General features: G+C 44.9%; 1 protein-coding gene across 1 annotated transcript; it reads right to left on the bottom strand.

Moving 5' to 3' along the window:
* Positions 1–7420: 7420 nt before the first annotated feature.
* On the bottom strand, positions 7421–55380 carry LAS1L (LAS1 like ribosome biogenesis factor). The gene is made up of 13 exons (XM_044268671.1): positions 55227–55380; positions 52138–52263; positions 43903–43972; positions 43527–43608; positions 32110–32274; positions 30773–30819; positions 24974–25077; positions 24049–24134; positions 22174–22374; positions 20906–21053; positions 15680–16032; positions 11551–11689; positions 7421–8797 (listed from the first exon to the last, which is right to left on the bottom strand). The coding sequence occupies exons 1-13, from the start codon at positions 55355–55357 to the stop codon at positions 8710–8712; spliced, it is 1740 nt and encodes a 579-aa protein (XP_044124606.1). The 5' UTR covers positions 55358–55380; the 3' UTR covers positions 7421–8709.
* Between the last annotated feature and the right edge of the window lie 12414 nt (positions 55381–67794).

Here is a 67794-nt window from a genome sequence, read left to right as displayed (position 1 = left end):
CTCCCATGAATACAGCAGACTGCTAGTTATTGGTGGGTGCTATTAACCAAATGGAGGGGCATAGTATGATGCCAAATTCACTTTGGTCGGACCTCTACAATCTGATACTGATGACCTAGCCGGGTACTACTGCAGATTAGCTCCCATTCAAATGAATAGGAGCAGAGCTTTAGTGTGCTGGAAACTACACAGTGGACGGAGCCTTCTGCTCCATACAGAAGCTGTGTGTACCACCACCAATCTAATACTGATGATCTACAACAGCTGGAGCCTGGAGAACCCCTTTAAATAATCATTTTATACATTCAAATGTATAAAATGATTATTTAAAGGGGTTCTCCAGGCTCCAGCTGTATAATGTATAATACAGGTCATCTAATACTGATGACCTAGCCGGGTACTACTGCAGATTAGCTCCCATTCAAATGAATAGGAGCAGAGCTTTAGTGTGCTGGAAACTACACAGTGGACGGAGCCTTCTGCTCCATACAGAAGCTGTGTGTACCACCACCAATCTAAAATACTGATGATCTACAACAGCTGGAGCCTGGAGAACCCCTTTAAATAATCATTTTATACATTTGAACACCATTGTAATTTTAACTGATCTGTTCTTTACATATAAAGTATTGTAGTGCAGAGTAGCATTCACAGTTCTGCAGATGGCTACTGGAATAATGCAATGAATACAGATTACATCCAAAGTGAAGTCAGACAATCGCTGCTCTTCAAGTACATGTCCATCTTTGCACACCACTTTCAAATGTCCACAAATTATAGTAAACAGGGGTCAGGTTAAGGAAAAGTAAGAGTCCCCCGTCAGATGGGATTACATTTATAGTAGTTGGCAAGCAGGACAGTGTTTTCTATGTGATAGTCTAGCATTATATTACACATGTACAGGTCCTTCTAAAAAAAAATTAGCATATTGTGATAAAGTTGATTATTTTCTGTAATGTACTGATAAACATTAGACTTTCATATATTTTAGATTCATTACACACAACTGAAGTAGTTCAAGCCTTTTATTGTTTTAATATTGATGATTTTGGCATACAGCTCATAAAAACCCAAAATTCTTATTTAAAAAAATTAGCATATTTCATCCGACCAATAAAAGAAAAGTGTGTTTAATACAAAAAAAAGTCAACCTTCAAATAATTATGTTCAGTTATGCACTCAATACTTGGTTGGGAATCCTTTTGCAGAAATGACTGCTTCAATGCCGGCGTGGCATGGAGGCAAACAGCCTGTGGCACTGCTGAGGTGTTATGGAGGCCCAGGATGCTTCGATAGCGGCCTTAAGCTCATCCAGAGTGTTGGGTCTTGCGTCTCTCAACTTTCTCTTCCCAATATCCCACAGATTCTCTATGGGGTTCAGGTCAGGAGAGTTGGCAGGCCAATTGAGCACAGTAATACCATGGTCAGTAAACCATTTACCAGTGGTTTTGGCACTGTGAGCAGGTGCCAGGTCGTGCTGAAAAATGAAATCTTCATCTCCATAAAGCTTTTCAGCAGATGGAAGCATGAAGTGCTCCAAAATTTCCTGATAGCTAGCTGCATTGACCCTGCCCTTGATAAAAACACAGTGGACCAACACCAGCAGCTGACATGGCACCCCAGACCATCACTGACTGTGGGTACTTGACACTGGACTTCAGGCATTTTGGCATTTCCCTCTCCCCAGTCTTCCTCCAGACTCTGGCACCTTGATTTCCGAATGACATGCAAAATTTGCTTTCATCCGAAAAAAGTACTTTGGACCACTGAGCAACAGTCCAGTGCTGCTTCTCTGTAGCCCAGGTCAGGCGCTTCTGCCGCTGTTTCTGGTTCAAAAGTGGCTTGACCTGGGAATGCGGCACCTGTAGCCCATTTCCTGCACACGCCTGTACACGGTGGCTCTGGATGTTTCTACTCCAGACTCAGTCCACTGCTTCCGCAGGTCCCCCAAGGTCTGGAATCGGTCCTTCTCCACAATCTTCCTCAGGGTCCGGTCACCTCTTCTCGTTGTGCAGCGTTTTCTGCCACACTTTTTCCTTCCCACTGAGGTGCCTTGATACAGCAGTCTGGGAACAGCCTATTCGTTCAGAAATTTCTTTCTGTGTCTTACCCTCTTGCTTGAGGGTGTCAATGATGGCCTTCTGGACAGCAGTCTTACCCATGATTGCGGTTTTGAGTAATGAACCAGACTGGGAGTTTTTAAAAGCCTCAGGAATCTTTTTTGCAGGTGTTTAGAGTTAATTAGTTGATTCAGATGATTAGGTTAATAGCTCGTTTAGAGAACCTTTTCATGATATGCTAATTTTTTTAGATAGGAATTTGGGGTTTTCATGAGCTGTATGCCAAAATCATCAATATTAAAACAATAAAAGGCTTGAACTACTTCAGTTGGTGTGTAATGAATCTAAAATATATGAAAGTCTAATGTTTATCAGTACATTACAGAAAATAATGAACTTTATCACAATATGCTAATTTTTTTAGAAGGACCTGTATACATTTGGACATTATTTAGCATGTTTGTGGATATCTCAATCCCTTGGTGTAGAAAAAAGGAAACCACTACTAGTGGCTTAAAAAAAAACTAAGGGTGTTCAAAACACAAATGAACTGAAAAAAAGTAATATCTGCCCTGATACTCCATTTATGATTCAAACTTTGTTCTGGCTTCCAAAACTGTATATTTAAAAAAAAAAAAAAGTGTGACCGTACTCTTATGTCTCCAACAGACAAGTGTGTCAGTTCACATAACCTATTCCAACAAAGTGGAGGCTGCACAAAATAATTTCATGGATGTATACTGTTATAGGGGTACTCCCATCTGGACATATAGGCTATAGCCACAGGATATGCCATATACACTCACCTAAAGAATTATTAGGAACACCTGTTCTATTTCTCATTAATGTGATTATCTAGTCAACCAATCACATGGCAGTTGCTTCAATGCATGTAGGGTTGTGGTCCTGGTCAAGACAATCTCCTGAACTCCAAACTGAATGTCAGAATGGGAAAGAAAGGCAATTTTGAGCGTGGCATGGTTGTTGGGGCCGGTCTGAGTATTTCACAATCTGCTCAGTTACTGGGATTTTCACGCACAACCATTTCTAGAGTTTACAAAGAATGGTGTGAAAAGGGAAAAACATCCAGTATGCGGCAGTCCTGTGGGCAAAAATGCCTTGTTGATGCTAGAGGTCAGAGGAGAATGGGCCGACTGATTCAAGCTGATAGAAGAGCAACGTTGACTGAAATAACCACTCGTTACAACCGAGGTATGCAGCAAAGCATTTGTGAAGCCACAACACGCACAACCTTGAGGCAGATGGGCTACAACAGCAGAAGACCCCACCGGGTACCACTCATCTTCACTACAAATAGGAAAAAGGCTACAATTTGCACGAGCTCACCAAAATTGGACTGTTGAAGACTGGAAAAAATGTTGCCTGGTCTGATGAGTCTCGATTTCTGTTGAGACATTCAAATGGTAGAGTCCAAATTTGGTGTAAACCGAATGAGAACATGTATCCAGGCTGGTGGTGTAATGGTGTGGGGGATGTTTTCTGGGCACACTTTAGGCCCCTTAGTGCCAATTGGCCATAGTTTAAATGCCACTGGCTACCTGAGCATTGTTTCTGACCATGTCCATCCCTTCATGACCACCATGTACCCATCCTCTGATGGCTACTTCCAGCAGGATAATGCACCATGTCACAAAGCTTGAATCATTTCAAATTGGTTTCTTGAACATGACAATGAGTTCACTGTACTAAAATGGCCCCTACAGTCACCAGATCTCAACCCAATAGAGCATCTTTGGGATGTGGTGGAACGGGAGCTTCGTGCCCTGGATGTGCATCCCTCAAATCTCCATCAACTGCAAGATGCTATCCTATCAATATGGGCCAACATTTCTAAAGAATGCTATCAGCACCTTGTTGAATCAATGCCACGTAGAATTAAGGCAGTTCTGAAGGCAAAAGGGGGTCTAACACCGTATTAGTATGGTGTTACTAATAATTCTTTAGGTGAGTGTATGTCCCATAGGTGTAAGTCTAGCTTGATAATGGGGCCCCCATCTTGCAGCCTTTGTTAATGGTGATGTGGCTCCACATGTACAACTCTCTCCATTCTTTAAGGATATGGACATGTGTTTAGTAGTTGTTTTTTGGTGCAGTTTTATGCTCCGAGGCAGGCATGTCCAAACTGCGGCCCTCCAGCTGTTCCAAAACTACAACTCCCAGCATGCCTGGATAGCTTACAGCTATTAGGGCATGCTGGGAGTTGTAGTTTTGCAACAGCTGGAGGGCCGCAGTTTGGACATGCCTGCTCTTAGGGCATGTGTCCTCCCATAAAAGTGAATGGAAATGGCCTCAAAATGTTCAGCAACCTCTTCATTCACAGCAGTTTGCAGAGGCCTTGTTCTTGGGATGCAGGTCCTTCGTCAGCCTCCAGAAAAATGTAATAAAATGCATTGATAGCAGTCAATTATTGTAGAAACATTTCAGACCAACATGGCTAAAACAGGCAAAATATAATTAAAAGGTTCAGCTTGTATAAATTGGGGTTACAATAGAACCACTGCTGCTCCCCCATAGCAGTGCTTTCTGGTCCCTCGTAAAACACAGTAAACAGTTGATTAGCCAATGTCCAGCAGGTCCTGTGTGTTCAGATGAAGGCATGGATTACTTTTTAAAAAAAAAAGATAATCCATTAGGGCAGTGTTTCCCAACCAGTGTGCCTCCAGCTGTTGCAAAACTACACCTCCCAGCATGCCCACACAGCCAAAGACTGTCCAGGCATGCTGGGAGTTGTAGTTTTGCAACAGCTGGAGGCACACTGGTTGGGAAACACTGCATTAGGCAATTACCTATGCACAACAAGAAGGGAACATGCCACACTGTGGGTTGGTAGAAGGTCTGTACGTCAAGCCTGAAAATCTCAAAAGACTAGCGTCCTATGTACTGTATTTCTTAATGTCAAATTAAACGTTTCAAGAAATAAAAATTTCTACAAACAAAGCATAGCAACCATCACATCCCATAGCACACAGACCCTTTAATTTGAGTGTTGTGAAGGCATACATTTCTCAGTAGTGCAGTGCACTGACAGAAGCACTCATAAGCTGGCATGTAAAAGATAATGAAGTTGTGAGCATTGGGTCATACAGGTAGAGACTGAAAAACTGCTGATAGGTCATTACAGTTATGTTCCAGCAAACATCTCTACCATATTTTTCTTCAGAGTGCTAGCAGTTAGATATGTTCATGGCCCCATAGTAATGTGTGCTATTTTTTTTCTTCACCGTTCAGTGTCCCCGATCAGAGATTCTCACCACAGGTCATTCACATCCTTTTGTCAGATGAGACTAACCCATTCTACTGCTGGGAGTGAGAATTGGCTTCTAGTAGCATTAGGGAGTAGCTGGTTGAGGCCAATTTCACACTTCAGTTATTATGCGCCAATACCAGTAATGAAGCCTACGCAGAGATCAGGTGTAGGGATCTGAGTTGCACCTATGCTGCGGTTTTTGACCCACACCTGGTTTTGGCTCACAATAACTGACCAAATAACTGAAGTGTGAACTCAGCCTAAGCCCTAATGCACACGGCCGTTGTGTGTTTTGCAGTCCACAAAACATGGATGGCGTGCGTTATTTTGGGGCGGAGCAACGGATGTGGACAGTACACAGAGTGCTGTCCACATCTTTTGAGCCCCCATTGAAGTGAATGGGTCCGCATCCAAGCCACAAATACTGCGGACCAAAACAACAGCCGTGTGCCTGAGGCCTTACAGGCAGCACAATACACAGCGCTTCAGATGTCTGCAGCGACTTTACTACATGCTCACATAGTGCGGAGATGGCTAGATGTAGTCCCAGCCTGTTCTTAAAGAACCAGAAATACAGTAATTGTAACCCTTCTATGTCCTGCAGTGCTAGGAATCCAAGCTCAGCCTACACAATAGCTGCTTGCAATGTGTGATATGTACACATCGGTCATGTTCCGTAGAAGAAGACAAGCATCATATACATCTCTACAATCCTTACCAGATGACAATGTTCTGGCCAGCACAGCACCAGAGTAGTTTTCCTCACGTACGGTACATCATTCCACTCCTATGCCATGTCATTGATGTATTGATCTTCACAGTTATGACATTTAAGTTCTATGGTCATACATTTTACTTGTTTTCCTTTGGATGAAATGTTACAGCGTAATTCTAAGTTTTTGTTTTGTTTTGTTTTGTTTTTTAAAACCTCTTTGGGTTTGGTTTTGTGAACCCAAATATAATGTAAGTCGTAATGACAAACATGGACGTTAATAAAATAAAGAAATAAAATGCCATGTGAGTTTTTTTTATTGCATAAGGCAACAATGCTGCAAAGTGTTCCCACTTCACATACAGATACAATTACTGGGACAACTATCAACGTGTCCTCTGCAAGGAGCAACTGCAGTTCTGCACCAAAGTAAAACAAAACAAAAAACCTGGATTCCGGTTGTCAGTGTTAACAAGGCTGCTCCTTGGTGAGAAATTAAGGGGGTCATATATATGAGGCAGATTTCTGGCACGGACTGCAGTGGAAAGGTCCTTTGCGCCGCAATCTGCGACTTTTCCCCCACTCACACCTGGGCTAAAAAAAAAAGTGGGCATTGAAGGGGCCAGTAGGCCAGTCTGATTTACCATTTTCTACCCCTGCTTTAGAAAATGGTCTGAATGTAAGACAGCTAGGAAGTTGTCTTGCATATAGACGCGGCAGAGAATCTGCCAAAGTTATGTAGAGGCCAGCGCCCCTACATGACTGACAGATCAACTCCAGCGCAGGTCTTTATTAAGACTGGCATCTAAATGTGCCGCTAGCAGTCTAAAGTGTCATTTCTGCAAAATATGATAAAATATTGCGCTTTATAGTTTCTTCAATATTATTTTAAACATATCTAAAAAAAAAAACAGGGCTGTGGAGTCAGTAAGCCAAAGTTCAGGCTCCTGTATGATCCCAGTCTGACTCCACCGCCTTCATGGATGGCCGGTGTGTCAGTTACAATTTACTGTATTAAAAAATGGTATCAGGGTTTTTCTCACCATCATGTTACTTAGAAAATTTCAGAAACTTTGTATTGCAATAAATACCTTTTATGTTCTAAATTCCTGTAAGTAAACATGCAATGCACTATGCATTTAAAGGGCATCTGTCAGCAGATTTATACCTATGAAACTGGCTGCCCTGTTACATGTGCACTTGGCAGCTGAAGGCATCTGTGTTGGTCCCATGTTCATATGATGTGCCCGCATTGCTGTGAAAAATTAAGTTTTAATATATGCAAATGAGCCGATAGGAGCAACGGGGGCGTTGTCATTACACATAGTGCAGGCATGGCCAACCTGCGGCTCTCCAACTGTTGAAAAACTACAACTCCCACTATGTCCTGCTGTAGGCTGAAAGCTGTTGGTAGTCTGGGCATGCTGGAAGTTGTAGTTTTGCAACAGCTGGAGAGCCTCAGGTTGGCCAGCCCTGACCTAGAGGCTCTGCTCTATCTGCAACTGCCAGCTATGTCCTCTCTACTTTGACTGACAGGGCCAGGCAGTGAAAACATTACACCTGCCTGGCACCATCATAGTGCAGAGGGGTGGCATTCCTCTGAGATTACTGCAGCCATGCCCAGCAGTAAACTTCCTCCTCTAGTCATCATTACTGAGCATGTACAGAACAGTTTTAGGCATTGTAACTAGGGATGAGCGGATAGACTTCGGATAAAACATCGAATGTTTTGTCTCCGATGAGCCGAAGTTATTACTTCGAAAAACTTGGCGTAATAACTTATACATTTATTTCTATTGTAAAAAAATAATTTAAATTTTTTTCCTGAGCTCTGGTTATGTTCCTTCCAAGGTACAACTTGGAACCGAACCAGAGTTTGGGAAATGGTTTTCTACTATAGAAATCAAATTGGGACTTCGCAAAGTAATAACTTTGGCTCATCAGAGCCAATACATTCTAATACTGTACGGTAGCCATCGCATGTAAGTACAGCTCTTCACTTCCACTGACAAGTAGGCAATTACTGAGAATGAACGGTCCCTTCCTGGTCATAGCCTGCTCAGTCTATGCATGTAAATGCGCCTTTAGATGCATAGAACATTAAATATAATTTATAAACTTTTCTAAATTTCCATGAATGTTAATAAATTACACAATATTAGCAACAGATAATATTTCTTTAAGCTGGAGTCCGAGTCAGGACTTTTCTACCAATTACACCCAAAACTAGCTTTGACTCCACAGCCCTTTTTTAAGTCATCGGATATGGACAAAAAAAAAAAAAAAAATACGTTTGTGTGCATGAGCACTTAATGAAGATGTATTTTGGAATGGTTTCTTTGTTGCGCCTCATGGAATACAACCTCCATGAGGCACTGCAACGACTCAATGTCACAGCCAATATACAGATTTGGCACTATGAAAGTGTGCACCACACACGCTCTGTAGTAAAAACCAAGTATATTTAAGAACAGAAGAATAACTCTGAAGGTGTGGGGAGGAATTAAGCATAAAAATGAAACCTTACCAAAAAAAAAAAAGAAAAAAAGAAAAATAAAAAAAGGCCTTGGTGTAACAACAAAACAAATCTTGCCAAGTTCAATATGAAGGTTTTCACAAGTGATGTCACCGACCGGTTGGAATGAGTCTTTGCAGGCGAATACAGATCTTCAGAAGAGCCGCAGCCCGGCTTTAATGTGATTCAGTTCACCCTGGCTCCAGTACATCTTGTTGGCCGCAGTAGTGACAGCGGGAGAACTGCAGACATATGAATACGTGTTTAGGAACGGACAACAGAGATCTGGCTAATGTGACAGAACAGACAGCGGTGTGGCAGCGATTGCATTCAGTGTGTTACCAGATTCAATTATTAGTTCCCTTTTTTGTAAGCCTTGTGAAATTCAGTTTTGTCTTTGCACTGGTTTAGCTGTTCCGGGGCAGACTACACTTCACTTTCTGCCTGCGGAGAAACGCGGTTTCACAGCGCATGCACTTGTTAATGCAACTGCTGGGTTCACCAGTTGAATTAGGCAAGGAATGGTCACCCTCCATCCCTCTAGGGCAGCTGCCAACAAGTATAACATGCAGGCTAAAAACTTAAAGGGGTTTTAGATAAAAAAAAAAAAGATAGGACATGATTAGGGAGCAACATCCCAGAATACATGGAGCAAAGTTTCACAACCCTCATCATCCCTAGAGGGACCTGGCAGTGTGCTAGCGACGGCGTATCCTAACAATATGCAATCACTGGCTGTGGCTGGAGATACTCTGTCAGCAGCTGGATTGAACATGTACATAAACGTGCAAGTACAGCACATTTTCAACCTCCTTATGACATATACATCGGGGAGAGCTCCTGATCTATACCTCCAGCAGAAGACTGCCACACATTCCAAGTACTGGCATACCATGGAATACATTGGCCATAAACTACCATTGGTAATAAAAAATACTGTGCGTTTTGTTTTACTGTTGTATGGCATGGTACATTACTATGCTTCATCATTACTTAACAACCTGGCAGAGGCCAAAATGACACTCTTTTGGCCTCCATTAGCTGACTGGAGGCCCATGGATGCGCTTAGTGTGCATATATTGAGGTTCTCCAGGCACATGTTTCGCGTACCATCACTAATGAGGTGAACAGAGCCCAATACAATTGCTCACACTACTGAATGTTATACCTTTAGCCTATACTTGCTTCAAATTTACAGGAAGCACAGAGAATATTAGCTGAAGACAGGTCACGACAGTACTTTTTCTGGTTTCCAAAATAAACTTCTAGAACATGTCAGCAGATTTGTCCCTATGACACTGGCTGACCGGTTACATGTGCACTTGGCAGCTGAAGGCATCTGTTGGTCCCATGTTCAAAAATGATGTTTAAACAAACCAATGAGCCTCTAGGAGCAACAGGGGCATTACCATTGCACCTAGAGGTTCAGCTCTCTGGCAATGCCATACCCTCTGCACTTTGACAGGACTGGGCGTGAAGATGTTTTACTGCCTGGGCCTGTCAATCAAAGTGGAGAGGGTGCGGCAGAGTGTGCCAAGTGCACATGCAACAGGTCAGCCAGATTCATAGGTACAAATTTGCTGACACATTATAAGGCCTCATGCACACGACCGTTGTTTCGGTCCGCATCAGAGCCGCAAATTATTATTTTTTAAATAACCTGTCCTATTCTTGTCCGTTTTTGCAGACAAGAATAGGCAGTTATGTTAATGGCTGTCTGTGCCGTCCCGCAAATTTCGGAAAGCACACGGACACCATCCGTATTTTGCGGATCAGCAATTTGTGGACAGCAAAACACACACACAACGGTCGTGTGCATGAGGCCTAAGGCTGACTTTGGCATCAGCTGAAAGATCCGTAACTTACTGCTAACACTTAAAAAAGGTCAATTAAAAACCCATTGAACATACCAGACCCTTCGGGCTGTATTACATTAAAAGATCAGACAATTGTCGGGAAGAAACCGTTCCTTCCCAGCAATCGCCTGCTCGCTAGTGGAGGAGAACGCTGCTCTTACATGCAGCGATCTCCTCCACTGTATGGGGAGGAGTGATCGCTAATGCCATCGCTCGTCCCCATAATGACCAGTTAGCAAATAGTGATTAGACAGCATGATCTGCCGCTGGCAAACTATTTTTAAGCCTGCTTGACAATCTGGATCTGGCAATCGAGCAAACATCGGGCAATCATCGTTAACAAAAGGTTTCTACGAACGCTTGTCAGTGATGATCTGGCCGACAATCAGCCAGTGTAATACTCCTGTATTTTTTCTTCTTTCCCCTTTTGGTGTAAACTGCCTGTGTGCCAGCCTCTGCTGCATATCTGTGGTCAGGTAGCATTAAAGGGGTATTCCCATGGCGCCTTTTCATACTTGCCTGTATTCTGGCTGGGGGCGGGCTTCATCTTGATTGACGTCTTCTCCCGGCCGGGCCGCGAGCTGGGCTGAATGCACACGCCACCGTGCATGCACCATAGTGACTTATCCCTGGCCAGTACAGTACAGAGCTGGCGTGCGTAGCCCTGTACTATTCTGGCCATGAAGAAGTCACCATGGCGCATGCGCGGCGGTGTGCGTGTTCAGGACAGCAAGCGGCCCGGCCGGGAGAAAAGAAGAAGTCTTCTGCGCAAGTGCGGCCACAGGGATTCTGGAGAAGAGCGGTGGCCGTAACCGACCGAATGACAATGCGGTAAGTGGGGAGGAATTTTCTCCTAAAGGGTGGGAATTGGTTCATCAAATATATTTACAAAATTGATCACTATCAAATAATTAACAGATTTAATAGTGATCATTATGATGGGAATACCCCTTTAAAGATAGAGTTCTGCTACATCTGTAAATGTCTGGAAAGTGGAGGGAAGCTGGTTACATCATTGGCATATGAGGACAATAAAAAAAAAACCTCAGAATGACCAAATTTCCCCTTATTTAGCCACAGTGTGTTAAACATAGTATCTGTCAAGATAAAACAAAGGACTTCTAATAATTCCGGCTCACCTCATTGGAATGCTCCGGGACTCAGAGTCCTGCTGTTCTAGCACAGACATCATAGAATAACTGTCAATCAAGAGGCAGCCAGGGTCTTCCGTCTGCCCAGGGACTACTCCTAGTGGATACTCGCCCCACTTCACAAATTCTGCAATAAAACAGAGGAATGCAGTCTTTATGACATACAGTGAGGATAATTAGAAGAGCTCTCAATCCTGTAGAAATATATTTGAATAGTCTGATGCTAAATTATAAAAAAATCCAATGCTTCTAGTGCAGGTGAGGCCATTGACAGATCTGATCAAGCAATATAATCAGCTCTGCCCTTATTGAGGATCTGCCACCAGATTTCAAAAACAAACTGCATACAGATGTCACCGAAGTGAACAGAGCGCCACGCATGCACAGCCACCTTTCCGGTCATGCCTCGACACAACAGGTCCCGTTCTTGAGACAGGAGTGGGTCCCAAAGATGAATCTCGCACCTATCAGACATTGGCATATAACCGGGCCATTTACCACCTTCCTGACCAGGCTTAATTTAGCAAATCTGATGTGTCACTTTATGTGGTAATAACTTTGGAACACTTTTACTTATCCAAACCATTCAGAGAATGTATTCTCGTGACATATTGTACTTCATGTTAATGGTAAATTCTAGTCAATGTTTTATCTTTATTTATCAAAAAATAAATAAAATCCAAAAGTTAACGAAAATTTGAAAAAAAAAAATCAGTTTTTTAAATTTGAATCTCTCTGCTTTTAAGACAGTGATACCTCATAAACTCACTATATGTTGGAATCATTTTTTTTTTTTTTTTTTTTTTTTTTTTTTTATAGGACATTAGAAGGTTTAGAATTAAGAATATTTCCAAAATCAACTTTAAGGACCAGTTCAGTTCTGAGGTCACTGAGTAGCTTACATAATAGAAACCACCCACAAATGACCCCATTTTAGAAACTACACCCCTCAACTATTCAAAACTGGTTGTAGAAATGTTGTTAACCCTTTAACTATTCCACAGGAATTAAAGAAAATAGATATGAAATTTCAAAATTTCACTTTTTTGCAGATTTCCCATTTTAATCAATGTTTTCCTGTAATACACCATAGGTTAACAACAAAACAAACCAATATTTATTACCCCGATTCTGCAGTTTGCAGAAACACTCCATATGTGGTTGTATAGCGCTGAATGGGCACACGGCAGAGTTCAAAAGGCAAGGAGTGCCATATGTTTTTTGGATGGCAGGTTTTGCTGTAATGGTCTTTGGGTGCCATGTTGCGTTTAAAGAGACCCTAAGGTAACCCCACAGTGAAACCCCCCCCCCCCCCCCCAAAAAAGTCACCACATTTTGTAAACTACACCACCCAAGGAATTTTTAAGGGGTGTAGTGAGCACTTGACCCAACAGGCGTTTCACAGAATTTATCATACTTGGTTGTGAAAATGAAAAATAAAATTATTTTTTTTACAAGAAAATTGTGATTTAGGCTCAAACTTTTTTTTTTACAAAAGATAACAGGAGAATATTCCTCCTTTTCAACCAAAGCCAGGGTAGATATGCCACCTGGGAAGGAGGCCTTACAGTAGTAGCTACGATCTCTAGTGCTATTGTAAATACTCCACCTGTGGAGGAGAACATACAGTAGTAGCAATGGTATGGAGTGCTAGCCTAAATATGCCACCTGAAAGGGAGGAGAGCTAGAAGTGGATACAGTATTCACTTGGTAGTAACCACAATTCCCTTCTAGGGCAGATACACCACCTATTGAAAAAGTGTTGAGCTCATGATCAACCATGTAGTGTGGAGTCCCACCGGGACTTAAAGCGGTGCTGCGGGGATACACCCTGGGAGGACAGAGACTGCCATGCTGGCGCTCAAAACCAACAAACAAAAATTAAGGGGATAATGCAGTAGTAAGTGCAGTATCCAGTGGTAGCGCCCATATTCCGCTTGTGGAGAACTGGGTAATAGGTACCATCTCTTGGCATACTCCACCCATGGAAGAGGAGGAATATGATAGGAAATATAGTATCTGGTGCTGTGGCGTAGTAGACATAGTATCCAATGGTGGTGCAATTACTTCACCTGTTCGTGTGGGAGTAGGTAACGCAGAATATACTATCCAGTGATAGCACAATTATTCCGCCTATGGAGGGGGGTAATGCGACAGGTTGAACCGTATCCAGTGGTCTTGCAATCAGGCCGCCTATGGAGGGGGGTAATGCGACAGGCTGTACAGTATCCCGTGGTAGTGCAATTACACCGCCTATGGAGGGAGGTAATGCGACAGGTTGTACAGTATCCAGAGGTAGTGCGTTTACGCAGCCTATGGAGGGGGGTAATGAAATAAGTTGTACAGTATGCAGTGGTAGTGCGATTACGCCACCTAAAAGAGGGGACATTGCTACAGAGTGTGCGCCAAACAGTGGTAATTACTCCACCCGAGGAGGGGGTAACGGGATGTACTGTATACGTGGGTAGTGCAATTACTCTCTTGGCTATGGGAGGAGGGGAATATGACCGGATGTACAGTAACCAGTGGTAGTGCAACTATTCCACCTATCAAATGGGGAATGCAACAGGATGTACAGTAACCAGTGGTGCAAATATGCCACCTGTGGAAAGGAGTAACGCAACAGTATGTCCTACATCCAGTGGTAGTGCATTACTGTGTCTGTGGGAGAGGGCAATAAAACTGGAATGCACAGTATCCAGCAGCAGTAACCGCATGTGGGAGCGCGGACATGCAACACCTTAGAGGGGGTTAATGTTGCAACAAACCACATTCAGCATTTGATAGCAACATGGTAACTTTTTAATTTTTTTTTTTTATAGTCACATATAATCTGAAACCCCCAGCCTCAACTGGATAAGGAGGCAAGAACGGGTGAATTTTTAATTACACAGCCATAGAAGCCAGTAAGGTGGCAGGCAAGTTTTTTATTTTTTTATTTTTAATCAGTGAGGACCTGGGGCGGAGCTCAGCAGGCTCCTGGGGAAGGGGGACGTCTGAGCACAGTCTCCGCCCGCCATACTCCAGGCTGGAAGTTGCGGCCTAGTAGGCAGCAAAGTCGGAGATTTAGAACAGAAGGCCGGAAAGAACGGCCGCGGGATTCCAAACCCTTCTCTCTGGGGTGCCCTGCTGTCACCGACAGTGGTCCCGCTGCTCGGCAGCTGCACGAATAGCGTGCAGCTGCAATATCTGAAAAGATGTTTTAAAATGTCCGATCGGAGATAAACCCGAAAGCGCAGGATGTTTATAGTCAATGGGAGGTCGGGAAGTGGTTAATGCAATATCTGCCCACCAGGAGCCCAACAAGCTCTTTTTGGTGTACCGCCTCCTCATACTGCTGAAATCTCACGGAAAGATCTATACAGAAAGGAGCTTGTCAGCTAGGCTCCAAATGGGCAGAGACCGTGAGCTCACACGTTCTAGCTGGACTCCTTCTTGGAACCATTCACAAACGACCCTGGGACATGGATTTTCAAAGTTCACCAGCCCAAGATCTATTTATCCCTGGATGACCGCTACCGTATATGTACAGTGAAAGCTGTCCTTTAAGACAGGCACCTGGAATCTTCAGTTAGTCCGGCTGAAATCCCGCGCAGTACTACCTACTGCCTGTGCGATCCGACCGCTCCCGAGGGCAACAGCGATAAGACGACATCACTGGGCTCTGCACATGCCCAGTGACACTTTTGAGGTGGTTGCCCTCAGGAGCGGTCGGATCGCACAGGCGCATGTGTATATAACTGTTGTATAGCTGTAATCGCACTTACCCAAAGAATGAAGGACATAGGTAAGTGTTACCACATAGGGAATGCTGTAAAAACAAGACCCATACAACTGTGGTGGAATTGTGTTTTTTTTCTCAAATCCATCCCATTTGGATTTTTTTTTCAACTTCCCACCATGTCATATGCAGTGTTAAATGGTGCAATTAGCAAGGACATCTTGTCCCAGAAAAAACAAGTCCGCATAAGACTATATAGAAAAACAAAAAATAAAATCGCCTGGTACTCTAAGGGTTTATAATGTATGCAGTTTGTCCTGTGGCTTTTATACATGCACCCACAACCTGCCTCTGTCAGGTCACGCTTACTGTAAGCCTGTGTAATACACTTTATACCTGAGCTGACCCCCCAGGCAGAGCCCTCTAGCGCTGCTCTCCTCTCAGCCGCGGCCTTCCTGTTTATCATCTGAATGTATTCCTCGTACGGCTCTGTGATCATCTCCTCATCCTCCGTTTGCTCACTCATCTCTTCCTCCTCTTCGTCAGGCTGGGATCTTCCCCAGTGCTTGAAGGATCTGGTTTTAGTATCCTGCTTTATTTTCCACTGTAAGCTCTCCACTGTGTAGATAGGCTGATCACTATAGTCTATCGAACCATCAGCACCTGCATCCTGGATGTAGATTGAGCAGAGACACAGCAACTTTTCTTGAGTGGCCAATGGCAAGTGATTTTTTGTATTTGAAAAAATCCTAAAATAGTGACAAAAAAAAAAAAAAAAAAAAAAAAAAAAAAAAAAAGGTAAGGTAAGAAAACATAAAAAAAAAAAAAAAAAAAGTTTATATAGATCCCCTCTCCCCAACAAAATAGTGGCAATTGCAACACATACACACTATAGGGTGTGACCAACAGAATGTCCCTTTTTGCCGCCATCAGGCTCTCCCCTCTGCTGTCTGCCGGCCCACTTCTGCTGCACTTGTGATAGTGGAGCAGCCAGCATTTAAAGGGGTTGTGTCACTTCCGCAAATAACTTTTTTTACATAATAAATACTAAGTCAAGGCACTTACTAAAGAGGACCTTTCACCAGTTTTTACTTCACACTGTAGCCCATGTTACCTAGATGTCATATTGCAATTTTTTTTCATAATGTGCTCCTCCGTTGCGCTGCTGTGCCCCTCGTTCTGTTTAGGCGCCCTATATGCTAATTAATAGCATCGGAACAGGGAGGAGGAGACATCAGCTTTTCTTAGTGGGCGTCTCTTCTATCAGGCTGTGGCGCTGTCCAATCTCAATGGCTGTGACGCGGTCTGCTGTGATTGGACAGCGCCACAGCCGGATAGAAGAGACACCCACTAAGAAAAGCTGATGTCTCCTCCTCCCTGTTCCGATGCTATTAATGAGCATATAGAGCACCTAACTAGAACGAGGGGCACAGCAGCGCAACAGAGGAGCACCATGAAAAAAAAAAATGTGTGAATAGACATCTATGGAACATAGGCTACAGTGTGAGGCATCGCTTTTATAAAGTAAAAACTGGTGAAGGGTCCTCTTAATGTATGGCGATTGTCCATATTGCCTCCTTTGCTGGCTGGATTAATTTTTCCATCTAATTTTACGCTGCTTGTTTCCATGGTTATGACCACTCTGCCATCCATCGGTAGTGGTCGTATTTGCACATTATAGAAAAAAAAAAAAAAAAACTAGATTTTTGTGAACTCTCCTGTAAAATCTCTTTCTCGCTTAGTTCATTGAGGGACACAGGACCATGGATATAGCCGTTTGCTGCCACTAGGAGGCGATACTAGGCTGAAAACTGTTAGCTACTCCTCTGCCAGCTATACCCCCTCCGGCCTAGAGAGAGCATATCAGTTTGTGCCCTAGCAGTAGGAGAAGCAGAAAGTAAACTGAAAAACAAACTAGAACCGCACACCACCGTAGGACCAAAACAGAACAGGCAATAAACCGCCCCTACATGCCATACTAAGAAAATTGGGTGGGTGCTATGTCCCCTAATGAACTAAACAAGAAAAAGGTTTTACAGGAGAGTTCACAAAAATCTTGTTCTCTCACTCGTATCATTGGGGGACACAGGACCGTAGGACGTCCTAAAGCAGTCCACGGGGAGGGAAAACCAGAACCCCATGGAAAACAACTTCCTCGCGGAAGTTACTACACTGCGCCCTGCAAGACCCTGCGGCCCAGAGCAGCATCCGCCGAGGCCAGAGAGTGCACCCGGTAAAATTTTGTGAACGTGTGCAAGGAGGACCAAGTCACAGCCTTGCACAATCAAGACGCAGATGAATGGTGAAGGTGAGCCCAAGAAGCCCCGACCGCTCTGGTAGAGTGGGCTGTGATACCAGGGAGTGGGGCCCTGCCCCAGGAGCGGTATGCCTCAGCAATAGCTGACCGAATCCACCTGGCAATAGTCACCTTGGAGGCCGCCAACCCCTTGCGAGGAACTTACGGAAGCCCGCACGAAATCAAGCTGATGGAGCTCAGGATGAGAAGGCTGCGGGCAGAACAATATCCTCGTTGACATGAAAGGCCGACACCACCTTTGGATGAAAGGAAGGCACTGGGCAGAACACCACTTTATCTTGATGAAACACCAGAAAGGGCTCCTTGCAAGAAAGAGCTGCCAGTACCAAAACCCTCCTGATAGATGTGATTGCCATTGAAAAGGCCACTTTCCAGGAGAGCAAATCGAAGAGAGACCGCATTCAGAGGCTCGAACGAAGCGGCCTGGAGAGAGTCCAGGAACAGGTTCAAGTCCCAAGAATGCAATGGGGGAAGATAAGGAGGCACTGTGTGAGCCACCCCCTGCAGAAATGTCTTTACAGGGCCTAACAGAGCCAGGGAACACTGGAAATATATGGACAGGGCTGAGACCTGTCCCTTCAAGGAACTAAGCGCGAGTCCTAGTTCTAATCCGGACTGAAGAAATGCAAGAATAGTAGGAAGGGAGAAACGCCTGGGAGGGAGACCTCGTTCCTCACAGAAACGCAGGAAGGACTTCCAGGTCCTGTAATAGATTTTGGACAATGTGGGTTTTCTGGCTTTAATCATCGTACGAATGACCCTATTAGAGAAACCCCTCTGCCTCAGAAAGGTGGTTTCAATAGCCACACCGTCAAACGTAGCGTATCTAAACGCTGGTGGAAGACCGGACCCTGTGAGAGAAGATCTTTGCTGATTCCTTTATCACAGCACAAGGCTGCGGGTTCCCCTTGGTGGTGGATATAGGCCACCGCAGTGGCATTGTCTGACTGTACCCCGAGTGGTTGGCCCTCCAGAGGAGGGGTCCAATGTCGAAGGGACAGATAAATGGCTCGGAGCTCCAAGATATTGATGGGAAATTTGGACTCCGATGGAGACCTAACGCCCTGGACTGTCCGTGTGGCGAAGACCTCACCCCAACCTTGAAGGCTCCACCTCCAGGTGTCCAGGTGCTATCCACCACCTGAGTGCCGACCGTACCTGCCGAGACAGGTGAATACGCCGGTCCAGAGAATCCGGGGATTTGTCCCATAACAATGGCATGTTGGAATAACCGGGTGTGAAACTAAGCGAAAGGAACTGCCTCGAAGGGGGCTACCATCGCACCCAGTATCCGCATACAATTGCGGATTGACGGACTCCAGCGCTGGAGGAGAACCAACGCCGAGCCCGAATTCAATATCATGCCGAGGAACACGATCTGTGTGGCGGGCCGCAGTGAAGACTTCTGCGAGTGACTCTAGCCTTAAACAGGATGTCATCCAGATAGGGGAGCAGAGTAATGCCCCATGATCGCAGAAGGGCAGGGAGGGGAGCGAGTACCTTTGTGAATACCCGCGGAGCTAACGCCAAGCCAAAGGGCAAGGCGACAAACTGGTAAGGGCACGACTGAATAGCAAAACTGAGAAAGTGTTGGTGGGCAGCTCCAATGGGGATGTGCAAGTAGGCGTCCTGAATAGCTATGGACACTAGGAATTCCCGTTGAACTAACAAAGCAACCACGGAGAGCAGGGACTCCATTCTGAATCGTTGAACACTGAGAAACCGGTTTACAACCTTGAGATCTAGAACCGGGGCGGACAGCGCCGTCCTTCTTGGGCACCACTAACCGGTTTGAATAGAAACCCATAAACCGTTCCTCCAGAGGAACTGGAGTTATCACCCACCGTGCAAGGAGGGATTGAACCGCCTGGAAGAAAGCCACCGGAGGTTACGATCTCGAGTGCCCATGTGTCTGAGATGTTAGCCCACCAGGTCTCCTGAAAGAGGAGGAGACGACCCCTCACCCGCGAGGGCGGAGGCGCACAGCCATGCGGAAGACTGCATGCCGGACGAGGAACGTGGCGGCTGAGTGCGCGGGCGCCAGGCCGGTTGTGGTTTAAAATACATTTTTTCCGCTGGTCCTGTGTGGGCAGTCTGGCAGACAAGTTAGCCGACGGCCAGGTGCCCGAGAATCGGCAAAAGGAATGGAAACGGGACGCCGAAGCCCTATGACGGAATGTGCGCTTGGTCTTTTGCTGTGCAAGATTGGTGCTTTTTCCACCAGTCGCTTCCGAAATTATTTAGTTTAGCCGGGAACCGGCAAAAGGAAGGCCTGTAAGTGAGCGCTTAGTGGAGGAATCCGCCGGCCAAACTTTAAGCCAGAGTTCTTGGCGGAGAGATACCGCTAGGGCCGAGGAGCGTGCGACCATAGCCCCAGCGTCCAGGGCCGCCTCGCAGAGATATTTTCCTGCCTGCGAGATTTGCACTGCGAAGGATTGGAGCTCAGAGGGGGAAGATCCGCCGCCAAGTCCTGGTTCAAACTGAGAGCCGTAGTGCTAAGCCACTGGCCAAAAATACAGACTTGGCGAGAGACTATGCGATGGTCTACTGGGTCACGGAGAGAGGATCCATCAGCTACCGGAATAGCCGTATTTTTCGCCAGGCGAGCGACCGGGGGATCCATCATCCACCTTCGGAGGAGAGGACCATTTCACCACGCACTCAGTGGGAAAGGGATAGAGTAGGTCCAGTCGCTTTGGGATCAGAAAGCGCAGACCTGGCTGGTCCTACGATTTGGCAACAACCACAGAGAAGTCCTGTGCAAGGGGAAAGTCTTGGTCGCTGGTGGAGGGAAAGGTATCCCGGACTATCTACCATGGACGAAATTTGGGAAGACTGTTCCGGATCCACATCTGAGTCGGCAAACTCACCCTCCAACATAGCTTCTCCCAGGAGGAAGGAAACCTGTGATTGGGAACCATCAGGGGGAGGGGATGCCAAGGCATCAGAGGAGGAATGGTGTCCTGCCCTGGAGTGGCCTCCCTGAGATGGTGCAGACTGCACAGGTGAAGATTTATCAACCCAACGACCCATGAGAGAAAGGGTGGATTAGGATATCTTAGATAGGTCCTCCACTACACGGCAAAGGAAGCAATATGGACAACAACAATACATTAGTAAGTCCCTTGTATTAACTTTCTCTACAGGATCAATGCAACTAGCTGAAGTGAGACAATCCCTTTAAAGTTTCTTTTAAGGCATTCCATCGATCAAAAGCAGAGACAGACAGTATCACCTCCTGCCCCCTGCCTGTGTCTGTCAGCAGTTTTGCATCAATAAAACACTTCAGTGCAATTGCTACTTACAGCTGTAGAACTTGTGGGGTCATCTGGCATGGAAATTCAAGGCACTTCTGCATCAGCTTTTTCCATTGTAAAGACACACTGTGAGAAAAGAACTTCCATTTGCTTTTCACATGGGTCTGGTTACGAGACCCGACCATGTATTTTTTATCTGAAGAAAATGAAACCGGAATTATATTTTTGATTCTAAGTGTGAACACAACACTGCAACTACCATTGATCTCCATACGAATCCCCATCATCTGTGGCAGGCTGCTGTAATATGGCTCTGCATTTGAAGATAAAGGGCCTGATTTATAAATTAGGTACATCCTAGTCATAAATTAGGTACATCCCAGCAGCTCATGCATGTCTTCTTTTATGACAGAAAACTGGCGCAAAAGAAATGTGCAGGGCCCACTGGTCCCAACCCTCCTCCTTTTTGGGAAAGTGGTGAGAGCTGTGGAAAAAAATGCCACTTGCGCAATAAATGTTGCATAAGTAACAATTAAAAAGTTGCCAACATACAGTTGGTAACTTTTTACTGCCAGAAAACTATTGTGGGGCGAATGATAAACTCTCCCTCCACCCCCCTCCCAAAGTGTCAGATAGGGTAAGGGAAGATTCCAGTGTATGTGGCTGCAGCGGCAATGTTCAGACGCTTACCTTTAGTTCAACTTGTCACTGCAATCCACACTCCCTTTTCCAGAGCCGAGAACAGGTAAGGTCAACAACCAAAGGTCTTGATACATCATCTCACTACATGTGGTACGCTTTAATCTACTTTCACACTAGTGTTTTGGCTTTACGTTTGCGAGATCCGTTCAGGGCTCTCACAAGCAGTCTAAAACGGATCAGTTTTTCCCTAATGCATTCTGAATTTAAAAGGATACGCTCAGAATGCATCAGTTTTCCTCAGTTTGCCTCCATTCCGTCTCCATTCCGCTTTGCAGACGGACAGCAAAACGCTGCTTGCAGCAATCTGGTGTCCGTCTGACGAAACTGAGCCAAACGGATCCGTTCTGACACACAATGTAAGTCAATGAGGACGGATCAGTTTTCTATGACGATAGAAAAAGGTTCAGTCCTCTATTGACTTTCAACGGTGTAAAAGACAGATCTGTCTTGGCTATGCTAAAGATAATACAAACTGATCTGTTCTGAACGGATGCAGACGTTTGTATTATCTGAACGGAGCCATCTGTGTAGATCCATGACCAAACGCGAACGTGAAAGTAGCCTCAGTAAAATAGCTGCCCCCCCACAAAAAAAAAATTAAACCCTACACATACCTGCTCTGTAATTTGCTGTTAAAATTTCAGCAATCCAGCAGATTAGGTAGTGCTCCCGGACCTGTGCCTTCTTGTAATTTCCCACGCCAGCAAACATTTTCTCCAGTAGTTCCTGAGTGAATGTCTGGGAGTGTAAGACTTTTAGTAGTGGTTGCCATAACCGTAGGAGGGTGCGGGGGAGGCGTAGGTCCTCAACCTCATCTAAAAGCATAGGAGTAAAAGCTAACAATAAATCAGTATGAATAAATACCCTGAAGGAACTGAAATACATGAGCAGAATGGGGGAATAACCCAGCAGTTACATTCGTGGTAGCAAGTTATTCCCATCAATGAAGATATTTTTGACTGCAAAATACTGAAGTTAATGATTGATCGGGCAGACTTCCATCTATGACCAGTTGAGAAGTCCTTTACAGAATGCAATACTCTTACACCACTAATTATACAGTTTTGATATCCTTAAAGGGGTTGGCCACTGCCTCGTTACTGTTGACCAATGTGTTTGTAAGATGATTATATGGCACTTACTGATAGTCTTTGTTGAAAGTCTGCACCATTTTCTATATTTCCATGTTTGCCAAGTCTTTTGAGCTGTCCACACATAGGTATTGTCCATAAAATGGCGGCTGATGGAGGGTCATGTGACCAGGCAAATTACTTCCATGTGATGTCTCCTCTGCTCAGATACACTGTACCTGCCATCTGCACCAGTACTTTTGAGAGTTTAGTGCAGATGCAGTGTATTTGAAAGCAAGAGACATCACATGGAGGTAATTTGCCTGGTCACATGACCCTCCATCTTATGGACAGCACAGATTTGCCCAACAAGGGGGCATGACTTATATAGCAAAATCGCACAGAATATCACCAAAATCTATATTAGCAATTTCCATATAGCCATGTTACATACACATTGGGCATAAGTAGCCAGAAAGTGCCCAACCCCTTTAAGATAAGCCATCAATGTGTAATAGGTGAGGAATTACCCCTGGACCCTCAGTCAAGGTTTATTGTTTATCTGCCCCACTAGGGCCAGAGTCTCAATAAACACTGATTGGAGCCACAGCACTAAACAAAGCCGCTAGTCAATGGGGGCCCCTGCGCCAGACCCAAGCGAACCATACATTGATCAATGTGTACTATTTTCAGTAACTTTTCATACAACGTTGCATAAATCAATAGTATGAAAATAAGAAACTTTGTAATATCTCTAATCAGAGAAATACACCTTGTTCTACAGTTACCCACGCTTTTCCTCTCTTCCCAAAACGAACAGTCTCTCAGAATTCTCTGGCAAATCTGTCTTGGGCCTCATGCACATGACCGTAGTTTCTGTCCCTATCCGATCCACATTTGTTGTGGATTGGATGCGCACCCATTCATTTCAATGGGCAAAAAAATATTGAACATGTGTGCTGTACAATGCAAAAGTTTGCAACTTGGATGAAGAGACTGGACCAGTGATGCCCAAGTGCATGCAGCCCTCCTGAGCCTGCCATGTAGCCCCCAAGGAGAAGACAATTTCATATGGTTCAGCTGCCGTATCCAGAATGAGGACTCTTTCAGAAAAGCGATATGGCACCCTTGTGCGGTCTGTTATTCTCGCAGGAATATCTGAGCTGGAGACCACAATTTTCTCTGCACGGTCTGTGCAGAAAAATCACATGTGAATTATCCCACTGAATATAATGGGTTAGTGATCAGTCCAGGGTCAAACAGCATCCAGATGTGAACATCGTCCATCTAAATTAACCCTAACAGTCAGGTGTGAGCGCTCATGATCACCCAGGTGCTCTGCTGGACCATGAAGAACAGAAGAACATCTGTTTCAAGTCATTCAACCACCAATATTATAGTCACACAACGTAAGAATACCTGGCTCTATCTTCAGGGTCGACAGCTGTTTTCCAGTAGGTATAAGGAAACCGTCTTGAAGGAAAATATCTACAGCAGTCTGAACGCTGAGGGGAATATAAAACACAACACAGATTCTATTATATGCAGAGACTTCCACTCATACAATGGGCCCCTACCTATTTATGCCACATATTTAAAAGAGGAAAGGAAGATTTGCAGGGAATGTGTTACCTATCATTTTTATTGCCAGTTAAAACCAGATAGTGGCTCACATGCTTTTTTTTCTAACCTGTTATTTTCCAATTTTTTCATTTTATTTCCTGGTCGTCTCATCTCAGACAATAGGAGCATATCTCTAGGATATGGCCCCATTGTCTTATAGGTGCGGGTCCCACCTCTGGAACCCACACCTATATTGGGAACGGAGCCCCGCAAAGTGGTGGCTTGAGTGAATAGGAGCGCACCGTGCATGATCGGCCACTGCTCCCATTCAATTCCATAGGCCCAACTGGATTAGCCAAGCAAGTGCTCGGATAATTTTGGCGGCCCCATAGAAAATGAATAAAGGGTGGCTGAACAAGCGCTGTACGCCCTCCACCACTTTCAGGGCTCCATTTTTGATATAGGTCCGGGTCCCACACATATCAGACAATGGGGACATATCTTAGCGCTAGGCCCCCATTGTCTGAGATGAGATAACCCCTTTAAGAGGGTGGCCATCTTGCCTGAGGGGTTCTTAGTATTTAGAGATATGCTTTACAGCAGCCATCGTGGTCCACAGACACAATTGGGGGGATTGCTGACTTCTTTGGGAGACTTTTCTAGGCATGCTCTGTGACCGATGCAGAGGTCAGGAGGGAGTAGACAAGCTTTGGTATCAACTATTGTAAATTGTGGCTTTTCTACATGCAAGCCTTACAACCCATCATCTGTACCACATTACCTGTTTTGATGCACCAGCTCTTTGACTTGTGCTATAATCCACTCCAGATTAGCTGTGGCAGTCCACGGTTTTCGAGCAGAATCTTTTTGTTGTTCTTCAAAAATCTGTAATAAAAAATAAAATAAAAATTGTATATATTTATTAGAGAACAAACATGTGCATATTCTACTTTTATTGGTTAAATTATGTGAACATATTGTGGGATTCTGAGACTGAGCCAAGAATGAGTCGACTTTTGCATGGTATTTCATCCCCCCCCCCCCCCCCCCCATGCATTTTGGAAGAGAGCAGTAAGAATAATATACTGAAAACCAAAGACAGAAAAACACTCCCCCACACTGAGTCACCAACGCTGACAGCACCGGGACCCAGCAGCCGCCAATAGATGGGCCCATGTCATTCTGGGTAGTATGGTAGCTGGAAAAAGATTATAAAGTTGCCAAGCTTCTATTTAGGGCTGAATTCAGCATATGTGTTTTCAGACTTCACTTCTGTTTTTTTTTTTTCGGTTTTCTGGAAAATCTGAAGAAAGTGCATTCTTGGTTTACACATCAGGGAAGCTTTAATAAGGACATGAATAAGCGAGGCATAGGAGCGTCACTTCACTAGACATCACCTGCAAAAAACTGGGAAACCCACTACAAAGTAACTCCGGTATATCCTGCAGCTGGTAACCCAAAAAGTACCCTCACCTTCAACACCCCCATTTTTTAACAACAGTTTCCGGGACTGATGGAGACGAGTGGCTGTCATTGACTATAGTGCCCTATGTAAAGGCAGTACAGTATGATCCCCATTAGCCTCAATTACACAAAATCGTGCCATTTGGCTAATAATTGCCATCAATGAATACAATAGACTTGGTATTAAATAAGACATGCATTTTAGTGGTAAAAATACGATACTGACACTGTGCCGTGGGTGTACAGAAGACGCACACGAGTATTAGCGGCACTGTCACTCAATGGGGGATAATCCTCCAGCTTTTCTGTACAGACTGTCTCAGTACAGCATTAAAATGTATTGCCTCCATGGAGACAAAATTCATTTTACCTGAAGTCGTGCGAGAATGAATTCGGTATTCATTTCTACATCTTTAAAAAACATTTAAAATTCGGAATCCAAAGTCAGGTTTGGTGCCGGCTGGTAACTCTGTACCAAACCCAACTTCGGATTGCTAATTTTAAATGTTTTAAAGATGTAGAAATAAATACTGAATTCATTCACTGAAGTCTCGCAAATTTTACCTCCGTGGAAGCAATACATTTTAATGCTTAGGACCAATCGATTTTGGATCTATGACGCAAAGCTCGATTGGCTCAACACTAGCATGCTACAAAAATCTGCAAGGAAAAATCTCTATACCATGAAAAAGTGGGGGTGCAGAAAGCATTCCTATGCAATGGGAGGTGGACCATCACTGGTTTTATTGTGAGATCCTGGCCAAAATCCAGTCCATGTGAACGGATCTTCAGTTATGAGTCTGCTGTACTCGTGAGGTCCCACTGGCTGAGTAGTATATATGCCTACAGGGCAGAGGATCAGCTGATCCGTTGTATTCTCTGACAGCATCAATCAGCCAAAAGGTATGTTCTTCTGTGCCATTTGGGCTAACAAATCAGCCCTGTGCCCATACTGTCCAAAGCAGGAGTTCTAGAATTGCCCACAGACAACAGTCTGCGTTAATAATACCGTCCACCTCAGGGGGTTCTCACATTTCTTCCACAGTCTCTGCAGTTATAATATTACAATTGTTCCGTTAGAACTATTGTAACTGGAGACCATAATTCGAAGGAAAACTCTTGTTTGGGGCTTCGAAACCATTACAAGCAAAAAATATATGATTAAGAGAAATAAGCAGACAACTTATACGTATAATCCTTATGTCACATGCCGGAGGTCCAAGGCAGACACCTGGAACGTCTTGCAAACAGGACACAGGCAAGATTCAGACCAGGGACCAACAGAATACTTTATTACACATGGAATAAATGAACTTGACAGTAACATATGCAGGTTAGGCAATAGTGTTAGAACTACCACAGAACCAAGTGCACCGGCAGACCAGAGGAAAACCCAGAGGGTGCAGAGCCAGTGAGCCCCATTCTTCACAGAGCCCCTGGTAGTAGGGATGAACTGGGCCGAGGGATCACTGGTCGCACCTCCAGGAAGTTCTGGTACACTTGGCCCCTACCTGCAGAGAACCACGCAGGTGAAAGCACCAGCGGAACAGACAACAGAACCGGAACCCACGGAAACACAGGACAAGGATCAGACAACAAGACAACAGACGCAGTTAGAGCACTGCTAGGCTACAGATGGAACAGAGTGGATCCAGACAGAAGATCAGGCAAGGACATAACCAACACTTTACCAGGCGACACCACACAAAAGGGCAGATGGCAAAACCCCCTGGGTCTGCAGCAGGGGGCTACACCCAGTAAGGCACAGGACAGACAGACCCTCCTGGGTGAGCAGCAGGGTGCTGCACCCTGCAAGACATACAATACACTGATCTACTGGGTGAGCAGTGAGGTGCTACACCCAGCAAGACACAAGAGACTGACCACGAGCCCCACAGCTCACAGATGGATATAGCGGAGATAATAAGGGCACCTGATAAACCCATCAGAACCAGATTAACAAGAAGCACAGAGCATACAATCACAAGTGAATCCAACTCAGTCCCTGTTCACACAAGACCGCAGGCAGCAGTGAGCATGCATCACAGAACCAGCATACATGGGAACACCTACAGCCAGTACACAAAGCGCATGCCGCCATCCTGCACGGCACCAGAAACAAGAACCACAGAGATGCAGACCAGGAAGCCACAAACAAAACACAGGCCACAGTTCACACACACACACACACACACACACACACACACACTACACCGCAGCCAGCACACAGTCCCAAGCAACCAGCATACACAGGGGTCAGTCTGCAGCCAGTACGCAAGGGAGCCTGCACAGCAACAGTGATACTGCACAGACACTGGGAGTGCAAACATTCACAGGCAGCAGTTCACACAGGACACCGCAGCCAGCATACACAGGAGTCAGCCTGCAGCCAGTACACGAGAGGGCATGCAGCCAGCCTAAACGGTCAAAACTGTCAGTGAACCGCACAGTGACACCTTACATATAAAAGTCAGAAATAGCGGCTAGCAACTGCACTTTAAGTTGAGAACAGGAGCTTCATCAGGGTTCTGCACATTACCACTGTGTACGGTGAAGAAACAGAGCGCCCTCACCTGTTGACCACAGGAACAGAACATTCTAGCAGATCAGTCATACCAAAGTACTGCACCAGTGGTTCATGTGCTGTACTGCTAAAATGTGCTGCTCTGTAACACAATGATTGGCTGACTTGCCTTTAATGGCTATGGATAACTTTATACTACTCACATTTGATAAGAATTCAATTGTAATGAGTGTTTATGAACTGTCAGGAGTTCAGATATAGGAGCTGCAGATTGAGCTGTCAGAGCAGCTCCCTGACAGATTAATTGTGAGATAGAGAGCAATAGATGCACAGAAAGCGAAAGCTGTAGAAGAAATAGTAAAAAGTTTGAAAAAAAAATATATATATATTTTTTAGCTCAAAACTAGCAAAAATGCAATAATAAAAATGCAACAAAAAGGTGTGCACAGATTTAATCATTGCATTTTAAATCATTTTGCGCTAAAAATCATTTCCAATTGGTCATTTTTTTTTCAATAGTTTTTCCTCTATGGCAGGCACCCTCAAACTGCGGCCCTCCAGCTGTTGTAAAACTACAACTCCCACATTGCCCTGCTGTAGGCTGATACCTGTAGGCTGTTTGGGCATGCTGGGAGTTGTAGTTTTGCAACAGCTGGAGGGCCGCAGTTTGAGGCCTGGATTTCTTCAGAATGCAGGAGTGCACCAGTGTATTACTGTACTGCGGCGGCATCAGGAAGCGCACGGCGTCATAGCAACCAATGACGCCGTGCGCTCCTGCACTCTGAAGAAATCCAGGCCGGTATCACATGGTCCATGTTCCATGGACGTGTGAATGCAGCCTTAATTCTTATTAAAGTAAAAAGGCAACAATAAAATAAACTGCCCCTAAAATGTCCATAGCCTTTAAAGTGATGCATTAAATAAATAGGGAGTTTTACCAGCATAATGTGCATTCTCATCGGCTGAAGCTTCCATTCCAGCCCATGTCACAGACCCACAACATCTCCACCATTCTAAGTCGAGTGAGGTTTTAAGAGAATTTTGCAGTAGCTTAATAGCTCGTTCACACACAAATTGCGGTCCACAATGCACGGGCACTGTCCGTGGGGCAGACGCATGGGGTTCGCGATCCTTCCGTTTCGCAAAAAGATAGAACTTGCTCTATGTTTTTGCTGTGTGGAAGCACGGAACGGAGCCCCAGAAAGCACTCCGTAGTGCTTCCATAGTGTTCCGTTCAGCATCTCCGGATTTGCGGACCCATTGAAATGAATGGGTCCACATACATGATGCGGAATGGCCACGCAACAGTGCCTGTGTATTGCGGGTCCGCAACACAGCAACGGGCATCACAAATTTGTGTGAACGAGCCCTAAATACTGATGACCTACCCTTCAGAGGATTGACTCTGCACCCTCGCCGAGCAGCTGTTTGAGGCGCTTGTGCGAGTATTGCTTCCTCTTCAAAGTTTACCTGCATGTTGTCTTCATTGTAGAGACTGTGCAATTACAACTGCATGTATTATTACTTTGCATTGCTGCTGCAAAGAAGATGGCGCACAGGTGATTTTAAAGGGAAAGCAGTGCTTGCACAAGTGCATCAGCACCTTCAAACAGAGGATCAGCGATGTCCCGTGAATCGGCACCCAGCCGATCTGATATTCATGGCCTATCCTGAGGTTAGGTCATCAATATAAAGGAACTAGACAACCCCTTTAAAAAAGGTGTTAACCCATAACTAATGCAAAAAAATGAAAATCAGACATTATAAAGTACATGACAATCTCTTTCTGACAAAGCTAGAACCATCCCTGTACCTCACATGGATCCAGAGATCTCCTCATTCATATCAAGCTGGCAGCTCAGGGGAGTGTCTTTTGTGCTGCAGCTCAGGGGACACATCTCATCTCTCCCTATCACAGCTCAGGGGGCGTGTCTCATCTCTCCCCATCACAGCTCAGGGGGCAGGTGAAGGCTGGAACTGAGCATGTGCAGCCATCTCAGTAAGCAGATCAAAGAAAAAGGGGGGGGGTACTGCAGGTGGTGCTATACAGATACATTTTATAGAATAACTGGGCATGCTAAATTTTTTATTACATACATTACATACAAAAGTATTCAGATCCAGGTGCTGGTTGGAAAAGTGTAGAATATTTTTTGTGGGACAACCCTCTTGAAGTTGAGCTGGTCAAATTTAGCATTATGTGGGAGGACAGTGCCAATGTGTGTGGGAAATGACTGACACCCTACAGGTTTATTAGCATGTGATGTCTTATGCTCTGGCCCCTTAATCCTTGACATAAATGCAGCTATGACATAAGACATCTGTGAGATAGCTTACCATTACAGACACCAATTGGGCGACAGGTTTCCTTTAAAGAACAAGCCTCAGAAAGAAAACAATTACTCTCAGCAGGACTTTACTCTGTGTAGACTGCACAAAGGCCAAGTGATTCATCATATAAACCTTCTGATCTGAAATCCCCTCAAGGATGTAAATCATCAGAGCTTTAATATGATACATACGTGTCTGCTAGGAAATAACCGTGTAATGACAGGTATTTAGTACAAAGAGGAAGAGAGATAGGGATAGTACCTTAAACTGCTCACTTGTGTAGGACTGTAACGACTCTCGGAGCTTTGCTGAAATAAAGAGAAAAAAATAATTAAAAAAAATAAGACAATATCTGCCAGAAAGCAAAGCAGCAAGGAATAAATGTTATCAGTTTCCTGGTGAAGCTACAGAGTACTAAATGTTCATTACAGAAGTGGTGGAGGGAAGTCCCCATTGATAGCCACCATCTACCATTAATTAAAGGTTCTTTATACAGGCCAATAGCAGGAACAAAGCATACCTGAGCGTCAGAGGACATGAAAGCCGTGTTTACATGCAGCAATCATTGCTACATGTGATCGCTCATCCACACACAGGACCATCAACTGTCCAGAAACGATGATTTAGGTGCCCAATGAACGAGCATTTGCTTTAATAAGCAATCCAAGGAACAGTCCTTCCCAATAATTGCCCTGGATGGGACTTTAAGCAAGAGCAGGGCCATGGCAATGGAGGGCATAAGTTAGACAGATGTACACTTCCTCATCATCAATTGTGTCACAGTCGACCTCTGCTCAGAAGACTACATGGGGTCCTTCATTAACATGGCATGCGTAGTAAAATCCTAGTACTGATAGATTGAAGTTTTAATCCTTTTGAAAATGGCTATAAAGTGTCCAGGAGGGCGGGCTTTAGCGCTGAAGCCTGCCGCCCACCCCTGCACTGTGTACCTTCCCTAAGCTGCAAAGATTTGGCAAATCTTGTGCTGCACTTCCAGCACATGTGTAGAACATTCCTCTAGTGGGCAATTGCCTCAGAGAATTGTTCTACACATGCCTCGGCAAATCTCATGCCGGCGCATCTCCCTGATGTCAGGGAGAGGAGGAGGAGGCTGCCCGGCACCGCTTACAGCCGGGATGTGCAGCTTCAGAGTGGCATTGGTAGAGGGGGAAACCTTTGCACAGTAGGTACACAGTGCAGGGATGGCCGTCAGGCTTAGGCACTATGAAAACTAAAGCCTGCCCCGCCCCGCCGATACTTTATAGCCATCCTCAAAAGGATTAAAAGGATTCTTTTGCTGGACTTTCATGACAGACAGAAACATCAAGGTACGTCTAGCACGCTTGACAAAGGTTCTGCTGGCCATTGCTAATGGTTTAATAGGTGAATTTGGCGAGACTGCCTGTAAGTATGTCTGTGTATGACTATGATGAGCAGGCGTCTTGAATCGTTCACACATGGGGCAAAAATTGACAAAGACCATAGGCAGCTGGCAGTAAAAATCATTTGTGTTCCTTTTCTATCATGTCTCCACTGTGAGGAGTAATATCAGAAACCGCTACTAGAGGAAACAACCTTGAGATGTAGACATTACTAACCAGTGAGAGTTTGCCGTTTCTGTTCTTTTAGCGACAAGGTGGGAAGGACTTCTTCAGCTTCTTCTGAATCATCGTTCTCTTCAGACATCCACTGAGGATTTGAGGAGTTACCCAGCTGACGGGACCAATATTCACGTCTCAGCCAATCCATCACAAAATCCCAACCTGCACAAAAATAGTGTGTCTTGTAAATGAAGAAAATACCTGAAATCTTCAGAGAAGCAAAATTACTAAATATATATTTTTAAGAATAATGAGAAGCTGTCAGCAGTTCTCCCCGAAGATAATATAGAAAGACTGAAGGAAAAAAAAGCAAGCTAGAGGTAACTTAAAGGGGTTGTCCGGGTTATTTTTTTGTTCTATGTTCCTAACTAGGCAAATATAACAGCTTTCCAATTAACTCACTTTATCTACAGTGCCTGGTTTCTCAGATTTTAATGAGGGTCACATGACCTGTGATGTCAGCTTCTCTCCCTGCTCTGATAAAGTTTGTTTGCTTGATGTCAAGTGCTGGCCACGCCCCCTTCACTGCCGGGCTGCTCTCTCCTAGGATTCTTAACCCCTTCAGCTGCACAGACTGGCTAGATGCAGCAGTGACAATTCTTGGCACAGAATCTGACAGACTAGAGAGAGCATTGCACAAGAAGGTAGGGGGAAGATCCTGTGTGTATTCGTAGTGTCATTATACAGCTGGGACCTGTAGTTCTACACATACAAGATACTGCTGATTCTCCCAGCACTCAGGGCAGCTCTTGTATCCACTCCCTTAGCAGTGTCATTATACAGCTTGCACTTGTAGTCCTACACATACAACATGCTGCAGAGTCTCCCAGCAGGCAGACATGTCACTCAGGGCAGCTCTTGTAGCCACTCCCTTAGCAGAGCAGGGGGAGGGGCAGAGATTTTGTTTAAATGCAATAAAAACAAGGGCCAGAAAAGAACCAGGGAAAATAAGGGAATATATTTTTTTTGCATAAAACTTGCTTAGCTTAGTTATATATTGCTGTCCATGAGATTTTCTGTGCTATATATTTTTTTTATTTTTTCTCTCATAACTCGGACAACCCCTTTAAAGGGAACCTGTCACCGGGATTTTGTGTATAGAGCTGAGGACATGGGTTGCCAGATGGCCACTAGCACATCCGCAATACTTAGTCCCCATAGCTCTGTGTGCTTTTATTGTGTAAAAAAAAATAAAAAATTTGAATTTGATACATATGCAAATTAACCTGGGATGAGTCAGAGCTTGAAAATATGACTCTTCTCTGGTCACACAAGATATGACTTATGTTAATTTGCATATGTATCAAATCATTTTTTCTTTTTACACAATAAAAGCACACAGAAATATGCGGATATTGTGTTTAACCCCTTCTACCCTGGGCCAGTTTTTGCCCTCCTACCCAGGCCATTTTTTGCAAATCTGACATGTGTCACTTTATGTGGTAATAACTTTGGAACACTTAATTATTAAAGCCATTCTGAGATTTTCTCGTGACACATGACATGACAGTCATAAATTTTAAATTTCTCCGCTTTTAAAACAGAAATTGATACCTCAAAATATTACTTATGGTAACATTCCCCATATGTCTACTTTATGTTGCCATCATTTTGTAAATGTAATTTAATTTTTTTTTTAAAGGAAGTTGGAAGGGCTTAGAATTTTAGAAGCAATTCTTAAAATTAAGAAAATTTCCAAACCCCACTTTAAAGGACCAGTTCAGGTCTGAAGTCACATTGTGGGCCTTGCATACGAGAAACCAGCCATAAATGATCCCATTTTAGAAACTACACTGCTGAATGTATTCAAAACTGATTTTACAAACTTTGTCAACCCTTTAGGTATTCCACAAGGATTTTGAGATTAAATTTCAAAATTTCACTTTGGCAGATTTTCCATTTTAATCAATTTTTTCCTGTAACATCAAGGGTTAACAGCCAGACAAAACTCAATATCTATTACCTTGATTCTGCAGTTTACAAACACACCCCACATGTGGTGGTGATGTAAGGGCGACAGCGCAGAAGGGAAGGAGCGACATGTGGTTTTTGGAAGGGAGAGTTTGCTGGACTGGTTTTTAGACACCATGTCCCATTTGAAGCCCCCCTGATGCACCTCTACAGTAGAAATGGTGGAGGTAGGTCATGTGTTATTTTTATAGAGCTGGTCGTTACAGAAGCGGCGATACTCAACATGTCTACGTTTTTCTATTATTTATTTCACTAAACACAATAGCATTTAAAAAAAAAAAAAGAAAAAAAAGGCATATTTTAGTGTCTCTATAGTCTGAGATTGAGTTTTAGTTTTTTTTGTCTGATTGTCTTAGGTGGGGTCTCATTTTTTGCGGGATGAGGTGACCGTTTGGTACTATTTTGGGGGGGCATGCGCCTTTTTGATCTCTTGGTGTTGCACTTTTTGTGATGGTAGGTGACCAAAAAAATTGCCTTTTTGCCACTGTTTTATTTATTTTTTATGGTGTTCACCTGTGGGGTTAGGTCATGTGATATTTTTATAGCGCTGGTTGCTACGGATGGGGATGTGCGTTTATTTTTTTTACTTGAAACTTTAAATTGAAAAACTTTTTTTTTTTTTTTTTCTTTCTTCACCATTTCTGTCCCACTCTGGGACTTCAACTTTTGAGGGTCTGATCCCCTCAGCAATGCATTACAATACATCTGTATTGTAACGCATTGCCTGTTAGTACACTACACTGAGTAATACACTAACAGGTTGTCTAGGACACCTAGCCTGGGGCTGAATCTAGGCTGCCATAGAAGGACATCGGGCTGCCTTCTCACCCATCGGGTCCCTATCACTGCAGAGCGGGGACCCGATGGGAATCGCTCAATAACCGCAAACACCTTCTATGCCGCAGTCAGCGCTGACCGCGGCATAGAAGGGGTTAATCTGCCGGCATCAGCTTTTACAGTAAAGCCAATGGATACAGTAGGGGCCCAGCTATCAGTGACTGCCAGGCGCCTGCAGTGACTGGGTGCGCACCGCAATCACCATGACGTAATAGTACGTCAAATTGCGGCAAGTCACCTGCCGCCATGACGTACTATTACATCATGTGTCAGGAAGGGGTTAATGTTGATTATGGCTTACAGCTAATGAGATTTCAAAAGTTGGTATCTCAGAAAATTAGATTATATACCGTAACCAATTAATTTTTTATACAGAAATGTTGGCCTACTGAAAAGTATGTACAATATGTTCACAGGATGGGGTGGCTCTACCAATCAGTAGGATAGAATGGTGCTCACTATCTAAGTGTTAACTCCAAAACACCAGAGGGTTAGTAAAATTGTAGTAATAAAGATATGGCACTCATATCTGGAGGGCTGCTCAAAACAAATTCCTTTATTTAAATTCTACTGTTGCAATTCTCAATATTAAAATAATCACAATGTTAAAACGTCATACAAGATACGCAAATTGTACAGAAATTAAAAAAACTAAAGGATAAAACATCACAAATGACGGTAAGGTAAAAATCACTCGAGGTATAGATTTAACTTATCATATAAGTCAGACAGCATATAGGTGCTTAATAGATTCACCACAGAAAGAGCCGATATTACCACAGGTGTTTTTGTTGTGTTGTGTTTTTGCATTTGTATGTGTATTTCGCCACAGCAATGTGCACCTGCATACAGGGTTGTGCTGACTGAACCCCCACATTTTTTTCTTTGTAGTATATATTGGAGGCATGGCGATCTCCAAGCAGTCAAGCACACCTGACCAGTTAGTATGCCCTGGAGGCTGGTTTTAAAGTCGGTATAAAAAGGAGTCTGCTTTTATAGCGCCTACCAGTAGCCATTTGGCTCCAGGAGAAGTATATAGTGGGCTCAGCATGCATGTTGGTACTTGCATCCCTGGATCCGATGGAAGCTGTAATGGCCCCGGAGGGGGTTAAAAGCAGAGTGTGCCTGGAGTGCATGCTGTACCTGCGCTCCCTGGATTTTGTGTGGCTGTCATGGCCCATAACAGGTAGGAACTAGTATTAGGGCCCACTCATAGAGGCGACCTTGACGTGGTGAGTGGCTTATTACGCTTTGGACAAAATGTAAACTAATGCCTCATCCAACATCCAGCATAGAGGCAGGGCAGAGTGCTGGTTGCAGAGTGCCATTGCATTTGTATGTGTATTTCGCCATAGCAATGTGCACCTGCATACAGGGTTGTGCTGACTGAACCCCCCACATTTTCTTCCATGTCCTATACTTGTCTGCAATTGCAGACAAGAATAGGCAGTTTTATGGGGGGTGCCGGCCGGGTGTATTGCAGATGGACCCTTACACTCACCAGTAATCTGGTTTCCTGAAGTCTCCATGACCCCACATCCTGAGACTACCTTCCTCTGATAGGACAGGAAAAACAGAGGTTTAAATCCCTCCCCTCTATCACCAGTGTATTTCCAACATAACCAGGATAAAAGGGATAAGTATCTTAGATTTAAGAAAACAAAAATATAATCTATGTACTAAAATAAATGGGTGGGAAGTATGTGGTGTCATGGAGACTTCCAGGAAACCTGATTACAGGGGAGTGTAATACTCTTTTCCCCTAGTCGTCTCCATGACACCACATCCTGAGAAAATACAAAGAATATATTGGAGGGGGAACAATAGCACAAAGGACTTTACGTCCAAAGGCCATGTCTTTGCTAGAAAAAAAATGTCTAGCTTGTAATGCTTGGTTAAGGTATGTATTCTTTCCCAGGTTGCTGCCCTACAAATCTGTTGTAGAGAGGCTGACGATCTTTCTGCCCAAGAAGCAGCAATGCCGCTTGTAGGGTGTGCTCAAAGTGAAGAGGGGGGTACCTTCCCTTCCAATTTATAGGCTTCTGAAATGGCTCTTCTTATCCAGCAGGAAATATAAAACTTTTACTTTTATTTGGTCCGCAAAATTGGACAAAGGTTCTTGTCAATTCTCTAATCCTTTGCCACTTCTAAATACCTTAGTACTGCTCGTCTGACGTCTAAGGTATGAAAAATAGCCTCTTGATCATTTTTGCGGTTGGTACAAAACGAGGGTACTACTATATCCTGCGATCTATGGAAAGTAGAAAACTTTTGGGGAAAAAAACTGATCTAACTTAAACACTAACTTGTCAAAATACTAAGAAAAGGATCCTGAATAGACAAGGCCTGGAGTTCACAGACTAGTCTTGGTGATGTTATAGCTACTAGAAAAATGGTTTTTAATGTGAGCCATTTTATGGACATAGATTCTAATGGATCAAAGGTGCCGAAGTTAACCCTGACAAGTATTAAGGTTCCAAGGGGCTACCATATTCCTGATTGTTGGTTTAAGTCTGTCTGCTGCTTTCAGGAGCCTGGCTATTGAGGGAAACTCTGCTAGACTAGTATTATATAAAGTCCCCAATTCTGAGACCTGAACCCTAAGGCCCCGTTCACACTTCAGTGTGTGGTCAGTGATTTGTGAGCCAAAACCAGAAGTGGAGCCTCCATAGACATGAGGTAGAAGTGAAAGATCTGCTCCTGTTCTGTGTTTAGAGCTGCACCTGGTTTTGGCTCACAAATCACTGATGGAAATCACTGACCAAACACTGAAGTGTGAACGAGGCCTAAGGGTATTAGGAGAAAGCCCCAGGTCTAATCCGTCCTGAAGAAAATCTAGGATCGCCGATATATTGGGCCTGGACTGATCGAATTAATCTCCACGCCAAGAGGCGAACTTCCTCCAGACTTTAAAATACGCCTTATTTGTATTCAGTTTCCTGCTAAGGAGTAAGGTGGAAACCACTTTATTAGATAACCCCAATTTTATGAGGATGGACACTTCAGAATCCAGGCTGACATCTTTAGGCTTTTTAAATTTGGGTGGAGAATGGGACCCTGATATAACAGATCCGATCTCAGAGGTAGTAGAAGGGGGGCTTCTATGCTGAGCGACTCTAGTAGTGCAAACCAGCAGAAGGGAGGCCAGAAGGGAGCTACCAAAAATCAAGGTACATTTTTCTTTCTGAAACTTCTGAAGGACCTTGGCAATTAGTGGAATGGGCAGGAATGCGTAAACTAGGTGAGATGTCCAGTCCTGATTAAAAAGGCATCCACCGCAGTTGGGAGATCTCTCGGGTTGAGGGAGAAAAATTTTACTATTTTACCGGGAGGCAAAAAGATCTATTGATGGTTTGCCCCACTTTCCTATTATCAGCTGAAATGCTTCTGGGCATACTGTCCACTCCCCCGGGTCCAGAACATGACGGATCAGGTAATCTGCTTTTATATTTAAAAATCCCTTTAGGTGAACTGCCGAGATCGAGATTATATTTTGTTCAGCCCAAGAAAATATTTTGTTTGCTAAACTTTGAAGTGGATGGTGTCTCGTCCCTCCCTGATGCTGAATGAAGGGTACCGCTGTTCAATTGTCCAAATAAATAAGAACATGATGGCCTTTTGATAAAATGTGATGTTTTCTTCAGAGCTTTCCAAATTGCTTGCAGTTCTCTGAAGTTTGAGGATTGTTGTCTTATGAGGTGTGGCCATTTGCCCTGGTAGACTTCCTGAACTACAGACCCCCAACCCTGAAGACTGGCATCTGTTGTGATTACGAGGGGACGTTGCTGGTTCCAGTATATTCCCTTTGTAAGGTTGCCGTCTATGAGCCACCACTTTAGGGAGTTTTTTACATTTCAGTCTAGAAAAATCTGTTTGTCTAGGGTCCCTTGTGACCTGTTCCACCTGGATAGAATGAGTTTCTGAAGGGGTCTTAAATAAAATGGAGACAAGCAACCGCTGGGATACATGACGAGAGACCTCCTAAAATCTTAATTGCTGTACTGATAAGAGAATTCAAAAAGAGGAGATTCTGCTCTATCTGGTTTTGCAATTTTCCTATTTTGAGAGATGGAAGGAATGATCTCTAGGAAAAGGAATACAAAGATATCCCTAGAAATGTTTTCCGGCTGCTTGGGGAAAGGTTTGATTTTTCCCAATTGATGATCCACCCTAACGATTGGAGGTTGTTTAGAACCATCTGTAAATGGTTTTCTAAGGCTACTTTCACACTTGTGGCAGGACGGATCCGACAGGCTGTTCACCATGTCTGATCCGTCCTGCGGCTATTTAGTTGTGCCCGCGGACCGCCGCTCCGTCCCCATTGACTATAATGGGGACGGGGGCGAAGCTCCGGCGCAGCACGGCGGTGCACGGAGAAAGCCGCCGGACTAAAAAGCCTGACATGCAGTAATTTTAGTCCGGCGGGCTTTCTCCATGCACCGCCGTGCTGCGCCGGAGCTCCGCCCCCGTCCCCATTATAGTCAATGCGGACGGAGCGGCGGTCCGGTGCCACGGCGAAATAGCCGCAGGACGGATCTGTCCTGCCGCAAGTGTGAAAGTACCCTAATAGACTTTTGATGTCCGCTATCACTAAAAGATCATCCAGATACGGGAGGGCACTGATTGCTTCTTGTCTTAATGCTGCTACCACCTCCGCCATGATCTTGGTAAAGACTTGATCTTCTTATATGCAACATGTTTATGCAAGGGTTTTCGATTTATTATAATTCTGGACTTTACGCTTTTTTTTTTTTTTTTATTAATAGGCGATCGTAGTGGCCCTCTCCTAGCTAATTTTTCTGGACAGGTTCTATGGCTCCTAATTTTAGTAAATCTTCTATGCCAATTTTTAAGGTACCTTGCTGAGGGAGGTAGAGTGGCAAAAACAAACTTTTCTGGAAGGGAAGATTCTAACTATAGGGTAACCCTCTCTTATGACGAAGGCTGACTAGATAAGCGCAGGGGATAAAAAAAAGTTTTTACAGCTTCTGCTTCTCTGACTGCAGGAAGAAAATGAGTTACAAACATGCTCTCAGGTACTGCTGCCGGCTTGGGATGTTTGTTGGAGGTGACAGGTTCCCTTTAGGCACTTGGGAACAAATAACATCAAATTCATGGATCCTAACTCCACTTCCCCGTTTTTCCCTCACCTTTCCTTTGTTCCAATTGGTACTGGCTGACATGAAAATTCTGTATTTGATTTATATCTCTTATAAATAGCCTATCTTCCTATCTGTGGCATTTTCTAAGATCTTGTCTAGATCTGGTCCAAAAACATATTGGCCGTGAAAGGGAAGGGAAATTAGCTTGTTTTTGGATGTATCCACTGCCCATGCTTTGAGCCATAGAACCAGTCTGACTGTGTTAGATAAAACTGCAGTGCGTGCTGAAAGTTTTACGGATTCAGCCGCAGAATCCGCTAAGAAACTAGTTGCTATTTTTAGAAACAGAATCGGATCTCTCGCCGTTTTATTGATCAGATAAATCTCCAATTGCTCTAGCCACAGATTAAGGGTTCTAGCTACACAAGTAGAAGACACCCCTGGCTTAAAAGGGGTTGTCCGGGTTCAAACCTGAACATACCTCCATTTTCACCCAGGCCCCCCGATGTTAGCATCAGAGCATCTCATGCTCCGATGCGCTCCCTTGCCCTGCCCTAGATCGCGCAGGGCAAGGGCTCTTTTGTTCGCAATAACATAACAGAAGCTTCTGCCCGGCAGTGTATTATGTGACGTCACCGGCTCTGATGGTCGCGCTTAAGCACTGCCCTAGCAGTTTTACTGGCTAGAGCAGCGCTAAAGCCCGCCCATCAGTGCTGGTGACATCACCGGGCTTCCTGGCAGCCCCATGGAGAGCCCAGTTCGTCACCAGAACTCCTGAAAATGCCTTTGCCCTGCGTGATTTAGCGCAGGGCAAAGGAGAGCATCAGAGCATGAACTGCTCCTATGCTCAAGTCAGGGGGGCTGCCTGGGTGAAAATGGAGGCATGTCCGGGTTCAGCTCCGGGTTCAACCCCTTTAAGAAGGGCTGCCGTAGCCTCCAGGTTTTCCTTAGTAGGCTCTTTGCTTTCCTATCCATGGGGTCTTTAAGTTGCACTGAATCTTCAAATGGCAGGGCGGTATGTTTTGCTACCTTAGCCACAGGGGCGTCCATCTGGGAATGGATTCCCAATCGGGCAAAGAGATAGCGCCTCTAGATCCTTTATCTGGCTTTTCCCATTCTGACTTTATTAACTTTTGAATATTATCTGGAACTGGGAATACAGACTTTCTTTTCCCCCCAGCCCCCTAAATATCTCTTCCTGCACTGACTTAGGCTTTTGAGGCACCTCCATCTGTAATGTGGCTCTAATCGCTTTTATAAGCTCAATGTCATCCCGATTAAATAAGAAACGTTTATATTCATTATCTCCATCAGAAGATGCATATGTTTTTTCATACGTTTCAAAGTCAGAGCCTTCCAAAGCATCAGAATCCGAGTCACACACCAGATTGCGACTATCACGGATAATTTGAGGAGGGATTTTAGGAAGGGGGAGCTGACTCCCGGGAAGCTAGTGCGGACTGAACTTTTTCTTTAACTAATGTCCTGATATCTTCCAGGAAACTAGAGGATTCAGCTTTTACCACATTAGTACATTCTTTAAATAAGGGGGTTTTTTTTGTTTTGTTTTTTAACACCTCCAGCGTTATTGTACTATGCATTCTGTATGGTTATAAGGGAAAATAATAATGATCGGGTCTGCATCCCGATAGTCTCCTAGCAACCGTGCGTGGGGGGGGGGAATAAAAAAAAAAAAGTGCTCACAATCAATGCAGCCAGAGGACTGCTGCATTCTCACGGGGCAGTTCACTATGCTCCCCTATGCTCAATAACATATCCCCTGTCCTGTGCATAGGGAATAAGTGTTATTTTTGACAAAAATGTTTATTGCACAATTAATAAAGAATTTAAAAACAGGTGGCGCTATTCTACCATTAATAGAAGTAAATACAAATAAATGCTTATAATCATAGGCAGGATTTAAAGGGGTTGTCTGGGCTACAGATCCTGATAACCTAACCTCAGGATAGGTCATCAATCCAAGATGTTGGGGGTGGGGACTAAGACCGGTGGGGGCAGACACAGCACTGGAAACTATACAGTGTACGGAGCAGAAGCCAAAGGCTCCATACGCTGCGTACTGTCCGAGGATGGGGACCAAAGCTTCCATTCACTTGGTTTTGCTAAAAGCTGAGCTTCAGTACCCCTGCACTGCCATTACACCAGGTGTGCACAACCTGGGGTCCGGGGGCCACATGCAGCCCTCAATACCATTCTGCGCAGCCCCAAACCTTCTGGTAAAAGACAGGTATGTCTGTTTTGTGGCTGCTCACATGCATTTTTCATGTATTCTCCCATTCATAGAGAGTCCTGAAAATGTTCAGTATGCCATATATACAGTATCGCAGTTAATAATATCCCTTTAAGGCCTCTTGCACACAGCCCTATGACTTTTTCAGTATTTTGCGGTCCGCAAAAAACGGATCCGCAAAAAATACAGATGACATCCATTCAACTTTTTGCGGAGCGGAACATCTGGCCCCTGATAGAACAGTACTATCCTTGTCCGTTATGCGGCCAATAATAGAACATGTCCCATCTTTGAGCGGAAAAACAGAAATACGGAAAAAGAAGGCAAACGAACTAACTTTTTTTTTTTTGCAGATCCATTGAAATAAATGGTTCCGGGTACGGAACGCAAAAAACAGAAGGAGGGGAGTTGAAGGTGCAAGAGGCCTTTATTTTCAGCCCTTGAAATTGGTTGTGCACTCTGCACTAGACCAGTTTCCAGTGGCACAGATGCCCAAAACAGCTGATCAGTGAGTGTGTCAGGTTTAGGACCCCCCACCAATTTTAGGTTGATCCCCTATCAATCTTTCATGGACGACTTGTCCTGAGGGTAGGTTATCAATCTGTAGCCTGGACAACCTCTAACTATTAAGGGCTCATGTACACGGCTGTATGGCCCGCAAACATCAGGTCCACAATATACAGCCACCAGGAGTGTTTCCGTCGTGTGAACCCATTGACTTGAATGGGTCTGCAATCCGCAAGATATGGAGCTGTTCAGAGGCACAGATCGGAAGCCCACAGAGGCACTACGAAGCGCTCTAGTGGGATTTCGGTCTGTGCCTCCACACCGCCAAAAAAATAAAAAAGATAGTACATGTTCTATTTTTTTTGCGGTGCAGAACGTATCTTGCGGATCAAAGACCCATTCAAGCGAATGGGTCCATATCCGCTGGTGTGCATGAGCCCTAAACAATATGGGTTAACCCCTGTAGGTTTTTTTGGTCACTACTAAATGATAACCTCCTAAGATTTCCTCTAATGCTAGATAATATAAGCAGTGATACAAAGGACAATGCAGTGAAAGAAACCCTTTCCCTCACTGGTCCCCCTTGTCAATGGCTCTGCCAGCACTTACTGCATAGTGTTTGAGGGTATATTTCTAGGAGGAATAAACAGAGGAAAAGTACCATACATGGTTCAAAGTAAAGATGCTACAGAATTCACATAAAACAGATGTCAGGAGAACTGACGGGTCCTATTAAGAATGCTTACCTTTGCGGCACAGACTCAGTTTGGGCAACTTCCCGTGAGTTGCGCTGTGACGTAGGTTTACCACCCATTCTGGAATCTTCAGCTGAAAGACAAACAGTTATACTATAAAACTGCGCTCAAGAAATGAACAGGTCGCAGACAAGAATAGGCGTTTCTATAAAGGTCCGTTAGTTTTGTTCCGCAAATTGCGGAATGCTCACGGGTAGCCCAACTCTAACTTTCCTAACAGATTATCCTAACCCAGCAAACCCTCTAAAGGGGTTGTCCAGTTTCCTATATTGATGACCTCCCCTCAGGATAGATCATTAATATCAGTTTGGCGGAGGATAGGCCAACCCCTTTAAGAAAAGAATGGAGGGGGACAATAGGTGCTCACCTCATTAGCCAGGCGCCTTAAAGGAATTGCAATGTTTTTCTGTTTGGGTTCGGTGATTATATTTACAAACCTGTAAGAGGAAGAGTTAGAGGTAAATCATACAATACATGAGCAGCATTTACAATGGACATTTATCACCTGCCAGGACAGACGTCATGTCCGATTGCTGGGGCCCCACTGATCACTAGAACTGGGGTCCCGAGGTCTTGCTTACAGCATGGAATGAGGAGTTGGAATGGAGGAACCACTCCATTCACTGTCTATCAGACTGAGACAGACCATCCCACAGACTTTGAAATGGCAATGGTGGTGTAGTGAGGAGGACCCCCATTCAATGATCAGACACTCATCACCTATCCCATGGACAGATAATAAATGTTATTTGTGGGGTAACACCACCCCCCCCCCCCCCACACACCCCACACACCCTTTAAAGAAAAAGGCTAAGTGACCTGAAACACTAGGCCATGGCCTACGGTTATAGCCAGGTTTCCTGATGCAGTTTTGAAAGTAAAAACAACAAGTAAATTAACCCTTAGGATACCAGAGGTTTTTCATTTTTCTTCCCCGTCTTCCTGGAGCCATAACTTTTTTATTTTTCCATTCACATCCATATGAGGGCTTGTTTTTTTGCGGGACAGATTGTACTGTCTATTGGCACCATTTAATATGGCATACCATGTAATGGGAAAAAAAAAAAAATCTGAATGGGTTGGAATTGGAAAAAAAAACGCAATTCCGCCACAGTTTTACAGGATTTGTCCCTATGGCGTTCCCTTTGCGGTAAAACTGACCTGTGCCCTTCACCGTCAGTATCGGTGTGATTACAATGCTACCACATATGTAAATTTTCAAAACATTTTTATGTATTTAAATGCAAAAAAATAAAAATGAAAAATATATATTTTTTTATCATATTCTGACAACCATTATTTTTGTATAGTTATTTCTTTTGAGTTGTGTGGGGATTCATTTTCCCGATCTGATGACGATCTGTAGTTTTTATTTTATCGATTTATTTTGGAGTGTGTGTGTCTATTTGATCACATTTTATTCAATTTTTTTTAGATCAGGAGCAATGAAAAAATGGCGAATAGGCCATTTTGATACTTTTATTACGCCATTTGCCGTATTGAAAAAATATTTTTATGGGGGCGTGGCCTGAGAGCGCATGGAGTAAGACGCACCGCTCGCAGCTCCTGTCGGTATCCTGATATTATTGTGGTGGCAACGTCCGTTTCGACTAGTTTTTCTTACCTGGTGGGGGAGAGGAGACCGGAGAGTGCGGGGGTGATTCAGAGTGCTCCGACATGCCGCGAAAATCCAGCAAAGGGCCGCGATGTGACAGGCCGGAGGTGAGCCAGCATGGCGCCGAGGAGGAAGAGGGGCCGGCCCTACAGTCTAAGCTGAGCCAGAGTGCGGCCGCAAAGCTGAGCAAGTTTGTGCGTGCTGATAGCGGTGTGGGTGACTGGGCAGAGGAGAAGGAGGCTGATGTGCACGATTCCTCTGACCAAGAGGATGGATCCATTGAGGGGGAGGCCCTGGATGCGGCGGAGTGGCCCCCACTGAACCCTGCACGCCCAGGCCCCAGCGTGGTAGGCCTCAAAGATGCGGCTAGTGAAGAGCCCACGTTAAAGGACATTATGGCAGCTGTGGCCAGCTGTAACAGTACCCTGAAGGTGCTCTCTGTTCAAGTTGGTAGCCTGAGGTCGGATGTCTCTATAATTAGGCACGACCTCCATAAGATATCTGAGCGCACCTCTGAATTGGAGAAGAGGGTGTCTACTATTGAAGATGAGGTTCGGCCTCTACAAATGGCGGCTAAAACAACTGCTAAGGACATAGCTGCTTTATATGCTAAAACAGACGATCTGGAGAACAGGTCCAGAAGGAACAACCTGAGGATTGTTGGAGTGCCAGAAAAAACGGAGGGAGATAATGCTACAGAGTTTGTGGAGAAATGGTTGTATCAGTTATTTCATGAGAAAGGTCTGTCGTCCCTATATGCGGTGGAGCGGGCGCACAGAGTCCCCATGAGGCCGCTTCCGCCAGGCAGACCACCTCGGCCTATACTGGCGAAGATCCTGCATTTTAAAGACCGGGACACTATCCTGCGGCAATCAAGGGACAATGAGGAGATGGTCCTGAATGGGGTGAAAGTATCCATATTTCCGGACTATTCCAACGAAGTACAACGGAGGAGGAGCAGATTTATGGACATAAAGAAAAGGTTGAGAAATCTACAAGTTCAATATGCTATGTTGTTTCCTGCTAAATTGCGTGTTGTAGCACTGGGATCCACCAGATTTTTTGAAGATCCAGAGGAGGCGGCGCAGTGGCTGGACGTCCACGAGCGACAACTGAGAAGTGGGGCCCAGAATACTTGAAGGAGGCCAAGATACAGTCTCTTATGTTTAATTTTTATTTGCATTTGCACTCTAATGTTGCTATACAGGTTGCACCAGTTAAGGAGTGTATTATGTAATGCTACCATTAGGTAGATCCTGTGGAGGGAGTTGGTAGATAAGGGAGGAAAATGTTTTTCTCAGATGTGGGGAGGATTCTCTACCTGAGGAACTGTGTTAAAATATGGTTTGATGGTTATATGCTGAGGGGCATAGTGCTCCTGGATTGCCCTGTTTTAACGTGTGGGGTTGATATCAAAGGGATAGCTTTCCCTAGTTACAGTGAACTGGTTATGAGAGGGTGGGAGGGGGATGGGTGGGTGGGGGGGCAGTTGGGGGGAAGGGTTGTGGTCTTGTACTGTGCGCAGAGGAAGTCTGAGTGGGGTAGGGGATTCAAGTATGGTCTGAAGTTTTACCATGTCGCAGGTGATTAGAGTTTTAAGTTGGAACGTGAGAGGGATGGCAGATGCACGGAAGAGACAGTGTGTTTTTCAATACTTAGGGCGGTTTCAGCCGGCGATATGTTGCCTTCAGGAAACGCATCTGACTGGAGATAATCTACACTGGATGAGTAAAAATTGGGTGGTCCATGCGTTACATTCAACTCATTCCTCTCACTCTAGAGGTGTAAGCATGATTGTGCATAGTAGCATTAGGTATGAACATTTGCAGGACTGTGTGGATGCTGATGGCAGGTATGTGTGTGTTGTGTGCAAGGTGGATGGAATGCAGATGGTGCTTGTTTCCGTGTATGTGCCCCCACCATTTGCTTCCCCATTGATGAGAGAGGTTATGGACTTTGTGGCGGACTTTCCTGGGTTGCCGTGGCTATTGGTTGGGGACTTCAATTGCACGCTAAATGATTCCCTGGATAGATGTCGGGTGGAAGGAGCAGGTGGGTTACCGGGGAGTAGGGCTCTCAGAGATATTATGTGTGAAGTAGGGATGCACGATGTATGGAGATTGCGTAACCCTGATAAGCTGGAATTCTCGTGTAGATCAGCCACACACCACTCGTTATCGCGTATTGATATGGCCCTGGTTAATGATGCTATGCTGCCATTGGTTAAAGATGTTGTCTATCATCCTCGGTCGCTGTCTGACCACTCTCTGGTGCAGATTGACTTGTGCCTGGGAGTGCTCAGACAGGGGCCTAGGCTGTGGAAGTGTAATTCACATTGGCTGAATGTGTTGGGCGATTTGTCTGGGATCTCTCTGGAGATTAAAGAATTTTTTGCTATCAATGCAGGGACAGCTTCCATACCGGGGGTCTGGGACGCCATGAAAGCATTCCTGAGGGGAGTCTTGATGAAAGAAATTAGCAGGCACAAATCTAAGTCCAGGGAGGCGGATGTTAAGGCACATGTCCTAGTGGTGGAGGCTGAGAGAGTGTTTAGTAGATCTCCCACTCTGAGTAACAGTGAGGCGCTGGCGGTAGCTCAGGAGCAGCTGAGGTGTCATTTAGTGCAGGCCGCAGAGAGAAAGAAGAGTTTTTATCGTCAGAGATCCTTTGAAGAGGGTGAGAGGGTGGGACATTTATTGTCGGTGGTTTCCCAGGCTCAGAGAGGCTCCTCATGTATTCAGGAATTGAAAGATAACTTGGGGAACAGTTGGCAGGACACTGAAGGAATTTTAGATGTCCTAAAAAGTTTTTATGTATCTCTTTATGCTTCCACTGGTTTTAGTTCTGAAGAGGCACTGAATGATTTTCTAAGGGAGGCACAGTTGACGGAGCTGTCAGAGGATAGGGAACGGTTGGAGGAGCCAATTACACTTGAGGAGCTGGAAGCCGCGCTTGGGGATATGGCGAACGGTAAGGCGCCTGGAGCCGATGGACTCCCAGTAGAGGTGTATAAAAGGTTGCAGGGGATACTACTTCCTGAATTACTTAAGGTGCTTGAGCACTCATTAGAGGCAGGTTCGCTACCACATTCGATGCAGGAAGCTATAATTGTGGTTATACCTAAACCTGGGAAGGATCCTAAAATTCCGGATTCCTACAGGCCAATCTCGCTTCTCACGGCTGATGTTAAGCTCCTGGCGAAGGTGTTGGCGAACAGGTTGTCTAAGGTGATTCTGACTATTGTACATCCGGACCAGACGGGGTTTATGCCTGGGAAATCGACAGCTATTAATCTCCGTAGGTTGTACACTAGTCTGAGTATCCCGGCAGATAATAGTGGAGATAGGGCTTTGCTGGCTCTCGACGCCGCCAAGGCATTTGATAGTGTGGAGTGGAGTTACTTGTGGGGGGTCTTGAGAAGCATGGGCTTTGGAGAGCGGTTCATCCGGTGGGTTAAGGTCCTGTATTCTAGTCCCAAGGCGAGAATTAGAGCCAATGGAGGGTTGTCGGACCGTTTCGCCCTGACCAGAGGCACCAGGCAGGGATGCCCTTTGTCGCCCTTATTATTTGCTCTTGCAATAGAGCCGCTGGCGGCACATATTCGTCTATCACCGAATATACTGGGATTTAAATATGGTGGGCTACACAACAAAGTGGCTATGTACGCAGACGACACTCTGCTTTTTATGGGTGATACTGGGGCATCCCTGGATGCGGCCATGGCATTGATTGATAGATTTGGTGGCTTTTCTGGCCTTCGGATAAATTGGCAAAAATCCTCTCTGATGCCAATTGATGGGCAGGCCCTGTCAGGTAGACAAGCAGATAGTTTGGTTCCCTGGGTGGATAAATTTAAATACTTGGGACTGTTTATAACACCTAGAATTTCGGATTTTGAGGTCCTCAATCTGTCCCCGTTGTTGGCTACTTTCAGGCTTAAGGTGAGGTCATGGTGTAGGCTCTTTCTCTCTGTGGTGGGTAGAGTGAACCTGTTAAAAATGGTTATGATGCCTCAGCTGCTCTACATACTGAATAATGCTCCCGTATGGATCCCCCTGGATAGATTTAAGAAAATTCACTCTATTTTTAGGGATCTTATCTGGAAGTACGGTCAGGCTAGGATTAAATTGGAAACATTGCAGTACGCTAAGTCTGAAGGAGGCCTGGCTGTTCCTAATGCATTGATTTATTTTTTGGCTTCCCAGTGTCAGCATTTCAAGGGATGGATTAGTTTCCAGGTGCCGGATATGACTGGAGAGATTTTGCAGCATTGGTTGGGTAGTAGGGACCTCATGGGTATTCTGGAAGGATCAGGTATGCATGTTGAGAGGGGGAAAATTCCTCTTATCGAACTCATGAAAAAGATTTGGGCAAGGGTGAAGCAATTGAGAGGTGTGGGTGGAATCAGTGAGCTCTCCCCTATTAGGAATAATCATCTATTGCCTGAATTTCTTAACTTGTCTGGACTTGGAGGTTGGGAAGCTCAGGGAGTGATGAGAATTGGCCAGTTAATTGAGGGCAAGATATGTAAATCATTTAAGACTCTGCAGCAGGAATTTGATATCTCTAAGGGATGGTTTTATAAATATCTTCAGGTGCGGCATGCTCTTGAGGTCACGCTGCGGAAAGGATGTGTGATAGCCCAAATGGAGGCAGTTCATAAGCTTGTCCTTCTGACAGGGGGAGGGAAGAGAGGGCTGATATCACAGGTATACGCTCTTTTACTTGGTAAATTCTTGGAGGGGTTTCCGCTCTCGAGAATGAAGAAATGGGAGGCAGACTTGGGCGTTATGTCTAAGGATGAGTGGGAGGATATACTGGAAGGTGTCCCCAGGGTGTCCTTGAGTGAACAGGGTAAATTGTCCCAATTATTTATCATACATAGAGTGTACAAAACACCGGTATTCCTAAAAAAAGTGGGTGTAAGACCTGATGATAGATGTCCGAAATGTATGGAAGATGGTGCGGATTTGATGCATATGTTGTGGTCTTGTCCGGTGATTGGGAAATATTGGGATGCTGTAAGGAGCATGATTAATAGTAAAATGATGTTAGTTATTCAAAATGACCCTAAGGTATGTGTATTGGGTTATGTGTCTGAGATTGGAGGGAATGAATCGGTCAGGGTGGCTGTAGGACGGTTGTTGTATGTGGCCAGGAAGCTGGTGGCTATGAGATGGATCCAGGGAAGTCCGCCTACATTGGAGGAGTTTGAGAGGAAGGTGCATGATATGTTGATATTAGAGAAAGGGGTGTATGTGAAAAGAGGGTGTCCTCAAAAGTTTGACAAACTGTGGAGTGATTGGTTATCTCATACCCATGTGGTTATATAGGCTCAGATTGATACAAGACTAGTTTAAAGGGTGGGGGGGTGGGGGGGTGTTGGGATGGGGGAGGTGGCGGGAGGGTCTAGACATTTATAATGCCTGGTGTCTATTGTTTTATATATGGATATATTGTACATGCAGATACTTGATTCATAAATGTGTCGGTACTGACTTGATACCAATGTACGCTGAGTCCGTGATATGGACGAAGTAAGAAAAGACATTGTATTGATCTGTGAACCTCTGTCTTTATTGGTTTAATAAAAACGATTTGATTCAAAAAAGAAAAAATATTTTTATATTTTAACAGTACAGGTGTTCTCAGACGCAGTGATGTTTTTGTATGATTTATGCATTTATTTTTTTTATTCTAAGGAAAGTGGGATGATTTAGATTATATATTTTTTTTACATTTTTTTTGTAGCCCCTTTAGGAGGCTACAATGTCCGCTACTTTTTTAGAATATTAACATACTCCAGAAAGGAGTATAGTAATATGTGGATTGCTGATTTCTTATGTTGGCCTGCCACCTGCTGGGCAACATAGGAATTGCAGCTCCAATAGGCTGGGTCTCTTCAGAGAGACCCAACCTATTAGAATTAATTACCGACATCCCCTATCGCAGTGGTGGCGAACCTATGGCACGGGTGCCAGAGGCGGCACTCGGAGCCCTCTCTGTGGGCACCTGCTCCCTGAAAAAGTCTATGATTTAGGAATATGACTTAGAATTTTACTGCCATTCATCAGCGCAGGGCCTGTTCAATATTTTAGCTAATGATAAAGTACATGAAAGATATACTATATTGGACTCTAGTATTCAGATTAAATTGCGGCGTTGGCACTTTGTCATTAAATAAGTGGGTTTTCGGTTGCCGTTAGAGTGCCCAAACTCTAAAAGGTTCACCATCACTGCCCTATCGCCTCACGGGGATGCAACTATTAACCCGGAAGCTTAGATGCCATGATCACGCTTGATGTCCACGATCTGCATTATTGCTGGTCACTAGCCGTGGGCCTTTGCTGTTTGAAACAGCAGAGACCCACTGGCTATGGCATCCTCTGCATGCGTCATTGGACGCCATATTTAAAGACCGCACCAGTGCCGTACCAGGTAGCGAACGAGTTAAAAGAAAGAAAAAAATATATATATAAGTTATACCTGTCCTTTATACATTCTCTCCTTTTATGATCCATTCCTGATTTTGGCATCCAAAACTTCATCGACACAAATGACTGTGTGGCCGTACCCCCCACATACCAACTGCCAACTAATCCGGCTAATCAACGGGTTTGTCAGATACTTTCTTATTTTGATGAGCAGTTTTTCTTTTCCCATCCCAAGGATATGTTCACATCTGCGTCATGATATCTGGCAGGCTGTGTCAGATACTGGCATTCACTGCCGGATCCCCACTGACTATTATGGGATCTGGCGGTGTTTCGGATGAACAAATACTGCAGCACGCTGTGGTTTGGGCCGGCCGACAGCAGACATTTATGCTGAATCACATAAGGATGCTTTTTTTCTCCTGTGGCAACACTTTCCGAGTAGTTTGATGTCATGCCAAAAAGTGGAAAGTGTCTACTGAGGGTCTACAGTGTAAAGTATGCTCCGAATATCCTCACATTATGCAAGGGATATACAGTAGTAACTACTGACCTGACCAGTGCCAATCCATAAAGTAACTCCAGCTCTTGTTCTCCCATGCCGCCGCTAACATCCAGGATTTTGCAGCGCACCAGATCAGCGGTGCACTCTACAGCCAGTGGCATGCTGTTCCCATACCTGCAATACAAAGCGGATATCTCACACATAAATCCACTGCACAACGGCTGCGCATATATACAGTCCACCAGTTTAAGAGATGACCCGAGCACACACCGAGATGGTCATACCACCTGTTCATCTTCTCCAACCTCCCCATACACATGGGTGTGCTAAGGCTACTTTCACACTGGCGTTTCTGGGTCCGCTTGCGAGATCCGTTTCAGGGTTCTCACAAGCAGCCCAAAACGGATCAGTTCAGCCCCAATGCATTCTGAATGGATAAGGATCCGCTCAGAATGCATCAGTTTGGCTGCGTTTGGTGTCCGTTGCGTTTTTTAGACTGTCACTAAAAGGCAGCTTGCAGCGTTTTGGTGACCGTCTGACGATGTGGAGCCAAACGGATCCGTCTTGACTTACATTGTAAGTCAATGGGGACGGATCCGTTTTTTCACTGACACAATATGGTGCAATTGAAAACGGATCAGTTTTGACTTACACTTTTTTTTATTTTATTTTTTATGAATAATGCAAACTGATCCATTATGAGCGGATACAAGTGTGAGCGCGGTGACGTCAGCGCAGGTACTGCTGGATGAGGATAGACGGATCATCTATCTTGTTTCAGCAGGACCTGCACTGACGTCACCACGTGGTGAGCGCAATTACGTTGTCAGAGGTCCTTTTGCAGGTCCTGAAAGAAGACGATGCCGGCTGCGTGAACAAGCGGATGAGGTGAGTTAATTATTATTATTATTTTTTAACCCCTCGCGGCACATTTTAGTAAGCATTCTGTATTAAGAATGCTATTATTTTCCTTTATAACAATGTTATAAGGGAAAATAATACAGTGAATACACTTTAATGGGGCCCGGGGTTGCTCATTGCCATCATCACCTAGCAACCATGCGTGAAAATCGCACCGCATCCGCGCTCGCTTGCGATTTTCACGCATCCCCATTCACTCCTATGGGGCCTGCGTTGCGGGAAAAATGCAGAATATAGAACATGCTGCGATTTTCACGCAACGCACAAGTGATGTGTGAATATCACCGCTCATCTGCACGGCCCCATTGAAGTGAACGGGCCCGGATTCAGTGGGGGTGCAATGCGTTCACCTCACACATTGCACCCGCGCTGAATTCTCGCCCATGTGAAAGGGGCAACTTCCCCTCTTTACAGCACAGATGGAATGTGGTAGCAAAACAGAACCAGTGTCTTTATTTTTGTAAGTTTCATATATGGGGAGAACATGCAAGTTTTCTTCTATTATTATTGAGTGCAATTTAAGGCAGCGTTCACACAAGTAATTTGATCAGTTATTTCCTATCAGTGATTGTGCGCCAAAACCAGGTGTGTGTCAGAAACACAGAACAGGTGCAGATCTTTATACCTGATCTCTGTGGAGGTTTCACTACTGGTTTTGGCGAACAATCACTGATAGGAAATAACTGATAAAAAAAACTGAAGTGAGAACTCTGCCTAATCAGCCAAATGTTTTCCACAAAACAATCCCCCCCCCCCCCCAACGTGTCCACCAATACAAGGTCCCAGTAAGGCCTCATGCACATGATGCAAACTTTAAAATCTTCTAATATATTGGATAAAGGCTACAAAAGAAAAAGCTGGAAAATGGAGAACAAGCCAACAGCCTATAGGTAACCTGCTTCAACCCAGCTTCGGGCGTGACTTTTACTCCTTAAAAGTGGGAGTCTCAGAGCAGCCGTCAGATATTTATGGCCTAAATGCCAGTCTTTGGGATGACAGTCATCAATACCCCAGTGACAAGCGGGTCAATGATTACACACATTGATGGCACATGTAACCATCGCTGAGGTCATCAAAGAAGAGCACATCAAAACACCAGCTGCAGCCTGAGGACGTCTATAGTATAACCGTCACTACAATACGGGGATAGGGGCTCAAAGGCTCCTTAGATGCCGGCAGGGCTGCCCCACCGGCGTCGGACGGGACCTCGGCAGGGCTGCCCCACCGGCGTGGGACGGGACCTCGGCAGGGCTGCCCCACCGGCGTGGGACGGGACCTCGGCAGGGCGACTGGTGTGGGACTGGACGTCGGCAGGGCGACTGGTGTGGGACTGGACGTCGGCAGGGCGACTGGTGTGGGACTGGATGGATTGTCGGCAGGGCGACTGGTGTGGGACTGGATGGATTGTCGGCAGGGCGACTGGTGTGGGACTGGATGGATTGTCGGCAGGGCGACTGGTGTGGGACTGGATGGATTGTCGGCAGGGCGACTGGTGTGGGACTGGATGGATTGTCGGCAGGGCGACTGGTGTGGGACTGGATGGATTGTCGGCAGGGCGACTGGTGTGGGACTGGATGGATTGTCGGCAGGGCGACTGGTGTGGGACTGGATGGATTGTCGGCAGGGCGACTGGTGTGGGACTGGATGGATTGTCGGCAGGGCGACTGGTGTGGGACTGGATGGATTGTCGGCAGGGCGACTGGTGTGGGACTGGATGGATTGTCGGCAGGGCGACTGGTGTGGGACTGGATGGATTGTCGGCAGGGCGACTGGTGTGGGACTGGATGGATTGTCGGCAGGGCGACTGGTGTGGGACTGGATGGATTGTCGGCAGGGCGACTGGTGTGGGACTGGATGGATTGTCGGCAGGGCGACTGGTGTGGGACTGGATGGATTGTCGGCAGGGCGACTGGTGTGGGACTGGATGGATTGTCGGCAGGGCGACTGGTGTGGGACTGGATGGATTGTCGGCAGGGCGACTGGTGTGGGACTGGATGGATTGTCGGCAGGGCGACTGGTGTGGGACTGGATGGATTGTCGGCTGTGGGACTGGATGGATTGTCGGCAGGGCGACTGGTGTGGGACTTGATGTCGGCAAGGCTGTGTGGTCAGGTCCTGACACACTCCACATCACGGCCGATAGGCTGCCGTCAGTGTGAACGGTACACGGCGGTGAATGAGTCGAGGACATGCCGCTATATGTGCTGCCGCCTGACCTGCTCTTCCATGCGGAGATCTGGTGCAGCGCGTCCCGCTGGAGCTTGCAGTCCCGGCTGTACAGATATTCCAGGACCTGCTCCCATTCCGCCTTGCTGATCCAGGCTACTACCTGCCGCCTGCCCGCCATCCCCAGCGGCAGCACTACTGGCCTCTCTGCCAATCAGGGATCGCCTTTGTTTTGGTGCTGGGTAACAACAAACAGCGCCGTCTGGAAACGACAGCCACGACTTTAGGTTCCGGACTTTTTCCTGTTCCTGTTTCTCAGAACGAAGCCATTACATAGCTGTTACAGAGTCTGGGACTTCACAATAATAAAGCAGATGAATATGTACTTCACAGTGATGCTGCTTCACCGACCCAAATACTTCTTTATGTTTCATCCAATTCCCTACACTGCAAATACCTCTCCAAATAATTTATTTTACACAAAAAATTCATGGAATTGTCAGAATTCAACAATTTACGGAGATAAGTGCCCCATGTCAATGGAACAGAAGAGCGCATGCATGTTCTCTGCTCCAATCGGACAGGGGGAGACAGTACCCTGTTCTTGTGATTGATGGGGGCCCCACAGGGGCGGACTGGCCATACATCCTACAGGAAAATGTACCGGTGGGCTAATGCCCAAGGGGCCGCTCAACGCCTGCTCAGGGTCAAAAGCCATGTATATAAAGATCTGATTCATTTCAATGGGGCCGCAATTGCGGACAAGACTAGGCATTTCTACACAGCAGAAAGACAATACGATCTGCAAATGCAGAACGCACACAGCCGGTATCCATGGTTTGCGGATCAATCCGCAATTTGCAGGTTGCAAGAAAGGATACGGTTGTGTGAATGAGCCCTTAATGTAGGAGCATCAGGCACTTGAACAACTGCCACAGGTGCCCTTCTGAATACAACTGTATTGCCCTCCCCAGGACGATGATACAGTTTCATACTGTGGCGGGAGTGACATGGTATTGGTTCTGCTGAGGCAGTATTTTAGGCTGCACTACGGTATTTGGTTCTGTTGGGGGGTGTTTTGTTCTGCACTATACGGTATTGCTGGCCCCGCCTACTTCTGTTGGCCCTGCCTACTCGTGTCGCCCCACCTTCTCTCAATTTGGACCCACCTACAACATGGGGGCCACTTTTCGTTTTTTCCAGGACCACTTTAGGTTCCCAGTCCGCCCTCTTACTTTTCTTCCCGCTCCGAACTCTGACAGGAATAGGCCGGTTGTAGAGACAGAGTCGGAGCAGGGAGCGCTCCAGTGGCAGGGGCAGACTGGGCATGCGCTGCTCTTATTAGGAAAAGCAGCTTATGTGCAGTTAGAATAAAGCCCTGGATGAGCTTTCTCTAAAGCTCCTCCATGTCGCGTGCATGGACGAACTGGTTTCACGCAGAGCGGGGCTGAGGGGGCGGGGCTCATTATAAAAACATTACAATTTGGATTTTTTTAATAAAGTATATTAGGAAACTCTTTTTTACCCTACCTCCCACTATATAGTGGAAAGTACTTATACAGTGGCCAACCCCTTTAAGTTTTGTTGTTCTGCTTAACAGAACCCCAGCGATGATTTGCCGTATCTCTCTGGGCTAACTCCATATATCTCACCTGTAAGTTACCTATGTTGTATACCGATAACTGCTTAATTTGTCGTTGCAGGTTACATTTTTTCTTCTGGTCTTTACTTGATGTCTTACCCTTATTATATAGGCTTTGCCTCGGGATTTTATCCACCCGGAACCCAAAATGCACTTCCAGCCGCAACGAGAAAACTGGTGGATACCACCAACTGCCACCGACACTTACAGGTAGTGGCAGGAGCATCTTTATAGTATGAGTGCTGTGTGAGTTCACACTGGCTGGGTGTATCGCACAAGTTTCCTCCCCCCCCCAGTAGTACATGTATTCCTCAGCAGAATCCTGTACATGGTTATTATCTTTATAGTTTATATAGGTGGCTTATATGGGTAACCTGTCTTTGTCTCTATAAGAATACTTTAGTCAGCTTGTGAAAACGGTTCTGTTTAATATGGATCCACTGAAAGTGATTTCTTTAAATGTCAATGGCTTGAATATACCTAAAAAATGGAGTCAGGTCTTTCATATGCTTAGGAGAGAGAGGGCAAGTCTGCTGTTTCTCCAAGAAACGCATTTCAGACATAACCGTATCCTTACCCTATTTCCTAAACAATACCTGAAATGGGCCCGTAGCACATATTCTTCGGCCTCAGGAGGGGTATCCATTGGCATTAGCGCTAATGTCCCATTCCAAATGCTTACGCAATCCATTGACTTAGAAGGCCATAATGTCTTTTTAAAAGGAATGCTTTACAGCAGCAAAGTGACTCTCGCTAACGTGTATGCCCCCAATTCCAATCAAATTCCCTGGCTAGTTGGTATTTTAAAATCCTTGCACTCCTTTAGAGAGCGTACACTAATTTTGGGTGGAGATTTTAATCTGGTGCTATATCATCCCATGGATTCCCCTTCCGTGACCCCCAAACACTCTACCAAACAACTTTGCAGACTCAGAGCTGTCCTGACTGCACACCAAATCTCAGATGTATGGAGACTGCTGAATCCTAGAGAAAAGAATGTCTCAGCGGTACATGGTTCCTACCAGTGGCTGGATTACATGTTTATCTCGAATCACGCCCTTGAAAGAGTGAAATCCACAAATATTGGTCTAATTACAGTCTCCCCGCAAATAGATAAGCCTATATTATGGGAATCTCACAAGGCTTTTGTCAGGGGAGAACTGATTGCACTAGGTGCTTGGATCTGTAAACAAAGAACCATTAAGATAGACTCTTTCATTTCCCAGATCTCCACTTTAGAGAACATTAATAAACTCTCCCCTTCTGACTCTACGTACGCAGATATTGTCAAATTACGCACTCAACTAAAAGACTTGCTGAACATTAGGTCAACCAAGGCTCTCAGAGTAGTAAGGTACAGGTTTTATGTTCATGGAGATAGAGGCTCTAAACTCCTTTCTCAAATAATAAGAGGTCAAAGGGAAAAGGCATTCAGATCTCATATCAAATCTGGACAGGGACACAGCCTTACTACAACTCCTGCCATAGCAGAGGAATTTGTCAGCTTCCACTCCTCTTTATACAATTTGCCAGTAAGGTACCCCTCACGCCTTTAACAGAAGGTGGACTCTTTTTTAGCCTCTGTACATGTACCCCAGCTCTCAGATTCAGAAAAGAATCAGTTATTGTCTCCAATACCCGAAAAGGAAGTCCTAGAGATCCTTTCAAGCATCTTCTCTGGAAAATGTCCAGGCCCCGACGGCCTACCTACCATCTATTACAATGTTTTTTACAAAGACCTTAATTCCGCATCTTACTGACCTGTGCAATTCCCTGTTACGTGGTAGTCCTGTTACACCACAGTCTCTAATGGCCCACATAACAGGCATCCCAAAGGAGGGAAAATACCCCACTAAATGTACTGTAGTATTTACAGACCCATTTCTCTTCTCAATGCAGATATTAAGCTTTGGGCCAAAATCCTTAGTCATTGGATTGCCAAATTTTTACCCCATTTAATTAATTAAGAGCAGGTGGGCTTTGGGAAGGGAAGGAAAGCATAATGTTAGCAGAGTCATACATGCCATTTACTATGCAAAGAAATACAAGATCCCTTTGATACTTTTACTCACAGATGCCGAAAAAACTTTTCGACAGGGTCAACTGGACCTTCATGGAAAGCGCATTACTACATTTTGGCTTCCCACCTGCTTTAGTTTCAGCCATTTTCTCCCTTTATGGGCATCCCACTGCTAGAGTAATAACCAATGGATACCTCTCCCCCTCGTTCCACATCACAAACGGCACGAGACAAGGCTGCCCTCTCTCTCAGACGCTTTTTATTCTAGCCCTAGAAATATTCCTTAGCAAGATTAGGTCACCCGAGACGATAAAGTGTTTTAAAGTGGGACATAAAACTTACAAGGTGGCGGTCTTCGCTGATGACCTTTTGCTGTTTATAACAAATCCCAGTGAAGCCCTGTTGGAGGTAATGAAGTTACTGGATGATTATGGTGAAATCTCAAATTTCAAGGTCAATTTTGAGAAATCTGAAATTCTAAATGTTTCCGTCCCCAGGGAGAGTATAGTACAGTTGAGCTCTCTCTCCCCCTTTCAATGGCTGACAGAAGCAGTTAAACACTTGGGTATCATGATTCCTTCTGACACATCAAAGCTCTTTAAACTGAACTACCCTTCCCTATTTACTAAAATAAAGAATTTCTTGAATTCCGTTAAACTTCCTTACTTGTCCTGGTTGGGAAGAAAAAAATCTATTGTCCAAGTATGTCCTCCCTCAGATTTTATACACCTTGAGATGCCTGCCCATCACATTATCCAATAAATTCTTTTCAGATTTTCGGGGTCTTCTTAGTAACTTATTATGGTCTAATAAAATACCTTGATTGCCGTACTCTCTCCTTATAAGAAAGGCAACGAAGGGTGGAATCTCACTCCCTGACCTACAGACTTATCTCCACACCATACACTTAGAAAGATGGATAGTTTTAGCCGACCCTAATAACACTTAAGTTATTTGCTGATATAGAGAGGTCATTAATTGGGGTGGAGGCTCTTCATCTCCTGTGGGTGAAACCCTGTTCTATGAGAAAGTCAACCCTTTTTAGTGACCTCACCCGTAACATGATTCACTATTGTAGTAAAACCAAGGTTTTGCTAATGAACTCGGGTAAGCTATCTCCAATTGCGCCACTCTCCATTCTTCCCTACTTTTTGAGGGAGAAGTTTGGAGAATATCAGAGGTTCTGGTCAACTGTAACCGGCAGTAGGATATCTGATCTAAAGAAAGCTTCGGACCTCACGGTCTACTTAAAATCAATCAAATTACAGATACCCAAACCGCTTCTTTCTCCTCTGCCAGAGATGAATCACATGCAAGACAAATAAGAAAGTTATTGCCCCTACCCATAATGACCCAACTTGGTTAGACATTTAGTGTCTCCCACTCGCACACCACTTCCTTGTCTCATCCCCTCTCAGTTGGTGTCCTTCCCTACAGGTTCTTCCCTAGGACCCCCGCTCTTCTCAGTCTACACTTTTGGCCTGGGCCTGGGACAGCTCATAGAGTCCCATGTATTTCAGTATCGCTTTTATGCTGATGACACGCAAATGTATCTCTCTGGTCCAGATATCACCATCTTACTATCCAGAATCCCACAATGCCTATCTTCTATACTCTCCTTTTTTTCCTCTCACTTTCAAAGCAACATGGATAAAACAGAATTTATGATCTTTCTCTCATCTGACTCACCCCCCCCCCCCCCTCCAACAGACCTATCTTTTTATAGTCAATGGCTGCATGCTGTCCTTGGTCAACCAAGTCCGCTGCCTTGGAGTAATTTTTGATTCTGCCCTGTACTTCAAACCGCACATCCAAGCCCTTTCCACAACCTGCCGCCCTCCAACTCAAAAATATCTCTGTGTGCATTCCTCAACCAGTAGACTACAAAAATGCATGTACATGCCCTCATCATCTCCTGCCTAGAGTACTGTAACATCCTCCTCTGTGGCCTTCCATCTAGCGCCCTCGCACCTCTCCAATCTATCCTCAATTCTGCTGCTTGACTAATCTACCTCTCCCCCCCTTTATTCTTCTGCCTCTCCACTCTGCCAAACCCTTCACTGCTACTCACTGCCCAGTGAATCCAGTACAAAGCATTATGACATACAGGGCCGTCCACAACCTGTCCCCTCCGTACATCTCTGAGTTACTTTCCAGAGTTATCCCCACATGTAACCTCCGATCCTGACAAGACCTCTCTCTCCTTTCGTCACCTCTTCCCATAACCACCTCCAAGATTTCTCCCGTGCATCCCCACACGCAATCTCCGATCCTCGCAAGGCCTCCTTCTCTCCTCTTATCACCTCTTTCCACAATCACCTCCAAGATTTCTCCCGTGCATCCCCCACACTCTGGAACTGTCTATTCCAACATATCAGAGTCTCACTAACAGTGGAAACCTTCAAAAGAAACCTGAAAACTCACCTCTTCAGCCAAGCCTACAATCTACAGTGACCCTGCTGCTGCTATACCCCTATGACCAGCTTTAACCTCACCTACTGTGTCCTCCCTCCATACCATGTAGATTGTAAGCCCTCATGGGCAGGATCCTCTCTCCTTCTGTACTGGTCTGTAATTTGTCTTGTTCATGCTGATTGCAATTGTTTGTATTATGTATGTGTATAAATCACTGCGAAAGGTGCACCATAATGATATGCAACTGACAACACTGGAGAATCCATGAAGCTGATGTTAAGAACTGAGACTTTAGCCAATGTATTCCAGTCAGGAACACGTCGGAGCCCTTTTGCACCACCATCAAGGTATGGCAGTGTGGCCTGGGTTCCTACCACTAGACTACCTACCGTGTGTGAACACGGTCTGAGAGGTGCTAAGATACAACTTACAGCCAAACTCCCACATACCTCCATAGTGAGATCACTCAGTGGGAGAGATGATAAGGCTGTGAGCACCACCTATAACAGGCCATGTGACACAGGCTACCAGGTGCAACAGAATGCTACCAGCAGTACGCAATGACACATTCTAAACGTATCAAGAAAAATTATGGAAAGGAAGTGGCCTAAATGGGAGGAAATGCTCAAAACCCCAAACACTGGGGCGTGTTTATAACCGGGGGAGCAATTCCTCTGCTTGCGATCCATTGCTAACGGCAATCCCCAGCAAAAATGCATACGATGGAGAATGTCAGCGGATAAAATAGGCCGTGTTGCTTTATTTGGGGTTACTGAAGTTCAATCAACCAATAAATATATTTAATAAATAATCCATAAATAAACCACCAATAAATAATTAAACCAATAATGAATACATATCGACCACTAAGTCCACCATATCCCCCCAAATGGGCAACACGACTAAAAAAGGGGAAGTAAGGTGGGGCACAGGTCCAGGTCTTCTTAAAACTGCAGGTCACTAACGGCGATGTCCTTTCTTTTAAACCCGCAGGCTTCCTGCCACAGCAGTCTTCCGCCAATCAGCTGATGGACTGCTGTCACTGGGCAGAAGAGGAATCCAAACCAGCTGGAACCGGATTTCATCTCAGATAAGACCTGTAAACACAAAAAACGGAAAAAACACACCACCACCAACCAAAACAATAAAACCATAAAACCAGACCAAGTGATCGTGTCCCCATGTGTCCCCCAAGCTATACGCTCTGGGGGGGGCCCCACATGGAAACACAGATCACACAACTACTTAATTAAATTGTTAAGGGCCCTTTCACACTTGCGTTGTCCGGATCCGGCGTGTCCTCCACTTGCCGGAGGTACACGCCGGATCCGGAAAAACGCAAGTGTACGGAAAGCATTTGAAGACGGATCCGTCTTCAAAATGCTTTCAGTGTTACTATGGCAGCCAGGACGCTATTAAAGTCCTGGTTGCCATAGTAGGAGCGGGGGAGCGGCATACTTACAGTCCGTGCGGCTCCCGGGGCGCTCCAGAATGACGTCAGAGCGCCCCAGGCGCATGGATGACGTGTACATGCGATCACGTCATCCATGCGCCTGGGGCGCCCTGACGTCACTCTGGAGCGCCCCGGGAGCCGCACGGACTGTAAGTATGCTGCTCCCCGCTACACTTTACCATGGCTGCCAGGACTTTAGCGTCCCGGCAGCCATGGTAACCATTCAGAAAAAGCTAAACGTCGTATCCGGCAATGCGCCGAAACGACGTTTAGCTTAAGGCCGGATCCAGATCAATGCCTTTCAATGGGCATTCATTCCGGATCCGGCCTTGCGGCAAGTGTTCAGGATTTTTGGCCGGAGCAAAAAGTACTGCATGCTGCGGTATTTTCTCCGGCCAAAAAACGTTCCGTTCCGGAACGGAAGACATCCTGATGCATCCTGAACGGATTTCTCTCCATTCGGAATGCATTAGGATAATCCTGATCAGGATTGTTCCGGCATAGAGCCCCGACAACGGAACTCTATGCCGGAACCGGCCAACGCAAGTGTGAAAGGGCCCTAATAAGACACCACAACTTAATGTTGGATAAAATAGGCCGTGTTGCTTTATTCGGGGTTACCCAAGTTCAATCAACCAATAAATATATTTAATAAATAATCCATAAATAAACCACCAATAAATAATTAAACCAATAATGAATAAATATCGACCACTAAGTCCACCCAGCATTAGCTGGGCGACCATATCCCAACAAGCCATGACTCAGAGAGACATGCCCCCCCACCCCCACCCCTTTCAACAAAAAAGCAACGCAGGCACCTTTCAAGAGCATTGTGCAAACATAGAAACATAGACTGTGTCGGCAGATAAGAACCATTTGGCCCATCTAGTCTGCCCAATATACTGAATACTATGAATAGCCCCTGGCCCTATCTTATATGAAGGCCTTATGCCTATCCCATGCATGCTTAACCCTTTCATGTCCAAGGGTCATTGATGCCCTAGTGTCCAGGTCAAAATTTACAAATCTGACATGCGTCACTTTATGTGGTAATAGCTTTGGAACACTAAGGGTCCATTCACACGTCCGTTGTTTGTTTCCTGATCTGTTCCGTTTTTTGCTGAACAGATCTGGACCAGATCTGGACCCATTCATTTTCAATGGGTCCTGAAAAAAAACAGACAGCACAATGTCTGATTTTTTTTCAGGACCCATTGAAAATGAATGGGTCCAGATCTGGTCCAGATCTGTTCAGCAAAAAACGGAACAGATCAGGAAAGAAACAACGGACGTGTGAATGGACCCTTATACTTATCCAAGCCATTCTGAGATTGTTTTCTCGTGACACATTGTACTTCACGGTAGAAGGCTTAGAAGTTTAGAAGCAATTCTTAAAAGTTTTAAGAAAATTGCCAAAACCCACTTTTTAAGGACCAGTTCAGGTCTGAAGTCACTTTGTGGGGCCTATATAGTGGATACCCCCATAAATGACCCCATTGTAGAAACTACACCTCTCAAGTTACTCAAAACTGATTTTACAAACTTTGTTAACCCATTATTTTCCATTTTAATAATTTTTTTTCTTTAACACATTGAGGGTTAACAGCCAAACAAAACTCAATATTTATTACCCTGATTCCTGCGGTTTACAGAAACACCCCATATGTGGTTGTAAACTGCTGTACGGGCACACAGCAGGGCGCAGAAGGTAAGGAATGCCATCCGGTTTTTGGAAGGCAGATTTTGCTGGATTGGTTTTCTGAACGCCATATGTTTTTTATTTTTCTGCCGTGCAGGGGCTAGTTTTTTGCAGAAAGTGTTGAGTTTTTTATTGGTACCATTTTTGAGTACATAGGATTTTTTAATCATTCATTATTACACTTTATGGGGCAAGGTGACCAAAAAATTGGCTGTTTTGGAACAGTTTTCATTTATTTATTTTTACAGCGTTTATCTGAGGAGTTAGGTCATGTGATAGTTTTATAGAGCAGATCGTTACGGACGTGGCAATACTGAATAGGTCTACTTTTTCTTATTTATTTAAGTTTTACACAATAATAGCATTTCTGAAACCAAAAAAATGATGTTTTAGAGCCATAGCTTTTTTATTTTTGGGGCGATTGTCTTAAATATGGTATCATTTTTTGCGGGATGAGGTTACGGTTTGATTGGTACTATTTTGGGGGTCATAAGCCTTTTTTATCGCTTGCTGTTGCACTTTTTTGTGATGTAAGGTGACAAAAATAGCTTTTTTGGCACCGTTTTTTTTTTATGGTGTTTATCGGACGGGGTCTATCATGTGATATATTTATAGAGACGGTCGTTACGGACACGGTGACACCTAATATGTGTATTTTATTTATTTGTTATTATTTTCACTTTCTTTTTTATCAAGTCCCTCTTGGATCATGAAGATCCAGTGGGGCTGATGGCTGTACTATACTTTGCAATGCTCTTGCATTGCAAAGTATAATACTATTAGATGCCCTGTAGGTGGCAACAGCTGACGCTTTTGCAAAGCGTCCGGTTGCCATGGCAACCATTGGGCGCTGCCATCACAGCGCGGCAGCCCCGATGGTTGAGAGAGGGATCTCCCTCCCTCTATTAACCCCATGGATGCCGCAACCGCGGCATCTATGGGGTTACAGCAGAGTGTCAGCATAAAGCTGACACTCGCTGCTGATGGCGGCGGCTCAGGAATGGAGCCGCCGCCATCACACACAGCCGGGGGACCGGGGGCAGCGCTGGAAAGAGGGGGGGGAGGTACGGCCGCCAACATTGAGGGAGGCTGGGGCAGGGAGAATGCATGGGGCGGGGAATGAGCGGATTAAAGAGCTGGCTTGACGTTTATAGACGTGATAGCTGCACGGGGCATGTGCAAATATCAGGTATATAAACAGATTGCAGTCTTGAAGTGGTTAAACTCCACTGTATTTGCAGCTACCACTTCTGCAGGAAGGCTATTCCATGAATCCTGATATTACTTTTAAACCTTTGCCCCTCTAATTTAAAACTACAGTCATGTGAAAAAATTAGGACACCCTTTGAAAGCATGTGGTTTTTTGTAACATTTTTAATAAAAGGTTATTTCATCTCCGTTTCAACAATACAGAGAGATTAAAGTAATCCAACTAAACAAAGAAAACTGAAGAAAAGTCTTTTCAAGATCTTCTGTAAATGTCATTCTACAAAAATGCCTATTCTAACTGAGGAAAAAGATAGGACACCCTCACATGTATTCCCTCTTAAATTGGCTCAGATCTCACACAGGTATATCACACCAGGTGCACATAATTAGTAGATCGTTACTCTGCATGTTGAATGAGGCTTGCCCTATTTAAACCTCAGACATTTAGTTTGGTGTGCTCCTGACTGTTGAAGTGAGAGTGAGCACCATGGTGAGAGCAAAAGAGCTGTCAGAGGACTTCAGAAAAAAGATTGTAGCAGCCTATGAGTCTGGGAAGGGATTTAAAAAGATCTCAAAAGATTTTGAAATCAGCCATTCCACTGTCCGGAAGATAGTCTACAAGTGGAGGGCTTTCAAAACAACTGCCAACATGCCCAGGACTGGTCGCCCCAGCAAGTTCACCCCAAGAGCAGACCGCAAGATGCTAAAAGAGGTCTCCAAAAACCCTAAAGTGTCATCTCGAGAACTACAGCAGGCTCTGGCTACTGTTGATGTAGAAGTACATGCCTCTACAATCAGAAAGAGACTGTACAAGTTTAACTTGCATGGGAGGTGTGCAAGGAGGAAACCTTTGCTTTCCAAGAGAAACATCGAGGCCAGACTGACATTTGCCAGAGATAAAGTTGACAAAGACCAGGACTTCTGGAATAATGTTCTTTGGACAGATGAGTCCAAAATTGAATTATTTGGACACAACAGCAGAGGACATGTTTGGCGTAAACCAAACACAGCATTCCAAGAAAAGAACCTCATACCAACTGTGAAGCATGGAGGTGGAAGTGTCATGGTTTGGGGCTGCTTTGCTGCAGCAGGACCTGGTCAGCTCACCATCATAGAATCCACGATGAATTCTACTGTGTATCAGAAGGTGCTTGAAGAACATGTGAGACCATCAGTTAGAAAATTAAAGCTGAAGCGGAACTGGACCATGCAACATGACAATGACCCAAAACATACTAGTAAATCAACCAAAGATTGGCTGAAAAAGAAGAAATGGAGAGTCCTGGAATGGCCAAGTCAAAGTCCAGATTTGAATCCCATTGAGATGCTGTGGGGTGACTTGAAAAGGGCTGTACGTGCAAGAAACCCCTCAAACATCTCACAGCTGAAAAAGTTCTGCATTGAGGAGTGGGGTAAAATTTCCTCAGACCGATGTCGAAGACTGGTAGATGGCTACAAGAACCGTCTCACTGCAGTTATTTCAGCCAAAGGAGGTAACACTCGCTATTAGGGGCAAGGGTGTCCTATCTTTTTCCTCAGTTAGAATAGGCATTTTTGTAGAATGACATTTACAGAAGATCTTGAAAAGACTTTTCTTCAGTTTTCTTTGTTTAGTTGGATTACTTTAATCTCTCTGTATTGTTGAAACGGAGATGAAATAACCTTTTATTAAAAATGTTACAAAAAACCACATGCTTTCAAAGGGTGTCCTAATTTTTTCACATGACTGTATGTCCTCTTGTAGCAGTTTTTCTTCTTTTAAATATTCTCTCCTCTTTCACCTTGTTGATTCCCTTTATGTATTTAAAAGTTTCTATCATATCCCCTCTGTCTCGTCTTTCTTCCAAGCTATACATGTTAAGGGCTCTTTCACACTTGCGTTCTTCTGTTCCGGCATAGAGTTCCGTCGTCAGGTTTCTATGCCGGAAGAATCCTGATCAGGATTATCCCCATGCATTCTGAATGGAGAGAAATGGAGAGACAGGATGTCTTCAGTTCCGGACCGGAACGTTTTTTTGGCCGTAGAAAATACCGCAGCATGCTACGCTTTTTGCTCCGGCCAAAAATCCTGAACACTTGCCGCAAGGGCGGATCCGGAATTAATGCCCATTGAAAGGCATTAATCCGGATCCGGCCTTAAGCTAAACGTCGTTTCGGCGCATTACCGGATCCGACGT

The sequence above is a fragment of the Bufo gargarizans genome, chromosome 9, assembly GCF_014858855.1.
Source record: "Bufo gargarizans isolate SCDJY-AF-19 chromosome 9, ASM1485885v1, whole genome shotgun sequence".
Taxonomy (NCBI): domain Eukaryota; kingdom Metazoa; phylum Chordata; class Amphibia; order Anura; family Bufonidae; genus Bufo; species Bufo gargarizans.
This window is presented reverse-complemented; position numbering and strand designations above follow the sequence as displayed.

Bases quoted from the DNA above. Each gene is read 5' to 3' on its own strand.
- LAS1L (XM_044268671.1), bottom strand. From the start codon at position 55,357: ATGGCGGGCAGGCGGCAGGTAGTAGCCTGGATCAGCAAGGCGGAATGG. The intron at 43,609-43,902 runs GTGAGCACCTAT...TTTGTCTTTCAG, and splicing joins TAAGGCGCCTGGCTAATGAG to CTGAAGATTCCAGAATGGGT. The intron at 11,690-15,679 runs GTATAAAGTGTA...GTTTTATTGCAG, and splicing joins TGCCTGGGGGGTCAGCTCAG to AATTTGTGAAGTGGGGCGAG.